The sequence below is a fragment of the Nomia melanderi genome, chromosome 2 (assembly GCF_051020985.1).
Source record: "Nomia melanderi isolate GNS246 chromosome 2, iyNomMela1, whole genome shotgun sequence".
In the NCBI taxonomy this organism is placed as follows: domain Eukaryota; kingdom Metazoa; phylum Arthropoda; class Insecta; order Hymenoptera; family Halictidae; genus Nomia; species Nomia melanderi.
In genome coordinates, this window is record NC_135000.1 from 16,934,600 (window position 1) to 16,989,021 (window position 54,422).

The 54,422-nt window shown below is 33.6% G+C and overlaps 3 protein-coding genes across 7 annotated transcripts; 1 reads left to right on the top strand and 2 right to left on the bottom strand.

Annotated features, from left to right (window-relative positions):
• Positions 1-8,083: 8,083 nt before the first annotated feature.
• On the bottom strand, positions 8,084-33,352 carry Lgr3 (Leucine-rich repeat-containing G protein-coupled receptor 3). 4 transcript variants are annotated; one of them, XR_013001397.1, is made up of 24 exons: positions 33,097-33,350; positions 32,082-32,404; positions 30,555-30,668; positions 30,142-30,219; positions 29,928-30,030; positions 29,447-29,518; positions 29,291-29,362; positions 29,090-29,233; positions 28,606-28,674; positions 28,462-28,533; positions 28,310-28,381; positions 28,117-28,188; positions 27,386-27,457; positions 26,908-26,979; positions 26,681-26,751; positions 26,190-26,351; positions 25,296-25,441; positions 24,596-24,746; positions 23,939-24,068; positions 23,670-23,860; positions 23,293-23,451; positions 22,912-22,968; positions 22,670-22,811; positions 8,084-9,095 (listed from the first exon to the last, which is right to left on the bottom strand). XR_013001397.1 is itself a non-coding variant. In XM_076374210.1 (24 exons), exons 3-24 carry the CDS (start codon positions 32,167-32,169, stop codon positions 22,771-22,773), a joined length of 2,208 nt encoding a protein of 735 aa, XP_076230325.1. In that variant the 5' UTR covers positions 32,170-32,404; positions 33,097-33,184; positions 33,283-33,347; the 3' UTR covers positions 21,831-22,770. The 4 variants fall into 4 exon arrangements, 3 of the variants coding, with proteins under 3 accessions (XP_076230326.1, XP_076230325.1, XP_076230324.1); XM_076374210.1 differs by lacking the exon at positions 8,084-9,095 and having other exon boundaries at positions 21,831-22,811; positions 33,097-33,184; positions 33,283-33,347; XM_076374211.1 differs by lacking the exon at positions 8,084-9,095 and having other exon boundaries at positions 21,826-22,811; positions 30,555-30,610; positions 33,097-33,352.
• Positions 27,988-38,038, top strand: LOC116431111 (odorant receptor 82a). Its single transcript, XM_031986096.2, has 7 exons — positions 27,988-28,035; positions 33,797-34,349; positions 36,603-36,888; positions 36,967-37,066; positions 37,366-37,476; positions 37,655-37,810; positions 37,898-38,038. Exons 2-7 carry the CDS (start codon positions 33,860-33,862, stop codon positions 37,946-37,948), a joined length of 1,194 nt encoding a protein of 397 aa, XP_031841956.2. The 5' UTR covers positions 27,988-28,035; positions 33,797-33,859; the 3' UTR covers positions 37,949-38,038.
• A 575-nt stretch (positions 38,039-38,613) lies between these two features.
• hrg (poly(A) polymerase hiiragi) lies at positions 38,614-48,201 on the bottom strand. 2 transcript variants are annotated; one of them, XM_031986097.2, is made up of 12 exons: positions 47,705-48,201; positions 46,801-47,034; positions 46,474-46,717; positions 46,132-46,236; positions 45,895-46,045; positions 45,606-45,817; positions 45,220-45,517; positions 44,476-44,652; positions 44,260-44,381; positions 43,974-44,144; positions 43,783-43,881; positions 38,614-43,527 (listed from the first exon to the last, which is right to left on the bottom strand). In XM_031986097.2, the coding sequence occupies exons 2-12, from the start codon at positions 47,016-47,018 to the stop codon at positions 43,474-43,476; spliced, it is 1,851 nt and encodes a 616-aa protein (XP_031841957.1). In that variant the 5' UTR covers positions 47,019-47,034; positions 47,705-48,201; the 3' UTR covers positions 38,614-43,473. The 2 variants fall into 2 exon arrangements, with proteins under 2 accessions (XP_031841957.1, XP_031841958.1); XM_031986098.2 differs by having other exon boundaries at positions 43,733-43,881.
• Between the last annotated feature and the right edge of the window lie 6,221 nt (positions 48,202-54,422).

Consider the following 54,422-nt stretch of genomic DNA (forward strand, 5'->3'; position numbering starts at 1 on the left):
AGACTTAACCCCTTGCTTTATGATTTATTTCTTAACTATAATCGATACATCTACTTTATCGTTAATAATCGATTAGGAAAAGGAAAAAGTGGTATGCTTATTTTATGTCTACGTTTACTCTGAAGGTTAATGGTTGATAATAGAAAAGTAATATTTCATTTATATTTTAAAAAAATAAATAATTTATTATTCAATTTAAAATTTTTGTCACGAGTCTCACATGATATTGTAGGTCAATGCGTTAAGGGAATTGAATGAATTGAATCTTGTAATGAAATGAAATCTGTGCGATTGCAGTTTATTTTTCAATATGTTTGTTCTTCGAAGACTCTAATTGAATTTGTTATATTTTATATTTTATTGTAAACATTCATGTGTAGTTCTTGAGTGAAAGGCATATAATCTACATAAAGGTAACATAGCATTCATCAAGTAGACATTTGAAGACTTCATAACATTTTCTTTCATGGTACTAACAAAATAAAAGAGTATTATGAAAATTTGAAGTGTTCCTTAATTATTAACAATTTTTATCAATGATTTATTATAATGTTTGCTTATCAAGATCAAATTTTCTGGTTTCAGTAAACCATTCCTGTTTCATAATTAAAAAGAAAAACACTTTCCGGCCAGAATTACGTAGCATACCACCATCCAATCTCCTTTGCTTTTCGCATGTTTCAAATTAATTGCGCTTGTACTTTTAATCACGGTATCAATTTCTTGCAGCGTACGTCGTGACGCAAAACTGCTCCTTCATCAGTGACGAACAAATTATGGTCTCTATAATTACGCTGTCATTAATAAATTACGAAGATATACAACGCAAGAAGTACTCGAGTTGAAATCGTTCGATTCTACTAACGAGTATTTGTACTACGTCCGCTTATAATTGAAATGATCGGAAAATCATTGATATTATACAATGTCCGTTCCGCAACTAAATCGAATCAGAATTAATGTTATAGAAGAAAAACAAATGTTAAGCAACTAGTAAGTAATAATTCAATCCCGGATCAGGTCTTATGCAAAAATATTTTAAAAACAAGTGATTTCACACTGAGAAATATTTTGTTTGCATTTCTGAAAATTACAGCTGCACAAAATCAGTTCAGACAGTTTAAATATTTAAAAACAACATTAGGTACAGTATAATGTATAAAAATTAAGTTTCATGAGTGATAAAAATGAAAATTTTTTTAATAAAGTATTTTGTTTGAAGAATCAATAAGAATAATATATTTCATTGAACACTAAATATATAGTAAAACAATTTAATATTAAAGTTATTTACTATATCCTACGCATCTCAGAGCCATATGTTGCTATCTAATTTTACGTTATTTGCAACTTTTCTCATCTCAGTTATAACTGTTTACTAAACCCGGTATACAGAGGAAATATTCAAGGAAATATGTTGCAATACTGTGTACCGGAAACGGTCCCAAATTACACCGAAAGAGAAACGAAGTCGTTCGATGAACAGTGTTGATACACCTATTTACATATTCCACGCAGTCTGCAATAATTAGAGAATTACGTGGTACTGGGCCGCATTATAGAACAAGGAAGAAGTTCATTGTGCCTCATTTGTTTCGACATGTTTATTAGTGGAAGAGGAACAAATTATCATTTAGGAATATGAAGGAGAAAGTGAAGGAAGTACTTGAGATACTATACATTCGTTTTATGAAACCATCAATGAAACTTATGGACATCAGACGTAGGATAAATAGAAAACATGGAATATTATTTCACACAGAGTAATCGACTTTTTCATAACAATATATTTTTCTTGTTCCCAAGCGACTGTATACGCTTTATATAATAAAGCATTGGTCTTTCGTAATGCACGTAACCTATTAGGCTAATAAGAACAGAATTTAAGTATCTAATTATTGGCGTATAAATTGTTTAAATGAGCAATATAAAATATTTTTTATGTATTTTATTTTACTGAAGAAAAACTGGTCTATGATACTATGAATAGGTGTGAAAATTAATAATTTTTTTTTACTATTACCAATCAATATTCTTAAAAAGGTGTGGTACGTAACTGTTATTATAAAATAAATGAAAAGCAATGATGAATTAACTGCTCACAGTCAAAGCGAGTACAATAGCGTGTATATTTAAATTCAATTTTCGCGAAGACAAAGTCTTGCACAAAGAATTTCATTTTTGGTATCCTTCTGCTCAAAAAATGTTACGTGCCTCAACTATATTAATTAACGTAGTACTTATAATTTCCCTACAATTACAAATTTTTTACTATATTCTACATTGTATTTCTATATCCCAGTGTATTTTCAAAATTGAACTAAATATAACAATTGACTTGCATTTCTTTATGAAATCGATGTCACCAAAAAATATTCACTGCAATTTCACATAACAATATAATAAAGCTTTATTATTAAATGTATTAAATTATTAATATTAAAAATTGACATAATAAAATTTTATATGACAATATAACATGAATCTTTTACACGATGTTTCAGTCTTATTTTTAGATGCCTAACACAACGGCCAGATTCGCACGAAAACCTACATAGGACACCCTGTGTAGGAAGAGGCCGAATTTCTCTACGCCCCGATCGTGTTATTCTTCTCATGCCTGAAAAATTCGACGAAATTAGTATAGGTGGAAGTCAGCTGTGTCGGAACGGGGGGTCAACGTTCGATCGAATGTTTGGTGCGCGTCGTTGACCCCGATTTCTGACTCATCCTGCGATTTCAGCGAGACCAGATCGAAGCGGTCGGTTCCGACTTGTCTACCCAACCACGCCTTGTATTGTCTCACTTTTAGGACCGCTAATGTGTGCCGTGTGTCCCAGCCGGGCGTGCGCTCGCGCGAGTATGTTACCGGCCGATCAAAGTCGAGCGAGATCTTCCAACATCCGCGGAGCATTATGATTTACCACCGATGCAGGATCGCCGCGTATGGGCGGCATATTCAGCAATGGCTAGGAACTAGCATATATTTAACCTCTTCAAGGATACGAGCATATATGAGTGGTTTAGAATAATAATGGTCCAACTCCTGTTTCTGGATTTTAGAGAAGAAGAAGCTATTGTGAAATGTTCTTGGATTAATTGGATAATATTGTAATATTATTAATAACATATGTTACAAATACAATTACAATGTTATTAATAATATTCATTATTATTAATTATTAAATTCGGAAATAGGAGTTAAACTATTATTATTCATAATGAGCTAACTAGTCATACGTATAAAGATCTTGATTTGACATTAAAGTTCAACGATAAACATTTCTTTCTTATGTTTTCCATAATTATTTTCGTAATTCTTTATCAACAGAAAATTTGTCGCCAAAGATTTTAACCGTTTAGGTGTTGAAAAGCACAATGGTATATACCTATTCCTCCTGCGCTGTGTTAGAACAATGGAGTACACAATAGCACATTTATTATTAGCATATTTTTTGTAAACAGCATTTACATTGAGGAATAAAAAATATCTACATTTGTAACTATTACTTTTCATTCAAGATATGCTCTGCACTTTTGTCATACTTCAAAGAAAACAGCAGCATTGAAACGGTTAAGGCAAGATTCCTTAGAGAAAGAACAAAGGAGAAAGATAACCACGAAGCATACATAAAAATGGCATACGAATGAAACATGGGAATGGAAAACTGGACATTGTGTTGCAAGACTAGAAAGTCATATACATAGTGGCATTTCGAAGTGTTTACGTAATTTTACGCATTGAAAAGAATGAAAGTTATGGCTTCGAGTGCATTCAAATGCATACTGTTACGATTATTCGAACTTTGTGATCCAGCATTAAGATCGATGCTGCTGATTTTCGTTATGGTTGTTAGGTGTATTAGTGATTTGTGACATGTTTGCTTACCGTGCTGTAATTTCGTTGAACACAGTTGTTCATGTAGGTTATAAATACTATTATTGTAGGTTGTAAATACTTTCTGACACTTTAACTGATGCATTAAAAGCTTCTTAAAGTGTATTATGCCTAAACGACAGAAAATTATAATAAATAACATTCAACGAAGAGGATGGTAGAGATTGTTTTTCATGCGAAGACATCCCTAACTTTATAACTGGTATACAATCGTAAAGAAGGAAAATTATATCTAGACAGTATTTAGAATTGGCTTTAGATATCTAACAGTAGTAATTTGAACATTAAGAAAATGTATATTGCACTTCTTGTCCGTGTTTGGCCTACTTGTAATGCACTAAATTAAATGAATTAATTATCTAAAAACGTTACAATAATATCAAGGTCTATAATAATAGCAAATCTCAATATATTATTTGATATTCTAATATTAATTATTATTCTTTAAGTATTTCATTCTTATTTTATATAATAATGTTGCAAATTATCATTTATACAGTAATGAATAACTGTTTAAACAAATATATACGTATCTACCTATTAAAAAATTCCTCTTTATAATACAATTTTAAAAACAACAATAAACAATATATTATTCATTAGTTTATTTAAAATTTTCAATCTAGTTAAGGCTGTTTCTTTAATAAAAGACGTTCCAATACTTCCCTCGATGTTCGATTGCCTTTATGAAAATGCTAATTTCGATATGACAGCAAGCAAATCGGCTCGCGTCATTGTTCCTTCGAACGGTTTGTGACAATGGCCATTTTTTAATCCTAATATACAGTATGCCATTGAACTTCGTACATTCACATTCTCGTTCGTGCACACTCGTAAATACTTTCGATAATCTTACTTCCTTCATCTCGGCAATAATACCGTTCATCGAATTAATTAGCAATAACTTACACGGTTTAATTCCAGTTAATTAGTACATACAGTAAAGTATAGTCACAAAACGAATAAAAAAAATGTTATTGACCACAAACTGATAAGGAATCTAATGAATATATCGATGTAATCTTGCATCCAAATAGTGAAATAAAATTTTAAAGCTTCCATAAAACGAAATCACCTGTCAATTATGTATTTCACTTACATCTTTTCCAAATGGAACTATAATTACGTCACTGATTTTATTACATTAAATGAAACCCCCGAATTTCTTCTTACGCGAACAAATCTTTTCAAAATTTCATTATTTAACCCTTTGAGTGCTGTGAGCGCATATATGCGTTTTTCGATCTTTTTAGTCTCACGCTTACCGTGCTAACAATTATAAGTGTATGTGATTAATATATATTAACACGCCTTTCTTTGGCATCATTCAATTTAGTGAAATTGAAGAATTACAATTTCAATTTGATCGCAACTTAATTAATTGTATAAATTAACATAATTCATCGATCATCAAATGAGCAACAAAATATTCCGTCCACACGGAACGTTTTGGCTAGAAGTATTCAGCACTTAAAGGGTTAAGTATATAATTAACTTTACATTTCAACAAAACCCTTTACACCCCTTAACGGTAATAAATAGCAATAATAAACCAATAATACCATAACTTTCCATCTCACCAGCAGATATATTCTACATTAAAATTCCATTCGTATTCCTCGTTTCCTTTATTAAAAGTAATATTTCCCCCTCGACTAATCCAGAAACTAGTTTCGCGAGCCATGTTTCCATCTTTCCGGATCCATGGCACACCCCAACCACCACCCCTAAAGGTAAAGAAAAATCGAAGAATACCGAAAACGGAAAATCACTGACACGCAGCACGTGAGCCCCCGTTAATTGCTATGTTAATCGTTCACGGTGCAATTAGCAGTTAGCCGAACACTTACGTCAATATACAGAGGAGAGAGATAATTATTGCGTACGCAGGATGCCGGTGATCCTCTTATTACCTATTTCCTGCCGATCTCTCCGACCTTATTCCGCTCGCTTTACCTGCCAGCGTAATGAAACGTAATGGAACGTAATAGAACGTAATGAGTGGACATACACCTGTTCTATAACTCTTGCGAGTCCGATGCTGCCGGGCCACGTCGTCGTGGCGAGCACGGAATATTTCCAGCCGGTCGAGAAAGGCGACGATCGCCGTTCGAGGATCTCGTTTTATTACTTTTATTCGGCTTCCTTTTTTCCCGTCTACTCTTATCGAACTCTCGCTGCTCGTGTACACCGATGAAACGTTGCCGCGACGTATCTCAGCGAACAACGACACGGAAGAACGGTTAAACGACTATTAATTAATCGGAAAATGGGGAAAAGGGATGGTTCTAGTTTCCGGGATAAAATTAATCGATGCAACGGCACGAGCACGCGGTGTGCCATTTTTTACCATTGGAAAAATCTCTTGTTTATCTGGTTGAATTTCTACCCTGGCCGGGGTACGATGGTATAAAGTAATTGAATACCCCCACGCCCCCCGCGACCCACGATAGTTATCACTTATCGGTCATTGATTCCTGTTATTAGGGAGGCCGGAGTCGTGGCTCAAGAGATCAAAGAGTGTGTCGGTCGGTTCGCAATTCAGAATGGCCCAGGAAGCTATAATTAATTTATCTATTACTCGGTCGGCGAAACCGGTGATCTATAATCCCGATCTACTCCCCTTGGTGGCGGACCGTTATTATGGGCGCGGGCGAGTTCGCGGAGAATAGCCTCGCTCTGGCCGGAAATCGTTCTAATAAATTGCGATCGCGATGCATCATTTTTGACGAATCTCTCGTATCAGGGATATCCGAGTAAATTACGATACCGTACAGTGTTTGCAGAAGGGGGCCCGGCCCGACGGTTTGCAAACGTTCGGTGATCCCCTCGGGGTGCCGGATGGACGTTGTCGATAAGAATGCGATCACGGCGATACCGGGGAGTCGATAAAATATAGAATTTTAATACGTATTATGGAAAGGAACGTTCAGATACGGTTGCACTGTGAGGATTATATGAATCACGCTGGCGATTAATAGTATGTGAGCGCGTGTTATAAATTGTTGAAAGATGATCTTCGATTAAATGTTGCTACAAGGTATCGCTTGTCTACTTCGTTCCTTCGAGAACTTCCTTTGAAGCTTGCTCTGTGTTGTCTTATTGAATTGTCTGTCGCTTCTTCGATATGTGTAATTATTGTTTTTGGAACATGTCTCTGGATTTTTGCTGAATAAACTTGTAACTGTAATCTTGTAATCTGTAGAACTTGTGCTACTTGTTGCAATGTTGTACGTCAAGTATTAATGTTATCTCCACCGTACGTCCTATTTTGGGAGTAAATTATCACATTATGGAGATGTAACTGTAGTGTAATTCCTTGTAATCCTCAATTGAGAGCAATTAATTAAATTAAATTAAATTAAAAACCTCAATTTTTTAAAAATCAATGTTTATATATATTTTTGTTTCAACTAAATAAATAAGTTGTTTTTATTTTTAAAAGGCTTTGTAAAAGAATTTGGTTCTGAATGGATCAAATAATCTAATTATATATAGTAATCATTCTTAAACGAATTAGATTGTATGCACGTCTACCTAATACTAATTACTGTCAGTGAATGCGGTACAATGACGAGAAAAGTAAAAATTATTTCGACTAGGATCTGCACCTTCTCATGATACGCGAGAAATGGTTGATTAAATGTCTCCGGAATGACACACTTCCAGGAAATGGTGCAATTACAGTAGCATTCACCCAAAAACCTTGTGATCATGTCCTGTGTGCTATTAGACACCCGGACACAGCAAATGCGAAACTATAATAATTTCCCGCGTGTTGTCCGAACGATCTAATGTCGGTCTAACGGTGATTTGGATGTCCGTACCTAATTCCGGACGTTTCAAGCATTATGTCGATATGTTTTTCTCATTTCATAACATTTCTAAAGAGGCAACGTTCCTGCTGAATTCATTCACAATAATTTAAAAACGTGTACACCGTTTAAGCCTTTACACTCGAAAGTTTATCGCTAGAAATATTCCACCTTCTTCGATGTCGACATTCTTTAAAACTAACGAGAAACTAATGAGAAAACATGTATAAATTACGAGACAAAGCTATTTTATTTCAATAGTTCACATATCAATACATTATACAAAATTTAATATTAGATATTATACTTTATAATTATGCTATACCAAATTAAGCAATAACCGAGAGTCACCTCTCGAGTGCAAAGGGTTAAGTAACATTAAAACAGATGTATCGAACTATGCAAGCGAATAGGTACTAAATTGCAAAGACCTCGGTTATACTGATGAAGATTGATGTGAATTCATTTAATAGAGTTTTCTTCTGGAAGCCATTAGTAATTCGATTGCAAAAGATCGAGTTAGGCATGCAAAGGTATAGCTCGAGGTGCTAGATATATCGCAGTTAGGAATGCAAAGGTTAGGTGGCTAAGGTTGCGGCTCCAGGAATTGGGTGATTGGCGTCTGGTTCGAAGGATTAGTTCGCTATACTTTGTATTCAGCTTAAGGCACCAAACATTAGGACGTCCAATTTTGGATTGAAACTAGGTTCTATCTGAAATTTTCGTTTCTAAGTTAAGTAAAATTTTAAATCTTTTTCTATGAAATTCAAAACACAACGGTATCGAGGAGTTAGTGATGTTTATCGTACGTCATTAACATCTTATCGTACCTTCACTAAGAAAACATGAAAAGAAATATATCTGTATATTTTATAATATTGTTTTTCTTAATGTTGGTATATGTATTTGTATAATGAGTAGGTTACAATGCAACTTGTGTAATAAATATAAATAGACTTATTATTTTTTTCCAATACAATAACAATCGTCCGAGAGCATTCAGATATTCAGTACCTGTTTAACGTGTTCTTTGAGTTTCTTTGCATACAACGCTGTAATATCTTCATGCAACACGAAATATTGTTTCAACGAGTATGATTCGAACGAAACTTAACCAGGGAATGTTCGAATCGAACGTGAAATGCGGTGTAAACGCGAACGAACAGTTTAATCGCGTATACGTAAATTCTTCTCTCGTGGACCGAATGCGAGCTCGCGTGACTGAAAAGCAAAAGAATTTTTATTCCCCGTAATTGTGGGAAGGAAGATTCGTGGCGCCTCTTTCGCGTCGATTTCGCGCCAGACGTCTGATCCCAGTTTGTAATTCGTTGTCGGTCCTTCCGTCAGACATGCGAATGCTCCTCCTTCGATCAGCTCTTTTTCTGAAAGAATTCATCGAAGGTATTTTGCTGATTGAATTTTTAACACAGTACTGTACGAAACATCAATTATTTAGTAACACCCATTATGGTACTTTTTTTTTACTACACCCCTACTGGTGAATCCTAATGTTCTATCCTATTATAAAATATTATTTCTTAACGCTCGTTTGACGGACAGTTACAGTACAGTTTGTTCTATCGTTCTCGGAAAAACCGACAATCGTTCATTTAGATTTTAGAAATCAGAGATTTAAAGGTAGACAATTAGGAAACATATCCGCTCAACCGCATCAATCAAAATCAATCCAAACATTTACCGAATAATGTTTATAAAATTCCATGCGATTCAAATTGACTCCCGTAAATGTAGTGTTAAAACATACCTTACGTAAGTCCTAACGTTCATGAATGGAGCGGAGAAAATAATAAAATACCGACTACACGAGCGGATTCGACGACGATGGGGATTCCGCCGTTTGAATTCCATTAACAGTGTCCGGTCAGCGAGTGCTCGCGTTTCTTAAACTTTCTCTTAAATTACAAACGCGGAACCGGGGCGCGCGCAATCGACTTATGCATAATTAAAGTCAGTAAGTCATTACCGTGCAATCTAATCGAGATAAACTGCTCGCCCATAGGAAAAAGAAACGCCGTTCCCGATTCAAGATTTACAGACTTGCTTGCTATCCTCCTTTATACGCTATTATTCGCGGCCAGTCTGTCTCCCTCTCTTTCTCTCTCTCTGTCTCACTCGCTCGATCGAACGCGTCCATTTTCCAAATATACGCGTTCCGTTTGAAGCCAATCTTTCCGTTGAATAATTGCGCCCGTGTAAATCAGGACTGGCCGATAGCCCGTTTTGAATTTTTCCCGTTCGCCGGCGCGACTGAATTTATCGCGGCGACGCGCGCGCGGGGGGATGCAAATTAAACAATACGTTCCGCGCGGCTGGTATGCTAAATACAGTTATCATAACTCGCGACGCCGGGTAACTAGAAAATTGATCGGCTCCGTTTGAAGCACTGGACACGATGCAAGATTAACTTCACGCGAGGATTTGATTTGTATCTTACAGATTGCTAGATAGCCATGATTTACATCTTTCCTGCGACGATCGGCCGGCGAAAATGGCAAACATTCGATACGCAGCGGCGGATGCAGTCGCTGGGCTTTTCTCGAATGAGGCGCGAACTAATCGAGTTCCTGTTAAATATTAGAAAGCGAATTGTGTTTGCGAGAGTAGTGTTGGGAGTAGAATATTTTATAGAACTGATTCTTGAAGGTCGAATTTACTTCGTCGATTGAAGGATTCTTTGAAATTAGATCACTATAAATTGTGTGTGCTTATACAAATTTTTGTAAATTATAAATATCGAATACTTTCATAGTTTATATTAGAATTGGATTCTTCAATGACTTTGTCTACAAACCTAATTTTATCATATTACGAATTAATAAAAGCTACTATATTATCGTCTTACCCTACAATGTCTTTAATACTTTCGAGAAAGCGAATAACATTTACCCAATTAAAGCAACATAGAATGTTATTAAAAGAAGGAACAGGTTTAGAGGAGATTAGGACAAAGGGAGAGAACGTTTCGTCCGGGATCTACCAGTCCACTCATTAGTAAGGGTTTCTGGTAGACCCGTGCCTTAAACGCGGGGACGAGTGTAGGATATTTGCGGACCGTATATATACAAATAGGTGCCGCAATAAGCAGGAGCAAGAAAGGCATTTAGGTGTCGATAGACTTCTATCGGTGGGTTAGAAAAGCCGTCGCCACACAATTTTCACGTTTATTCGATTTTTGTCAAATTAAACTAGAAGTCTTTGCCACAAATCTCACTCGTTATTATAAAGCGAAGAGTCAAAACTCATTCGAGATTTCACTATGTCATACACTACACGCTGTCGAACACGATGTATACATAAAACCCGCGAAGTCCACCAGCGATAAATTTAAAAAGGAAAAACAACTTGTACGAAAGTCAAATCCGTATTCGATGGTTGGCACCATACCACCACCTACGCGTTGCAAACGTTGTAATGTTGTTCGAACGAAGAAATATGTAGTAAAACGGTCGCATTCTATAGTTCGCAAAGCCGTCGAGTACCGAGTGACGGAAAATTATCATTGCGAGCGGTAAACGAGGAATTTGTCTTGCTTTCGGCTATCGGAAAACTTGGCAGCGGTTTACTGTTAGCCGACGCGGAACGGTATTCGAATGCATTTGGATAATTTAGCCGCGACTGGTGTGGTGGGGGTGGTGGGGCTTCGTAACAATAGGTTTTCAGGTTCGCTTATCGCGTTAAATCGGACAAGCCTCGGCACGCGGCACGGCTCGGGCTTATAAGACCTTACTAAACACGCTGGCCGGAGAAAGTCGCCGATTATATCGGTACGAATCAACTATGACCTCAAACGGCAGCCCCCTGTACACCGGAACGAAAATCATTCCTCCGAACGTGCACGATTTTATCTGACAATTCGGGCTCCACGCGCGGAAACTTGGCTTCACGGAAATACACTGGAATGTTCGGAGAGAATAAATCGATCAGGATTGAGGCACATTGCTGTTTATAAGACAGTCGTTGTAAGACACTGGAAAATAGGAATCGGTCGTTCATTAACCCCTTGTCCTGTTATTTCTTTCGGTACTCTGTTTGATAAAATGAAAAATAAGAATATAGTGAGAAAAGAAAAGAATTTGATGCTTATTTTGGGTCTACGTTTACTTTAGACGTTCAGGATAGACAATAGACAAGTAATATTTTAATTATATGAAAAATGAGTAAAGAACGTTTTAATTTGTTGAATACAGTTGAACATTTTTATTACGATTCTGACTCGACATTATAGGAGAAGAGGTTAATCCTTGTCTTAGTAATCACAATGTTTGCTCGAATATTAGTATTACAGTATTTTATTGCACACTTTTTCTATTTTTTAAGCGTACATTAATGTGAACATACAAGAAAATGGAGATTTTAAACGATACATTTTCTGGGGAAATGGAAATCATTTAAAATTGATATCCGGATAATGGGTTATTAATATAAGGGTTGAAGAATGAATATTAAAGTGAAATAAAGTAGAAATTTGTTAAACTATGACTTTGGTACAATAATAAATCTGAAAATGATTATATATTTTGAATTGATGATACTATTATTATATTACAATCTATGTAACAAAATAAGTATAAACATTGAGGATAAAAGGATAAATATTACGATTTAAAAGATTTGACAAAAAACAGTGTAGAGGCTGAAGCCAGGGATTGAGTAAGATAGAAAACAAATGAATAATCTGAAATAAGCGACGTGCTAGGAAGCCAAAAGCGCGTATATCTACGAGAAAATCACTGGTGACTGGACTGAGACAATGGACAGGCTACATAAATTACTGCGAGCCACGATAGTATGTATGACAAAGAGCTCCCGGTTTGGTACCGGACACAAAGCCTCAAAACTACTGGTTCTGCCGCCACAGCAGTCTTTCGCGCCAGCTTACACTTACTTACGATTGCTGTGATTGTGTATGATCATCGTTCTCCAAATAATTCCTTAAATGATTAATTGAAAAAGACATCGTTATCTTTATTTTGATCTAAAAAGTATTATCTGAGAACAAGAGACAGCAATTTACCATCAATTTTATTTGGAATAGAATGTGTCATATGTATTGGATATTGAATAACAAAAGGAAAATGAAACATAAAAGGGACTATAAAATGTAAAATAATTAGATACAGTAGTCTTTCAACATCATTAATCTTCTATTTTGATTACTGCTTATTACTGAGTACCTAGATATCACGGACTAGAGTCTAGACTAACCCTGCATTATCAATCTTATTATTTGATAAACTTATATTTCGATGATATCTCCACTTAGAGACTCATTGATGCTAATCTGAGTCTTCGAGATCGTTCTGATACTTCAAGCTAAACAATTCCAATTTTTCTTTCTCTCACACTTGCATAGCATAGCGTATGCCTATTCTGGATCATAAATGGTCATTTTTCTTTGATTGTTTAATTAGCAGTTTTGAGGATAAGGGTTTGACTTTAACATTTGCATCAATGCTAGGCTGTTTAGTTACTTATCCTTAACATTTTTTAATCTACATGATATCTCGTTTACTGGATATTTCTAAACCTTCAATATTTCTCCCTTATCAATGTTCAATGTTCACTAGCTATAACTGATATAATTTAGTAGCTAGAGTTATTGCAGATTTAGCCTCTACGACGATTTATAATTTACGATCATTTCGATTGATCACCGTGGGAGATACAAGTTGATGATCATAATAATCGACTTTGGAACAGAAATCACGTTTTCATGAGTATTTGTCCTAGAAAATTTCTGCAATAAAATCACAGGCGATTCAATTCTCGCAATTCATAAAATCACCAACGTAAACAAGCTATTACCTGGAGCATCGATCTTTAATATCGTTAAACTAAGTTTAAAATAACGGAAGATTACAAAACTTTGCACAGTACAGTAATGGATTAACGATTTCTTTCACGCGTTTCACTTCGTATTAGTCACGGTTTGGACCGGAATTTTTAGCGTGTTAAATCGTCTTAATTGGGTGATATAAATTCGTTTTTCTCGAAACTATTAAAGGTACAGAAGCATTTAGGATAATCATGTTCGGTTGTTTTTAGCCTTGCAATAAAAGAAGGTAGTTTAAAAATCCGCTTGAGAAAAACTTTTTCTATTGTGAACTGTTTTATAGAACTCCGAGATTGCTGTTTGGATATTTAGACTACTAGGGATAATTATGATTTTATACCTTCAACAAAGTAGATTTCTTAGAAGAAGATTCCGAAGAGGTACATTAGATTCGTCAATGAATAACCCGTCCCAAAATTGTCATCTTCTTTCTATGTTTTATTTAAATTTCATATTTACCTTTTATTGTGTAACATCTTTCTATAATTCTTAAAAAGGAAAACTGTATGAAACCTATTAAATAGAAATTTCAATAACAGTTTATTGAAACAAGTAATAGCTTGTAATATTGTCAGATACACCTAATATTTCTTGTACAATAACTTTAATAAATATAATAAATAATACCGCTGTCAATATTTTCTATATGTACAAATAATTAGTAACAGATACACAACATCTTTCGAAAGTATCCGTATCCAACAAAATTTCTAGAACCAATAATTTCGTAAACAAAGTTCCTATTTTTAACATATAAATATTTACACATAGAATCTATGTACATGGTTCTATGTATAGAAGACGATTCTATCTATAAATGTTTGTATGTCAAAAACAAAAAGGTTCGGTTATGAAACTGTTGGTTTTGGAAATTTTGTTGGTTACACATATTTTCGAAAGATCTACTGTCCGATTATACGAATTGTTTACCCAACCTACCACGTATCCTCCGTTTCATCGCCGTCCAAGGGTCCTCGCATCGCTAGAGCAGCGCAGATCGAGTTTATCTTGCGACTATCGCAGCGACTCAGCGATGTTCGCGCGCGTACACGGCGCAGCAAATCAGTGCAAAACGCTTAATTAACGCTGCATTGATTTTTTCCGTTCCCGTAAGTAACCGGCGATTTTTCTTTACGCTCGCGCTCAGGGAAAGGTGCGGCGATTTTATCTTTGCGCTAGGTCTACGATATCCAGTGCCGCTCGAGATCGATTTGCATAAGCTTCCACGGTGAACTAGGAAAGGCGCGTACTTAATTAACGTGTCCCACTCGTACAGCAGCAGATTTATACGAGATCGTAACCGTTCGATTCAAGGAGTCATCATCTCGTTAAGAAACTTTAAGGATTCCCAGCGTCTCGAAAAGCCGCCGGTAATGCGGAAGTCGTGGAACTCGCGGACTCTGGCAACGGTCCTCGCGAATGAACCGCTAAATATCTATAAAAATCCTGCGTTTACTTTGTGTACGTTCTTGACCGCGTTCATTAATTAGATGTCTATTCGTCAATGATTTCTGTTCCTTTTTCTTTGGGTATTGTGTTACACAAATTTCGATATTTAAAATGTTAAATGAATATACTTGTAATTATTCGTTCAATTTTTTTTAACTGGAGTTTAATGAATGCGAAGGTAGAATTCTTCTTTCTGTTATTTTTTTTTTAAGACTTCGTGATCAAATCCGTAAGTTATGGAGTTGTTACTTATTCGAAGTTTTATTCCTAGCACATTCCGATGTAACTAACGACTGGACTTTTTTCCTTGATAATTACTGCGAAGACGAAGAGAGTGTCGAAATAATGTTGCTACACCTTTTCAGTAACAGATGTAGGTTTGAGCTTAAGAAATGTGCATGAAACGAAATTATGTTACACTACGTACCATTAAAAACGGATCTCGCGAGCATTAACATTTGCGAAAGGTACTGTAACGGGTTGTGATTGGAAGAAATTACTGCAACCTCTTCTTTACGATTACAGTTAATTGTGGCTGCCTAAAGCTCATATATTACTCACGTGTTATTTTTAACGAGGAAAACCAGTTTATGATGTTCATTCTAAGATTAATTAGAAAATTGATGTACCTTCCGTATTTGCTAAACTTCACCTTTTATGATTTATTACTGTTTCTGACATTTAGTGTTGCGTTTATTTATTTTCACACGCTGCTTGTATCTAACACTGAATTTTATGCATTTGTAACAAACCTAAGTGTATGAAAGATAAAACAGTACAAATTTCTGTGAAATTTAAGAATTTTCTTATTGAATTGTCATGTAAATAATATTTCTAACAGAGTCCCGCATAAGGAAAGATCATTTACTAGAGATACCTGTATAATTTCGAATAGATTTCCAACGCTCCACGCTCGCCGACAAAAAAGTCACATTATTCATCTACAAGACTGAAAGAAAGTAAAAAATTGAGAATTTTTTAAATCGTCAAATTAAGAAAGTACCTCGGATTGTCACTTTTCATATGTTAATGTCAACTCGAACGTTTCTATTCATTTCGATAAGGTTACTATTCATCTCTTCGACCACAGTACAAATTTCGCCTCGAACATTCGAATTCCCATATTTATTTTGCACGAGGTAAAACACTTATCATAACTCGTGGGGCCGTGTTCGCTGTAAACCTGCGTCTCAATTTTGCCACTTTCGCATTCGCTTGTAGCACGCGGTGAAAAATCGCGGCTGTATGCAGATTCCGCCGTGTACTCTCGCGCTCCGCGGCCGAAAAATTCCGCAGGAGGGCTTCTTACAATTACCATCCTCGTGCTCGCGCGAGGCAAAGGTAAACGCATTTTTCCATGCGCGTTAGAAAGGAATTCATTTGCAAGATAATGAGCGTGCCGATGTAGCTAGCACGCGTTCCGTGTACGGCCGAGGGTGCATTATCGATTCGAAAAGCGAACAACACGCACGAAATACGCGTTCCTATGAATCATCTCATCCGTATTCAGCAACGCGTCTTCGTGATTCGACCCTGAAGAAGCCACCTACGACCGTGTACGAATCTCCTGGACGAAACCCGCGGGATTAGCCGCGATCCCTTGAAACCGTGTTCGTTTTTCGACACGATGTTCCGCCGTGTACGCAACGACGGGACAAGTGGCACTATTTTACCCCTTCGCTTATAGTATTAAATTGAGGAAATCATTTCTAAAATGCTTAATTTTTTTATAATATTATATTTTTTGTTTTATTATTATATTTTATAACATTTTAAATGATTATATTTTATAATATTATATTTTTTGTTTTATTATTATATTTTATAACATTTTAAATGATTATATTTTATAATATTATAATACGAACTAGTAACCACATGTAAATAAAAGCATCGAAAACATATTTTGTACTTTCAAACTTACGTGTAAATCATTGCGTTGGTTATTCTTGTTATTTATTGCGTTAACGATAAAGGCTTGTAATTCGAAACATTTATTTGCATGCTTGATCTGTGCGTCGAGGTGAAGGGGTTAATTACTTCGTATCAGTGTTTTCTTATTGAACTTATCCGTCGCTCTTTAGACGTTATTTTGAGTAACATTTGCTTAACGCTACTTTGTGTATCTTCAAAATGCATTTCGATGGTTGGAGTCACTTTATAACGGTGATTTGAATGTCTTACATTGCGGTATTTTATCGTGATTGAGATAAAGTAGAATTGATAAACTAAGATCTTTGAAATTGAGTGTACGATTTCTTTGAAAATTGTTTAAGGAGATTTTATCAGGAATAAAAATTAAATTATATTAATTGCTATTTTGTTTCTACTTTTTCATTTTCTGTTGATGATTTAGATGATTGATTATGGAATGAAATGTTGACTTATCATTTGACAGAACCACTAATAATTTGTTGAGTGTTTGAACGGTAGACTTTGGCTCCATCACATTTCAATTTATTTTATACTTGAGAATAACAGGTATGATTGAACTTTGACATTACTGTATTCATCTGCCTTTCATATATTGTTAATGTCTGTTTTAAGGTTACTTTATGTTCTAGCTTCATTTTATTTTTAATTTCCACTTATACTTTACTTTTCTTATTTTTGTTTTCTATTTAAACTGTATGCTAATTTATTTTTATTTCTATTGTTGTTGCAAACGATAATATTTAAGACGAACTCGAGGTTCGCCGGACGAGGGTTAATGTACTCTTACAGGATTCTAATCTAAATTTTCAAGAAACTGAAAGTGTGGCCGACTATAAAACAGCGTTTTATAGCAACTTTTATAGGCTGTTAACGGAATGTCAATATAAAGTGTAGTATAAAGCATGAAGATGCCTTTACAATGTCCCCGCATTTTATATTTACTACCCAGTGATAATTACAGCACAAAATATGTGGCTAATTATAAAAGTGTCCTGATCCATTTTTGCAATTGTAAAAATACATTTAGCTAGATCTCAATAATGATAATTCCAGAAAGTTATATCAATTCAATATAGAATTAAAAATAAATCTTTCTTAAATTTTAATTACATTTTTATACACACTTATACACACTTATTTACCGAAAAATACCAGAAAATTAAATAAAAAATTTTCTTCAAGAAAACTCACCGTTAAAAACAATTAATTTTAAGATAATGCCATTAACTGTTATATTATGTTATTTAATGGAGGAGCACATGTTTAATCTCTGTAGTAATGCTCTCGTTATGGTAGAGACAAATTGCGTCAAGCGAAAGTGTCGAGGCTGCCGGCCAATCAATAAAAGTTCGTTACAGTGACGCGCGAAATCTTCGTCGGGATTTTAAAATTGCGTATAAGCGTGCAGGTGAACGTGCAATGCGCCGTCCTTGATCCACAGTAGGTGGGTATGTCGGTGCATGTACCTGGGAAAATAAAGGATGCATGTGCAACCATCACGTTGAGAAATAGCCACCGAGCGTACAGTATATCCAAGTCCGTGGGATGATTCAATGATTCCACTCGAACAACGAGAGAAATCGTTTTCGCGGATGGAGAAGTAAGTTACGCGACCAGGCCACCGTGTTTTTCACGCTTCCCGTTTTATTCATCTGCGACGTCCAAGGAGAAATGGAGTGAGTACAAAACAGTTCGCATAAAACATCCGCAGGAAGTATTCAGATTGTCTGGTGTTGGAATAAAAAGGGCGTAGCGAGATACAGCTGAACTGTATAAGCATAAGTGTAAACTGAATTAATCTGTATAGGCTGTAACGTCTACAAACTGAATAATTTATTTTCTATTTTCAATCTGTATTCGTTTGGAAAATAGTTTTTCAATTAATTTGAATGGTATATTCTTATTTTGTAACAATTTTTGTGATAATTTTTTCAAATATTTTTATTGCTTGCGGAAGTATTACTTAGCAGTTTTTGAATAACATTAGTTGGAATGATTTGTTATAGTGCAGATTTTTATTTGGTATTTTAAATAAAGTGAAGTAACAAAGAAGTTTGTGTAGGTGTTATATTAGAATTTCCATTAAGATTTAAAGCAAAATAAAAAGTTTACTAAAATTTACTAAAATAATGAATTAAGTATATTGAATTTCAGAAAATCGTATGTCTTGCAAAGACTTAATAATGTCCAATAATCAGAGCTATAAATGAAATGAAATGTGTTATGGAATTCTTAGCCGCTAAAATATTTTTAGGATTTGCTTAAATATTTTTTCGTAGCGTATAGTAGAAACATTATTTATTTTACATTAGGAAAATATTTTATACTTACTTATTTTAAAATTTAGTATAATGATCGAATAATTTGAACACTTTTAAATCAACAAAATTCCAACATAAGTCTGTACAAACAAATAGAATGCCTTATTACTATGTAGTAATAAGTCGATCAAATTTAAGTCGAAAAGGGAACGCTGTGGACAGAAAAAAGGAGAAAAATCAATCCAAAAAGGCGAACTGTGTTGAAGGAAGTATCGAGGCCCCTTAACGGGACCCTCCCATTGGCCATCTACCATAAATTATACATTATATCGCATAAGAGTCGGCCCACGTGGCGGCGAATCGTAGATTGCAGTGATGCATTTTTTTCGCCAGTATAATAATTTATAATCCGCTGTGACGCAGTCGAATATCGATTCCTGGCTATGCAAATGTTTAATTGTATTTCCAAATTATTGTTTTAATTCGTGTTACGACAATTCAACCGTTAAGAAATATATTAGAAATTCTTTAACAGTCGCTGTTGTATAAACCATTGTGTCGACAATTTCAAACAATTAAATTGTTTTAAAGAACTGACACAAAACTCAATTTATTTAAAAATTTGAAACATTTTTAGAATCTCTATACAGAAACAGTGTAAAACGAATACGCTAGTATATTACTTTTTATGATAAAAAATACGTTAAAATTATTTTTAGGATATAATATTATGATTATCAAGTTAAATTCGTAAGTCCGTAATGATTCATCTTCAAATTCGCTCAAAATTACCAATGACAATATTACTAGAAAACTACTAATTATTATTTTTGTTTATTTTATTAGAACCTATTAAAAATGAAAAAGTCACAGGTATATTAATGAAGAAAGAAATATATAATCGAAGGCGTTGGTAGTTAATTATGAAACCGATAACACGATCATGAAATTAACTTCTTCTTACTTTGAAAAACCAGATATTAACATTTACGACGCTAATTGCGGCGATAAACTGAAGTACTCTATTGAAGACTTCATTGAGCTACGATCTCAATTTGAGCAAGTTATGTACTTCGTCCTTCGTTAGGAAGACATAAATATCTTCGTTATAGATTATTACGCGGCGTGGCACTGAAGTGAACTTATCTCCGCCCATAACATCTGGTGCAACAATCAACTTTGTTGTTCAGCCAGTTATTATAGCTCGTCAGTGATAAAGAGATAGAAGTGATCATATTTCCGTCCATCATCCATTATGTCTAACCTTGTTAACGCTTATATTTGTTTCGCTGTAAAGCTAATTTATCGACAAATTCTTACGATACCTAGATCTATTTTATAGTACGCTATGGCGTAACACTAAGACAGAATATAGTGCTTAATAAAAGTAGAGAATATTTGTTAACAGGTTTCTAACAAATTCTTTGCTCTCTAGCGAAATATCCTTTCGTATAATAATAGATTTATGGTAATGAACACACTTAGAATCATCATAAAGAGGTACCTACCATCGCTGGGAATTATAAAAATATCTTATTAAATAAAAGAATAACATGTTATAATTATTCAAATTTGAACCATTTCTTGAAAAATTCATTTTTCTACCTAATAAACCTGCGAAGATCTTTATGATATACTCTATCACAAAATGCTGGATAATATTGAAAAATTGATAAACAAATGTGAAATATAAAATATGAAATGTAATGATAATCAAAAATCGAATGTATACAGAAAATTATAATCTGGAAGTTATATGTCACAGTACAGCATAATAAGTATTATCGCGACAATCCTATTGTCGATAATTCTAAAGACTTGAACTCACTAGGATACTACCAGAATAATAATGAAAACTGTTGCAGTGAGGTGAGCGAGCGAAAATCGAGTCGGTTATATTGTTAGTTACGCGATTATAATAAGAAAATCGTACCGGTCCGAAGAGACCTGAAGGGTTCCCCGATAACGGTGTAGCATCGTGGTACACGATTTACCGATAGATCAGAATGGTTGCAATAAATTTTTCGAATGCGTCCGTAGTCTTCGTTAGGAGTAATTTATGTACCGTTTAGAGAACGACTTCCACGTAGGAGTATATAACCAGCACGTCCTCGGAACACTATGCGCGAAACTTTTGCATTGGGAATGCAGCTCGTAAAACCGTTGCTGAATTCTGCAAGAACGATTCTGTAAAATTGCGTGCATCAAGCCGGCACTATTTGTCAGACCCATTACATCGTAAACTCTATTATCACGAAGTTGCTACCACGATTATACTGTGATCAGATACAAGAACTTTCGGTTAGGCAAACGGGGCGTGTTTCGAGTTTTTTTTATAATTTATAATCTTAGATTCCTTGAGATAATTGTGATGATGCTTCTATTGAAAAGGTAATTCGAAATTAGGCGTTGAGCCTTGAAAATAAATATGGAGGATTAAACAATTTATAAGAATTTGTATATTTCGGAGAATTTTTTTTAATAATGTCTTTGTTAAAGTCGAAGTGATTTCTCAGTACCAATTAAAAGATATAAAAGAAAGTAAAAATTCTAAAGGAAACAAATAATGTACTTTTATTGTTCTGTAATCAGTGAGATTAAGAAGCATCCCCTATTCATACTGATAATATATAAGGATAAGAGTGTAGCATTATCGTAAGGAAACCAACATTGACAGGCGAGAAATACTGTGCTACAAAAATGTTAAAAAACAATTCTTTAAACTTATAATAACAATTAATACATCAAATCTTTAAATTTTATAAAAATGTGTTTGCCTGAAGACATTCTTCCAAAACATTGAGCATGTATTCCAATTATAAATTTTTATTGAAATGTGTTACATGTTGTTTACCTCTTGCATGATTTAGTTAAAAATTTTCAATAATTAATTTAAGAAGCAAAAATTATTGCCAACATTACGCGGTATTCCTAGGTGGTCATCTAAACCAAGTACTAACCGCGCCCATTGTCGTTTAACTTCGGTGATCGAATTAGAACCGGTACATTCGGACGAAGTATGAACGGTGACAAGAATTTGCGAGCAACAAATGAAATGACATGTTCTCAAAGTTTATATAAATTAAAATCTGTTATATTGCCTAGAAAAATATAATACTAATTCTGTATATATAACATAATTGGATCACTATCATGGACTTAATTTGTTTCCATTTTTCCAAAGAAAACAATAATGGATTCGTAATATATGAATCAATAAAATTAAATTATAGTACAAGAAATAATGAATCAATTATCATTACCTTGTATAATATTATTAACGTGTGGTATTGAAACGTTTCTGATAGTTGTGATGGAAAATGAAGCAATATTTCTTTCAGCTTTTAGAATAGAACTGTCTTATTGGTAACAAATCTTTATCGTCAATTGTGTATAATACAGTTTAACACAATACAATATTTATTGGAATGTAAGTATCGGGTTGTATGACGGTTACCTGTAATTCATTTGCTGATTTACTGCAGCAGTATCATTCATTACACTCTCTCTTAGTTATGAGGTGAACAAGAACATTCGATTTAGCTGAATATATCTCTGTCATATCAAATTCTCCGAGTTTCTCAACAACACGTGATTAACTAGATAAATAATTTACATTTATAAAATACTATCATGTTTCCGACACATTTCTCTTGTTATGTGGAAACGTGGGAGGAATTTCTTAGTCGTCATGCGTACCACTCGAGAAAGATATTATCATATTCTTCTTGTTCATTGTTGCACACATTTGAGAATCTGTAACATATTGTAACAGTAAGTAAAACCAGGTTTAAAAATAAATATTGATATCTTCGTATTATTTAAAAAAATTTAGATTTCAAATTATCCTTCATATGATGTTAAATATGCCAAACAGTAATTATTTATTTTTTAAATAAGATAACAGCATAATTAAGATTCAGTATCACTGAGAATTTTTTTAGCGTAACAAAAGTGATTTGGATATTATAAAACAATGCTGAAAGTTAACAAAATATTACTATATATTTTTTCAAAAATGTAATTTAGAAACAATAAATATTAAAATATAGTAAATTAGTTAAGATTATAAATTTATACCTTCTGCAGAACATTTCCGCGAGACATAATTTCGTACTTTTCCAAACCATCCGTTATTTAATCTTTCTCGAAATTTTGGAGTAGTAAATGTATATAGCAAAGGGTTAATAGCACTATTAACTGGAAGAATGAAAACCACTACCCAAGCATGAAGATCCGCTAAACATAAACAATTTTTATTATCAAAACATGTTGAGTGTTTGTTTACAGATTGCTGCTAAATCATTGTAGTAATGATTGCAATAAATTACTATTAAGAGTAATTTTAACATGCTTTTTCCAGAAATACATGTATTTTTTTTCTAAAAATGGCATGTTTTCTAAAATTGAAGTATTGAAAAACTGAATTAATTGAACATTTAATCCTGATTACATACCTGGAACAGGATACCTCATCATAGCTCTAATTTTGAGAATGATAATCGGCGCCCAGCAAGCGGCGTCTGTTAAAACAATCAGGAAGAACCTTAAAGCAAATTCAGAATCTCCGACAGACAATGAACACGCGTGTCTCGTTTTCCAAATACTTATAAACATTCCTGCATACACATAACCGATCGTGATCAATCTGTAAAATATAGTAAAGAAAACACTACAAATTTACCGATCATTCAAAATGAAATGGAAAAAGTCAATTCTTTTTTACCCAGTAAAATTCAATCCTAAGAAAATGAAAGCTGAGTATTCCCATCCAATTGCGTAAGGGTCGTCGATGTGCAAGGGGAAACACATTCCATTGACTCCATAAAACTTTGTGCTGCTTCGCCAATGAATCACTTCAAAACAAAATATACATTATGCTAATAAAAAATAAAAGATAAAAAAACTTAGAAATTTCGAAATGTATAGCTATGTGCCTATATATTTCTTTATTTTTAATACAAATTACATATTCAAGAAGCCGATATAATGCCGATGTAGAAAATTGAACAACAATTAATTTAATTAATATACCTATCCAATTAATTATCGTCTACTTCTACATCCTTCAAAATCTATAAACAGAAACATTCACAGATTCCGTTTCATAAAATAAACCACTCAAAACTTAAGACTTCCAAACATGTTATATTCAAGGCTAACACTTTTGAATCATTGTAATCGAGCTTCGAGCAATAAAACGCGAGGCGTCATGTTTAATTGATTCGGAAAAAGGCAGAAATAAGATAATGATGTCAAGCGCGTATTATGTTATCATAACCGGCGGGTTAACAAGCAGCCGGACATCTTGACAGGTTATTACATATTATCAGGGATCACGCAGCAGTGCTTCGCGAACGAATAAGAAGTATTAATGACGAACCTGGTACGAGAGCCAGAGTAACTCCGATGATCCATGTGACGATCATCGTTGCGGATGCTGCTTGCGGTGTCATGGTACGGTGACCTTTCAGTGGTGCCACGATTAGCATATATCGCTCCAGCGACATGAATGACAGGATCAATACTGAAACCTTGATAGATCGTTTCTACTTCAATACATTAATGAGGTAACAGATCTCCTGAGTAAGTCGATCCTTCGGTTCACAGGAATCGTTTAAAGCTAGTCAGTGCATCAAATCATTTTCGCAATTTTAAAAATCCAGAAACTAATCCATAATACCTTAACAACCGTAGCTTGAATAGTAAAATTTATCGGTGTCCAGGTACTGTTGCTTTCTCAACTTTTATTTGCTATTAGTATAGATACTTAGATACTAATAAAACTACCACTATTAAAATTACAAAAGATTATTCATTTGATTTCATTAATATTCTTTGACAAACATAACTATTTTAATTTAGACTATATATTTTTCGTCATGAATAATAATAATGTAATATTTGTTATTTATAGCACTTTTGAAACGTTACGCTGGAAATCATTTTGAAACTAACGAAATGATTTATCATTAATCTCTTCGATTTTTTAAGATTTTTTTGGGTCTTTTCCAGAGTTCTTTAGATTTACAGATTATGAACTTATTAAGGCGTTAAAAATGGAATAATATGTCGAAACATACCTCCAAAGATGTCATTGCCAGAATTCCCAGACAAGTGCAGAACCAGGATGACATCCAGGAACTGGCCACCCGATTATAATTGTCGCGAAATATCACATCTGCCACAGCAATTATGAACAGATAGATTCCCATCAGCGTGTCGGAGACTGTAAAAGGATTATGTGACTTCCATACCACGCCCATACCACTCAGTGATTTATGATCGACGATATTAGAGCCGAATATGGCCGATCAATCGTATTTACAACGTGGAACGTTTACAACGCGCGATTTTTTATGATAATACCCCTGGTCCATTTTGCATCTACTTATGCATCACACTCTACAAGCAGAAGAATGTATTGAGCATTTGCGAAAGATCTTGACACCATCTTTGTTAAAGATCAATCACGTAATTTCGATCATTATTCACGATTCTCTCTTAAGCCCTCGTGGTATTTACGTGTGAAACTTGTTAATCCTTGAGGAACTATTGAATCTATTATTATAAAACCAATAGAAAAGCACATATTACACGATTTTACAATATATTATAAATATAATGATAAAACCATATACGGAGGACATAGAAGTTGCTTCCAAAATTTCAAATTCAATTTGTTTGCATTAATTAATTACAATTTTTTATTTAATTAGTAGTTGAATTTTACCCATATATTTATTTGAAATAATATGTCCTATTACATTTATGTTTTGAATAACTGAATTATTCTACTGGTACTTGTGCTGTTAAAAACGAACCATAATTAGTTACTTTTCATTTAAAATAAATACAGATATTATTTTTTAAATTCACTCATTACGAATTATTCTTTCTAATTAATAAGTTACCGATACTGAGTACAAAGAAAATAAATAAATTTCAAGATATATTATGACTTATTTATGACTAACCAGCTAGATTTCTGATGATGATAGTCAGTACTTGATTCTCGTCCTTGGCAGTGAATCTTCCCCAAAGAACGAGCACATTCCCCATACAAGTTACACACGATATCACCCACACTGCTGCTCGCAGTAAAGTTTTATCGAGCAAATGAGACAGCGATGAGACGCCTGAATAAAGAATATGTCATCCTTCAGTTAAAACTTTAATATATGCGTATCGGTCACGTTAAGTTCCATTACTTAACAAGAAGCAGTATTTCTTAAAAATGTTTAAAATATCAAATGAATAAACAAAGCTGAAAATTGGGAAGTATTTATTTTAAGTAAGTCATAATTATTTGATGATACGCAAACTGCAATAAGAAAATGCTAAGTTTCGTATCAAAATAGAAGACCTCAAAAAAATTTAACAGGAATGCGAGTAAAACATGCAATGAAATATTTAATTACGTAAAATTTCAAATGAAAATTTTCTTTAAATTCAATAATTCTTTTACCGTCGCTAGAAGGTCGACATCTTTGTGCCTTCGGTGCATAAGTCGCACAATAGTGAAATTTCTTGAAATATCTAATAACATAGTAATTGAAAATTATATAATCACAAAGAAAATAAATTTTTTTCATTCATACGAATGTGAGAAAATTACATTTCGTAGATACAATCTAAGTAATTTCTTTCAAATGTAAGGGATAGGTCTGGTAAAGAACGTCTGGATCTACTTACACATCACCCAGCTGCTGAAACACATCGAACGCGTTTTTCTCCAACGAATCCAAATTTATACCCTCTAAGTCGCTGAAATATACAACAATTAAAACTGTTACGATCCGTTTAAATAATGTTATACTATTGGAAATTATATTCATACGTTTGAATTTCCAATAAACATGAATTATTGAAATTAGTAATGATATAAATTCTTTCATTATTGAGATTTTGTAATTTCAATAAAAGCGTGATAAATAATAGAACATATTTAACAATATTTTATGACGAAAAATATTTCGTAATTAATTGTTTCTACAAAAAATAAATCCATAAATTGTTATCGGTCGTCAAAACTTCCAGCGTTCCATAAATTGCATAAACATTCATGAATAATTTGTAGTTTAAAAACATTACGTATTTAAAGCCTCTGACGGAAACAAAACAACAGCTCATACGTATGTAAAGAGGTACAAACAATATGCATACAACTCACAGAGAACGTAGTTTCGTTAACGGTCTTAACACTGCCATCTGCAAATTGTGGAGATGGTTGTAACCCAACTCTCTGTAATAAAATTATTGTATATGCATATTAAACTATCTGAAATACACAAATGTAACAATGTATAGAAATATGGCCACGTTTCTGCTATTAATATAAAATAATGTACGTTCAAACTTTAGATCAGTGTAATTTATTCTATTATTTCAAAGTTAGTAGAAGAATAATAATTTTTCTTCTGTAAATGTAATTAAAAACATTGTATACTTACATTTCTTAATCATAACACTGCTGTTATTAACAATCATCATTATCATTATTATTGATATTATTACTAATCTCTCTAGATTAAAGCAATTTTAATCATTTTTACACTTAGAATAGATGGTTTATTCCATAAAAATGAAATAATTTGTTATCCCGCGCGTAAAAATGTAAATATAGAGGATTATACTCGTTTATAGCGTTGGAATACCAAATAATCCTAGAAATTGCTTTATATAACTCTAATAGTACGCGGACAGTCGCAGAGCTGCTTATTCTTGTACGTGACGCACGAATATATAAAAGTTTTAACGTCGGCCATACGTGACATTCCTCTGGTTTGGACTTCTAACGGCGTGTTCGACGATAAATGTCGGGTAAATACATTGCAAGCACGCGCAGGTTAAGACGTGTTTCGTTACAATTTATGCGGATGTCCTGGTGGCACGTGTACTTACAGCCTCGTTAAATTTTTCAACGGCCGGAACACATTCGTCGGGACGCTCGTGATTTCATTAAACGCCAAATTGCTGCAAGAAACATTTGCTCCTGTGATCTCGTGACACGCGGTTAATTTAATTTCGTAAAGATGGCACGCGAACTAATGTGTTAAAGTAATACAAAGCACGCATAGGAATTATAGTAGCTCACAGTTCTTCCAGTTGCTCCAAATTTCGGAACGTGTCTTCCTTGATCGTCTTTATGACACTTTTTTGCATGCTTCTGCGAATGGTAATTTCATTCAGTTTTTGCTGGCTGCCGACCTTCCGTTTTCGACTTCCAACGTTTACTTACGTACGTACAATAATGTTAATGCTGGACATCCGTCGAAAAGCGAGCTCGGTATTGTTTCGAATTTATTCTCGTCTAGCAATCTAAAAATGTTATTATTGGAAGCGAGATAAACGTTATTTGTTATTTATGAGAAATGTGGAATAATAACTTACATCTCGGATAGCGCTGGTAAGTACGGTAGCTTCAGAGTGTCAGACGTTAATTGGTTTTCGCTTAAATTTCTACAATTCGAAACTGTTTAACATCGACGGACATAATTGGAATTCTATATTTTAATTCATTTATACTATGTAAATTGTATTAGTAATTATTGGAAACATCGTTTTTCAAGATACAAAAGAATTATGATTCTTATTTGGAAAAATATTCTTTTTGATTTGTACACTTTCGAGTTCGAAACGAAGTACGAAGAGTTCAAATAGAATTTAACGAACATAAATATTATTCAATTTGTTTCAATGCAAATTACACTGTGTTCCTGTGTTGTCAATGACTATACCTTAAAGCACACGTTGATATAGGATTAAACTAGAATTTTCTCTTAGTTTTAATAAGTTATTAATAACAAAGTAGTTAGATTGTTCGCGGTTTAGAAAGAAAGCGTAGGTCAACAGATCAATCTTACATGGAACTTACATGAAACTTAAAGTGCTGCTTCCGTTGAAGTCTGTCAAGTCTGCTACGGTGATTCTATTTTTATTTGCCTTCAAAGACTCCAAATTAATTAAATCGGTAAAGTGACCTGGCAGCAGAGCGCTGATCTTGTTCGTATCTATAATTCTAAATGCACACATTAATGCCAATGTAATAAACGATTTTTCTCGTATATATACTTACAGCCAAACTAGTTGCGTTAGATTTGCGAAAGCTCCAATTTCTATTTCATGAATGTTAATGCCATCGAGGTACCTAGAAAACAAAACTTTCTGCTATCTGCAACTTTACTTAAATAATTTTCGGTGTTTGCACGTTAGGATTGTCTTGGAAACTTACAGTATGCGCAATTCCCGATATTGTTCAAAAACATTCGTTGGTATACGTTCAATGGAACTGTTGTATATATGTCTAAAAATGTACATTTTACTTAAACTAATAGAAAAGCATCGTAAACATAGGTGATTCATGTAAAATTACTTTTTTAAACAAAGTAATGGCTGTTACATTAGGAATCATTTCTTAACTAAGGTAACACACCTTTCTTCTCTTTGGTACTGTTCTTCGTAAAAAAAGAACAAACGCAAAATAAATGTACATCTATTGTTGTAACAAAAAGATATTCAAAACAGCTATTACATTTAATATTTCTCTAGTGAGATGGCGAAACGTAACATATGCGGTCTTTTTATTTTTATTGTGTAACAAATTTAAAATTATTTTAATGAGAACTTTCTACTTTTAATCATAATTTCGACCAAAATTGAATTTTTCTGCGTTTTGCCATCTGTTACATACATTTCATACTGAGAGTTCGTACATTACAGTGGTTTTAGACGACAAGTTCGACGGTATTTCAGAATATCCATGACAACTAGCACGGCACTGCACATACTCGCATCTGAGAGGAATATCAGTAACCTCTGTGAAAAATGCATAAAGTTCAATATTTCATTTTTCATTGTACCCTGATCTCTTAGTTACATTCGTTACTCAGTATTTTATCCCTGAGTATAGTAAAGTATACAGTTTACCGCAAACGTATTCCCTTACAGGCTCCATTACGATTTCTCTGTTAAGGCCGAAAAACTCCAAACCTCCATTGGCATCGACTGTTCATAATTTAACAAATAAAGTGAGAAATTATTTCGTTAAGTAAAGTAGAAATATTTAACCAGTTAACTGCGCTCGACAAATATACACGTCAACTTAAAACACAAAATGGTACTAATTTTTTCAATGATAAACTATTCAGTTTTTCGGATAAATGTGTAATTCTTCTTCGTTTCGCTGTAGTATTTCGTTAGAATATATTACAGAAATATTTGCTCTACGTTTGACAAATATACACTTTATTATTTGATTTTATTGCGCGCACAATGAGAGATTTTTCATACTAAATTCCTCAGTTAACTGGTTAAATATGTATTATGACACAGGGACCTACAGCAATTTTTTTCATCGTCGCCATAAGGACAGTCCATTACTAGGTTGCACCAATTCCTTTGGGGTAAGCATAAAGTGCTGTTATGACAAAGGGAACTTCCCAAAGGACATGTGTCTGTAATTAGGAACACACAATCTATAAAGAAGTGCTTTTATTATTTCAAGGCAGCAACATTGAATTCAATAAACTGTTGCCAAAGTTCCACGTAACTGGTTAGAAGAATGAACGTTTGTTAAGAGCAATATTATATTGTCAGAGATGAAATCGTATTAACCAGAATTGGATAGAATTGACGGAATTGTTTAAAGATAATTTGAATTAGATTATATTTTCCAAACAAGAAAGTGTGCTTTATTACAGCCGAGTAATTGATTAATCATTCAATTTCCTCGTTTTCTCCGTTGTAACGTGACTCCCTCGTTCTAATTGATCAATTGCTTTCTCCTCTTTCTTTTATTATTCGAAAGGTCTGTACTATGAACGTACTTATGTGTATATGAATTTCAATCGCAAGTTACATGCTCTGAATAGTTTGCGATGAATATTTTAAGCATAATGAAGGATATTAAGAGCACTCTGAAATCAACGTGAATTTCAAAAATGGAATGAATATTGTTTATAAATCATTTATGTACTTTATACCATAATTTTACTATATTGTTGGGGCATTTTAATGAAATCAGTGAAAAACTCATTTAGCAATTAATTAATACTAATAGTGGTTAAAAGTAAGTAATTATAACTAATAAAGTTTAAGTGATCATCGAAACTTAAAGAAATGAAGTTCACACTGCATTAAAGAATCTTTCGATATACAATAAATTATTATAAATAAACAACGATATCAATAATAAGCTGTTTTCTTGTTACAGTGACAGTCATCAACTTAACGTCACTGAATTGGTGCCATTAAATATGTAAAGTATTAATTTCAATTTATATCAAATAGTGTGTGTATTCATATGTAAATATTTCCCAATGTTTATTTACAAGAGAACAAAAAACTGATGTGTTACTGTTTACAAACATTCTTCACCATTCTTATCAAGAATGGCACAAACCGTTGAATTCAACCGATATTACAGTCTCACTCACAACTACTGAACTACTCCACTAGTAAACTTAAAAAGCCAAATCCTTATAACAAGCTCAATACACCTACTGAAAAAAGTAACAATTCTGTTTCACCAAATTACATATTCCTACATGTATATTAACACTATTTCTACCGAAAGTATCTAAAAACAACTTTTGAAATTTTAACTTAAATTTATTTTCTCAATTTAATCATTTTTCCTCGATTGAATTTTGTAGATTTCCTATAGTTAAGTTTATAACCGTTATTGGAAGAGTCGAAAAGTCAGCTAATACACGACTAAGCTTGGAAAACAACTTTAAGTTAAACTTTTAAAATGTGTCTTTTGACACCTTCGGTAAAAACAGTGTAATTCATTTCTTTGTAATTCATCGAATATATCGCATAAAAAATAGCGGAGTAATTCTGACTACCTCGAGCAAATCACGTACCTTGATTAAAATAATACATGAGCCCCGAAAGCAAGCATACGGAGGTGATCAAAGATGCCCCGATCACGCCGATGCACTTATATCTCATGTTGAATCGGAAATATTTGTTCCCTTGGCAAAATCTTCAGAGCGATCTTGGAACGGCACCGATCCGACCGGCTTTCGTGCTTTCTTCAAATGAACAATGTTCCCCACGTGTACTCGGTGCAACGACTGCTTGACACTGATTACGTTCGCCGGCACGTTGCAAGCTCCGCCGCCACGCACACGCGCTCTCCATCGTCCTCGAACGAGGATTCCTTGTCCGTTTGTTGGTTGGAATTCTATTCGGAATTTACATCGATCAATTATTCTTATCTTGACGATCTCATTAATACAGATAGACGTCTCTGATTGGAGCGGATATCTCGCGGCGAGACAGCAAAGACGATAGATCTGACACGGATGAAGAAAATGAATATTCCCCGTGAAAATTTTCAATTTTATTTTACCAGAGCCTCGTCTGGAATTCAGTTTGTAGTCCGTCGTGCGATTTACATGTAAATGCTTAACATTTATAATATTGGGCTGATCAAAGAACGATTTTTGTTTCTACGGTGCCATTAATAATAATTCTTTAAACACCGCCATGTTGTATCTGTATGGCTGAAGGTCGTTACTGTATACAAGTACGTTTATTATTAAACTTAACCTTTTATTGAAAAAAGAATGAAGGGAATAGAATTTGTTCTGTCACATGTTTTCGAGATAAAATTATATTTTATGTGGAAAGTGTTTTTAACATACAATAATACGTTTAATATATAATAATAACTCCTGTACGGAGTTTAAATGAAGACATACACGATTTATAAATTAATAAGCGGATAACAAGTCTTCGAACTCGTTATCGACGTCACTTTTAAGCAATCTTTTATAATAGTATATTTAGCAAAAAGTTCTGTTCCTGATAACCACTTACAGTTGATGTAACATTGATGGATATCAAAGGAACGAATTAAATAATTTAACTTACATTTTATAATATTCCCCGAGTACGGATAAATGTAATTTCCCTTGCAACGTTCGCAGAAATTCAAGCACAACGTAGCTCGCGTGTCGGTCTTGAAAAGAGAACTACAGTCAGGCCGCCAAAATATAATCTAGACTTCGCCTGCAAGCCCGTAAAATTAAAGTTCCGAATTCTCAATCACGAAGTTACCAATAATTGCTTCCAAAAGTTTTTTATTCCCCGAGTTTGTAGACAGCGGTTCCGCAGCAAACTGTATGCGTGCAGTCTCTGTGAGATTCCCATAACATTCCAAAGAATTCGCACCGATGGCGTGACTATCTCGACGCTTCACTAAAGCTTGCAACAGACTGTAAGATTACGCATTAATACGGAACTAGTATCGATTGTGCGCTGGCGAAAATTTCGTCGAACTTTCTTTTGGGGTTTCAGTCGAAGAAAATCTGTCGGTAGGGAAACTTTGGCAAGTAGAATATCGATAACCACAATATACATATACTGAATTCATCTGTATAAATAAAAAAGTAACTTACAATGTACTCCATTTGGAGAATGTAAATAATTCTTGATTACACAATTATTATGAAAATCGTGTTAGAACCATATTACAGAAACCTCAATATGTAACTGTCAACTCGACATTTTGTCAAATAGAAACAGAAATTTGAACGGATAGAAAAAGAAAATGTAACGTTTTTCGGTCTAGAATAAATATGTAAACGGTGCGACGAATACTGAAGGAAAAAGACTACCTTTCGTGGCGGCAGCCATGTCTTTGACAATTCCCTGGCTGAAGAAACTGGTATCGCTAAGTGTAGAGTTATTCTACGACAAGAGCGTGCTGTCATGGAGTAAACGTCTTCTAAGCTTATCCGGTCTCTGGCCAAATAATCGGAACGACGTTCGGTTCTTCTTCTACATTACGTACGTCATGATATTCACTTGGCTGGAGATCGTGACGCTATTGCAGAACATACACGACCTTGAGAAGACGTTGAAAAATATAACGCTATCGTTCCCGACCATCTTGATAGTACTGAAGGCCACGATGTTTCGGTTGAACATGCATCTCGTGTTACCTTTGCTGGCAGTCGTGAAGAGGGATGTAGAGCAGGGCTTGTATCAGTCGCCGGAAGAACGGCGAACGGTGGTATGGTACAATGTAGCCGCCACGTTGTTCTCCACCTCGTCCGCTTTGTCTTTGTTCTTCGTGCCCACGTTGTTCTACGCGAAGCCGATCGTCAGCTGTCTTTTATCGAGTAAGTTGGACTGATGCCTATCTGCCGACTAGATACACCGACCACTGTCTCGAATGAATTATAGAAAATAATCCTTTCACTGATAGAGAGAAATTTCGTAATAATAACGTTATATACGTATGTTAAAATATTTGTGATGAAATGTTTGGCATCACAGATGTTAAAACGCAAAACAGTACTAACTTTTTCAGCGATAAATTACTTATTTTTCAGATAAACGTGTAATTCTTCTTTGTTTCATTATAGTTTTTCATTAGAATATATTACAGATTTATTTATCCTGGAGTTGACAGGAATACACCTTATTATTTGATTTTATTGCGCGTACAATGAGAGATTTTTCAAATGAAATTCCACAGTTAATTGGTTATGTTAATTTTCGTGTCTTATTAATTCTTTTTTAATTCAGCTTGTCATTCGAAAGTAATGGAAAACCATCAAGCCTCGATATCATATGTTGAAAGATTTACTAAAATTCTGGATAAAACAAAAGTTTTATTAATATTTATGGAAGTATTTAAAGTTTGTACTTGTATTCTTGTTGAAAATGGCTAAAATCTGTATTGTGAACGTTTGAATATTTAGACATATAAATTATTCATTATTCTAAACTACATTCAATGACAGTATCTCTTTTGATATAAAATTACCCAAATTATATTGCAATAATAAAGCCGAGAGGCAAAATAAAAATGACCAAGCCGGAGCATGGTATTCCCATAAAACGTCCTCACTGCAAGAAGCTGCAACTTTGAGAACTTAATTTTCAGCCTCGTGTTTCCACCGTGGTGTTTCATGAAACCGCGAAATGACGACGCGTCACGTGACTTGTACTTGCTTACCAAACAAAGTAGTAAAAGTCCCGGTTTTATTGAGCTCGTCGCTGTTATCAGACCGTTAGCGGTGCGCAAGCGGGATAAATCAAGATCTTAATGCGAATTTTTATCAGTTGAATCCTGTAAAAAAAATATTCCATGCTCATATGATCGCGCATACAGTTACCTTCTGCACGCAGTTTTATGGTATTCCAAGGTGACAGTTACTTCCTTCACGATACACAAACGGTTACGTTTTATAAGGCTGTCACAGTTCGGCGAAGATTTTGAACGACCACCGACGGTGTGACTTTTCTCGCGGCCGATCTTCTCAACGTGTCTTTCTGTGCTGTTATTTATTTACTAGACATGACACCACATTGTTGCCACTTCCTTTTCAAACAATCGTACAAAAAATCACTCTGGCATTAATAGACTACAGATACTTATATAAATATGTATTTTTACAAAATTATTTTAGAAAATTTGGTATAAAACAAATATTTATTTTCCTATTCAAAGAGTTTAACAAATTATGAACTAAAATTTTTATCTACTTTTATTAAACTTTTATTGTACCTAAACGTGCATACTATTAATAAATAAAATTAATAATTTAAGTCTTCTATTCATTCTTTGCTACGAATAATTTATTGGATTGTAATTTATGATACGGTAATGCTCGCATAGATTCCACAATTTCGGCAGTGAAATATAACCGAGCAGATCAAACAGGGAGAAGCTATTTGCTTCCAGGAATTAACTCGAGCACAGCCTGACGAAGACAAAGAATCGATATAATGAGCGGAAACGAGGTAGACACAGTCCGTTAAGCATCGGAGGTCGAGGCACGGGACTTCAAAACGGTGCCGCACGCGTCAAATATAAACATGCAATGAAGCAAATTTCAATTGCAATAATTTTAATCTTACCTTCCCAAATGTAGTATAAAACTAGACCGATTTACGTCGTGTTTGGGCTCATTTTAATCAGAAGAATCTCAACATACCATCGGTACTACGATTGAGAAGGTAAAGTTAAAATGATTGCAATTGAAATATACTTAATTGCATGTTTATACATCTCTTTGACCTGTGTCTATCTCTCTTCCCCTCATTATATTCATTTTCTGTCTCTGTCTACTGGGATCATGTTACACCGAGTTCAAGACAGTGAGTAGTGGGGGAAGGGTAGAGATGGTGCCGCGAAATTAAGCCGAGCAGATTTCTGTAGAATTTATGCGAGCATCACTGTATTGTTATTCTTATATTTCTCTTACATTTGTACAGTATTTTATAGAAGTATTTTACAAAAGTATTTTAAATCGTTTAATTTTATTTTAAAAGTTAAATTTGATACAAATATAAGATAAGCACATAATAAAGTATAAAACAATGTACTAACCAGTACTAACCAGTCAAATTTCGATCATAAATAGGTTTCAACAATTGTACTCTTCCTTACGAATTGCCTATGAGGGTGAATGGAATTTATGAGGTAACAGAAATGCACACGTATGTGTTGTTCTGCATTTATTTAGTACCTGCGAGTACGTTACTGACTATCGGTGCAACTGGCGCGGATAGTCTTCTGGTAACGCTGACATTTCACCTGTGTAGTCAACTCTCAATTCTGTCGCAACGTATAAGAAACATTGATATCGAACCGCAAAAGCATTTATTAAAAATGCGGGCACTCGTTGACCGACACACTGAACTTTTGCGGTGAGCTGTTTAAACTTATGTTATTTAAAGTACAATGGAATACCATTCAATACATTTATTTCTTTCTCGTAATTATAGGTTGGCAGCCATCTTGGCAAAAACGTTCAGTACGCTCATGTTTGTACAGACATTAGGTTTGATATTTTCCTTGTGCATTGTGATCTACCAATTGCTAATGGTAATGTTACAATTCTTCCAAATGTTAAAATGCAACATTTATGACGATATAATGCATTTAATTAATTTATTTCTGTAAAGATTTAACTTTATTATTATGATTAATCGTATTGGTTTTTTAGAATATTTATGGAACATTATATCATCATTATCAAACTAACAGACAACAAGAAAAAAAACAGAAATTTTTCTTCTATTTTACATTTTTTTATTTATTTAAAATTATTGGAAACATAATTAATGGTATTCTATACAAATGGTTGATGGTTTAGGCAATTTAATTGTATCGATGTTTTATAGACAAGTGAGTCCGGCGAAGACGTGAACACGATACATTTTATTATTTATTCCTGTGCAGTCATATTATTAGCATTTTGCTACTGCTTTCTAGGAGAATGTCTAATTATGGAGGTAATTAAATTTAGAATGGTACTACCATATACATTAAAACTGAATTATTATTTTATTTCATTTCTTTCATGTAACAATCTTTAAATAATAGATATAATTAGTAATTTGAAAATGTTGTTAAATGAAGTAGCGATTAATTTTAAAAAATGTTCATTATAAAAAGCATTACTGTTTTCAGAGCAGTGAAATACAATTATCCTGTTACTTTACGAACTGGTACGATTTACCAGAAGAATATGCGCGTTCTTTAATGTTTTGCATCGCTAGGTCCCAGAAGCCATTGTATTTAACCGCTGGAAAGTTCTACGTATTTTCGTTAGAAACGTTCGGCACTGTGAGTTTTCGTAGCATTAATTAACAAAACTTATCGTAAGCTTTTCAAGCAGTAATAATGCAAATATATATGCATATTTTATTCTAGATAATGAAAGCATCGATGGCATATCTTTCTGTCATGAAAAATATTATTTAAATTCTTGATAAACGTATCCATTAAATACATACAATATTATTATAATTCTAATTATTATATTTATTTTTACATTTTCTTTCCGCTTATTACACGTTTCGTAAAAATATGATATACCAGTGACAAAAAACTGGATAGGGAGAAAGAAATAAAGCCAACAACTGCAAAGCAGTATGACGCATTGTTGAGATACTGTAAGTACTACTACACTTAACTTTTACCATACCCATTCCATTTAATTAGAAATTGTTGAACCAATGAATATAAATCCCGCTGTATTAAAAAAAATCTACGCAACTCTTTGCACTCCAGAAGTGCTGATCAGTCGTCAATTAATTTGACACAGTAAAATTGTAAAGTTTGACATATAATATTAAACTTCGTCTAATGCATCAATATTTGAAATATTGAAATAAAATAGTTTCGTTCCTCAATTTATGTGTGATTTCTCGTCAAGTTAGTTTCTGAAAATGTCGTTTTTATCTCATTAGAAAGTGTTGAATATTTCCAGTGAAATACTTCTGGAATACAAAGGGTTAACACTAAATTAATCCAAGTTTATTCAATACTTCAAAATATTCTTCCTTCACTGTTCCACTAATCATCAAACATACATCATCGACAACACGTCATCCTGCCGATACGTCGCTGGTCGTCCTGTATTTGGCTGAAGGAATTAAAAGAATTTATTTCGGTTTATTCAAGAAAGATACAGAGTGTACAGCTGCCGGGCATACAAATTATGCATAAATTTCGTGACTCCCAGTAAATAATCACCCCTATTGCAACATCGTAGCACGCTGGACACTGTCATCATTATCACTTTACAACGACCGTGATCCCACGAATGGAGTTGACAGTTAACGCGCGTACGGCCCTCGCGATACACCTTCGCGTCGCGCTCCTGCGCCCTACATCGATATACTTCCGGTAGCAGGAACTTAAATAAAAGGACTGCAAGACTTTCCCGTGTCTTGCCGACGCCACTGAGACACGTCCGTCGTTCAACACGCGTTTCGTATCGTACAAGACTATACGACAATGAGCATACAATCGCGGGATATTGAATATAAGTGCCAGGTGGTACGGAATGAGTTTTCAGAAGTGGTTCTTGAACATTTATATTAGCAACGTAAGTACTGTTTTTTTTCAGATATTTAAATCAGACTTGAAAATCCGCAGTGTCACTTTTGCTGCTTGCACCGCATGCTTAACTGTCAACGGTACGAGTCCCTAGAACACTGCATCAAAAATCAATAATTATTTTTAATTCGATGGAAGCATTTGAAATTACTATGGTCTCCATTTCAGCAATAGTTATAGGAACAGATTTATCCATTAATGGTGTCTCGTTGTCCTTTGAATTTGCATATCACAGAGATGTTTCTACAAAACTGAGTTGGCGTAAAAGTTTTCGACGATAAGGTGTTCGTATTATGATATTCAAAGAAACACTGTAAACAATATGTTTAAAAAGCTTTTCAGCCAATCCAATATTTAGAAAAATCTTTCCGCGTATCAAGTTATTCGTTACACGATGAACAAAGTGTTTCAAACTACATCTAAAAATTCAATCCGTGCCACCGGTATTTGCACCCAGAAAACCGTTCGGTGTATCGCGACACTTGACGCTGTACAAGCATATAAACACATGGTAATGTATTCGATGCCTTTTTATTATCATCCGGACAAATGACTCACGTTCACATGTTAACACGCAGCCACGGATTCATTCGCGGTTACTTCCACATGTTCCAATATAAAATCGTGCGTCGCAACGTGTACCCGGTCTCTCGTACATGAATATTCGGTGTGGGTGTGCGAGTGTAACGTGATTGCGGTTTCGTCTGTGTCTCTGTGTGTATGTGTATATTTGTATCTTTCTCCGTGTAACTGACCGATAAATATGGAAGAGTATTCCGGTTCACCGACGTCGTTTCCTATCAGAAATCATTGTAACAAGGTGTAATACAGAGCAATGTCCGGCACCGACCGGCAACCGATCGATTGCGAAATTTCGGAACTGTATACTCTCTCAATGAAAACACTTGCTGTCTCCCGAAATGTTCAGCCTTGCTTTCAGCACCTTATTTTTACGAGTTTTTCGATTTTTTTTTGTTCATTCGCTTGCTTGTTGTTAACTATTCCTCTTTTTCGTTTCTTTTCTCTGGTTTCGTCTTTTTTTCTTTGTTTTATTGTACAAGAGGGTATGCCATGGGCGATATTCACCGTTTCGTTAATCATTATCGTTTACTGTAGCGGCTCGGGAACGCCGCACCGACGACAAGAACGGTGCGACGTTCTCGAGGATAGGTCAAGGAAACAAAACTGTGCTATAGACATGTCTTCCGGATATTACGTGAACAACGTGTAATAAAAAGTTTGAGTGCACAAATCTCGTTTCTTACTGTTTTTCACCTCGTTAACATTTGCATTGAATTCAGGAAAGAACGTGGTATCTTATACATGAGGTTGATCTTGATGTTCACTGTTTATTGTATTTTTATGGTTATGTGTGTTTGTATGTGTGTATGCGCGTGAGCATGAATCGTCACAAGTCTTTGATTGTATCCTTCTTTAACAATCGGTTTATATATATAACTTGGTTTTGTTTTATAGATAATTTTAGTAATAGAAAATTAAATAATAGCGATAGCGAGTGAATTATCAACGATATAATAGGTATTATTATATTATAATTATAGTAATAAGTAAATCATAGGGGAATAAAATATCGAGACTTATGATATGAATAATAACATGAAAATACTGTGTACATATACTTTATAGAACCCCCGATAAATATCGTAAACTAAAAAATAATAAGTATGTTCAAGTTGATTTGGAATTTATAATTATTCTCCGTGAAAGTAACATATTGTTTACTGCATGAACCGAGCAAAACGTTTTACCTGACTTTTCATACCATGTCTACATCTCGACTCACTTCAAACGAAAGTGTTTCGATCTGAAAAATTATTGGACTAGAAAAAGTACAAAATCAACTTAAGTTTTGCTGAATCTAAAATACAGGTGTTATGCACTGTTTGGGCCCGTGAAAGTGTATCTTTTATCAAAACTTTGCACTGAAATCTATAAAATGGTGTATTGCACGAAATAAACACAATTTAAATGCTGAATAAAATTTTCCCGTAGAAACAAAACTAATGATTATAGTTGGAACCTAAAAAGAAAATTCTGATTTATGAATTGTATTGCGATTACAACTGAACGAACGATTTATCTGGAACACGGAATAAATAATATTCGCAAGATATATTCAATCACGGGTGTCCATTGCAAAAGAAATACGTTTATTAAGACCACGAAAAGATCGTTGTTTACACGATAGAAGTTGGATCGGTGGTACGTAACTTAAATTTGTAAAAAGTATTCACGGTTGCGAGGTCGAGATTCAACGTTACGCTGATACTCTTAACAAAATAACAACACACGAATAAGACAGTAAATTATAACGCAAAGAAGTAATTTACTGACGGACCTTAGTTTCTCGATTGATACAGTGCATTCTACAATACTGTAAACATCAAGAGAAAATTAATACACCAGCGCTAGTAATAAATCGAGTTCTGAAACGAAAGAAGCTATTATCCCGGAAAGTGACAAATATGTACAACGAAATGGTCCCTAACCATTGAAAAGTATTAACTACAGTATTCGCAGAGTATTGTGACGAGCCTTAACTTCTCTGATACAAAGATTCAACACAACAAGTGAACGCTGATAAGCGTCTAACACAAACCGTGGAATACAATGAGTCAAAGTATAATGATAATTATTTCATCGTATGAGGTGAACAAAACAAAAAAAAAGAACTATACAATTTATGGTGTATATGATTTTCGCGTGTATATCGATTTCAATGCTTTGTACATGTACAAAAAAAACGTGTTCGTATATAGAATTTGATTTCACGACACCTTACCCTGCAAATACTTAGTTTCACGTTATGATGCACAATGTATGATGACTTTGCCATTCAAATCATTATGAAGAGTTAAAGTCATTGGTACATTGTGTATTATTTGCTTTGATATCTGTGTTAAAAAGTGAACATCAAATACCTCGAGATATTCGATGGATCGACATGCCTTTAACACAAAGATAATTAACAGGAAGGAAAAACAGAGAGTCAGGAATATAAGGAGGAGTACTGTATAACTGAAGGGGACTGAAGGCAGTCGAACACCTGAAATCACTCACCAACAGGTGATACAGATGGTTTGAATAATCCAGATGCCAGTCCCTTGTTGCATCGTTAAAGCTATAACGTTCGTTTCTGTGGATAAAAACTAAAAAGCGACTACAATACGATAACTCATTTTACGTAATATGATCGTCAACATATAGTCAATGGCTTCATTAGGAAGTGTTTCATTTACAAAATGGAGGGTACTTTGCTAGAAGTGATCACCGAATGAGCGCACATTATTCAACGTCACTTGTTTCCCCTTTATTTGCAAATGAAACATTATATCTCTTATGCCAGTGCCGGTGATTTTCATTGATTACCCGATTGGTTACGGATGCGATACAAAACTAAAAGAAAAAGAAAGAATCTTAAGTATAACAATATCATATGCATCTTGAATTGAGCTCCATTTAGTAAATGTTATTCTAATAATTCGTTTAGCGGAGACATTATAAATAATATTAAGTAATGTTATAAATATGTACTAAATAATTGAAGCAAGTAAAATATACTACCATGTTATGATTACACAGTTACTTAAACAACTCAAAGGCAAACCGTTTTCATATAATTTACACCGACACGTGAATAACGTTTCGCACGAATTATTTACAACTTAGTATACTTATTTCTTTTTTTTTTATACTTTATCTACTTATGCATTAAAGAAATGCGTTTTTTTATACAAGAATACGTTCCACCTTCGTATCATTTTCATTTTTCTTTCTTTTTTTTGTGTTTCTTTTAGTTGAAAATCCTAATGCAAGATTCTAATGGAAATATTGTTGTTCTTATTCTCATATAACAATACGACGGCATTATTTATCAGGCCCGTTTCCGCGCCTTTCTTCTTCTTTTCTTTTCTTTTTTCATAATTTCACGAGTAAAACTTATCATATAAGCGATATGTACAAAATGAAATATAAAACTAAAATTATTAATCTTATAGATAATGATGGATTTCTTAAGTTTTGTATTACTTGTAATCATCTCGTTAAGAATACCCAAATTTCGGCTGCGTGGCTCATAATAAAAAATAACATCACAGACACTGGCACAATCGTAAACTCGTGGCGTAATTGTTCCCATTGACTGTTGATGTTGTTTAGTAATAGTAAAATCAGAGCGTCTGTCACACAGCCGTGCACCGATTGATTCCAACGAGTAGCTCTCTCCAACGCATCACGTTGCTTTTTTTTTGTTACGAAACGGGGGACTTACAGTGGGCAGTGGATGGTTGCGTAAGATGTGATTACAGTCTAGATGGCCCAGTGGAGCATCTGTCGATCGACTTGAGGTAGTAATCCCGCAGTGGTCAAGTGCAAACATATCCCTCCTGCGCTACTGTAGATGCACCAGTAGGCCCATCCTGGAACATTTCAAAAGATATTCAAGGTTAAGATCACTCCACAAAAAAAGAAAAGAAAAATTTCAAGAAAAAGAAGCGGACCGTTACAAAACTATAAGTCTTTCCGCTCTTTACCTCCTCGTGATTCCAATTTATGTTAAAAAATAATTTCCTCTTCGATAAACCCTAAATTCACTTACTACGCTCTATTGTTATATGTAGTTACCTAATTCTTTTCTACGCTGATTATTGTTCATTATATGTACAATGTCTTACATCCTTAACAGTTGTCAACGTTTGTTTATATTCATCCAAGCTAAATCCGGAATTGCTATCTTCTCCGCAAGACTGAACCACTAACGATCCATCTTCTCCCTGAACAAACATCGATGTTTGATGATTACATTTTACAAAATATTTAATACTCAGCCGCCACCTGATATTATATTTCTATTACATGTACATACCTGTGTAACTGGTTGTTCGCCATCATTAACCTTCCGCTTTTTCGAGCACGTATCCGGGTTCGAATCCGATTGTCTCTTCTTATTCGCTGCATCTCCTGGGTTTCGCGGCGAGATACTGCCAGTGTTTCCATTACCAGCAATGTTTCCATTTTTATGTACACTGCTAGAAACCTATTCAACAGAATAAATAATAAATAATGGTCATGATGAAATTATATAGATAAAATCCATACATAGTATAGTAAAAAAAATATTTTCATCGTCAAAAATTTAGTTGTCTTTATACCTTTCTCTCTCGTTTGATCAAACTGGGAGCAACATAATTGTGTAGATCCTTCTTCTTTACATGCTTCGCTTCTATCCACATGCCTTCCTTCAACATGTTCAACTGTTCTGCTTGTCTCTGAACTACAATTGTTAGATAGAAATATTTACTAAAACCATTCAGGAACTATATAACGCTGATTTTTTTTAGAAAAAACACATATTAAAATGTTCTTACTTGAATCGACAAATGATTTTATATCATACGTCAGATCAATATTTAAGTTTTCGCTTTTAGCAAAGAGTAAGCCAATAAACCACATGGAGCAGTGCCCCTCCGGTTCTGGTTCTAACGGTGGAAATGCCTCTGGGTTTACATGTGCCAATGTAATGTGTAGATTCCTTTCCAGTGTACCTGTTTTTAAGAGTTAGGATTTTGCCATTTTGGCATCCGCGAATTATTAGCATTGCAAATATGAAAAGTAATAATATCAAATTCAAATTTGACGCTTCTAAAAGACACAGATTAAGACAGAAATTCGTACAATTCACTGATTTACAACTGCCGCTTACTCCTGCGAAAGATGCGATGTATTTATCAGAAGACCTGAGAATAATTTTCTTTTTAAATTGATATTTCAATTAAAAAAATAACCTGTTTTAATCTACGTCATTTAACTGGAATATATGATACATAATATGATAAGCTAATACCAAGGCCTGGTGATGCTTCATTAGTGACAGTTTCTAAAATTTTAATACGATACATTTTTTTTAAATATTATGTAATTTAAAACCAATGATAAATGTCCTATTACAGTACTATAATGATGCTTGGTACCATGGTATATCTTGATTCACGTTTCTAACTAAAATTTCGCATGCAACATACGACAATGTTCCTTGTTACTCGTAAATAAATGTATACACAGTGAATACGTCCAATAGAATAATACGCATTGTTGTATTTGTTGTGTTTTACCTATCAAATGTCGTAGTTTTGACTTGACAAGGCCGCACCATTCAAGTTGATCCTCTGCTGTTAAACTTCTAGCCAATAATACAATGTAATGTTTATATTTCCCAAAAAAATTTGGAGGTTCAAATAACTTGTCCCACGTTGCTTTTCCCATGATAATCTCTTCTGTTATTGAGAGTCCTGTTTCAAAAGCTTCTTGCATAATAGTTCTTGTTGAAACTGATACATTAAACGTTGAATTTTGTTGAGGATATGCAGGAGTAATAATTGGCATCAAGTGATATCTATCCGATATATTTACCTTTGGAAAGAAAAACATTTGAATATAAAGGATTTCTATTCCTATGAAACACGATTAAAAGTTTTTGTATATAATAAAAAATTCTTACTCTTGGATCCCAAACTGGAAAACCCAAATTAACATTGTCTGGTGGTTTTAAAAGAACTGGCTGTGGCCATTTCCACTGGGAAAATACAAGGAAAAATTTTTCTATTAATGTTGCAGCAACAGCATTTGGATAGAGTTGACATGTTCTTGCGACCAACATTGCCCAAGATACCCCTCCTAGATATCCTAACACATTGCTATATATGCCATGTCCTAAGAACACAAAAAATATGGTTATATTTGAGTAAATCGTAATTAACTATATAAGAAATATGAAAAATAGTCTTTACGTTTTGCCCACAATTTAATAGCCCTAAGTGCCAACCTAAAATTTTCTATATTAGGTACTAAACGCAATATCTCATCTGTCACTCTGCAACCATTGAGACTTCTGACACACTTCTGATCGAGGTTTTTCAAAAGCATATCATCCTTAAGGTCCTGTATATGAAAGTGAATTTTGTTAGATGCACATATTACACAGAAATTATAATTTAATACAATTAATCTCTAACTATATTACCAACCATTGAATCAGGAATTTCTTTAAGTGCTAACTTTGCAAATAACATATCAATTTCTATACCATCAAAGTTCATTTTGATGACTGGTACAAATGCCTCTTCCACTGCCTAAAATAATTAAATAATATAAGACAATAACTATAAAAGTACTTATTCTAATTAATAAATATTTTATATTAGACTCAAGAATTATATACTCATATAGAACCTTATGCATACTGTCAATTAATAATTATGCTAAATATAAGTAGCTACACTTACCACTTAAATGCTAATTGGAAAAAAACTTTATATTAAATGGACAATTAATTATTACTACTGTACAAGATTCATTAAAATACACACCCTTAAATCGGTAACTTCTTCTTGCATTTTCAGTAATTCAAAGAAGGATGTAAAATAGTCCGACCTATAGATGTGACGTGGTACAACACATAGTGCATCTATATCAGCACCTTTGTGATGTACCCCTAACCTATATGAACCAAAAGTATATATTTTACCACCAACTTTTTCAGCAACATTGGATGGCATGTTTCTGGCAATACTTGTGTCCCTTATCCATTGCTTCACCAGTGCATTTAATTTGCTGAATATAAAGTAATAAATTTCATATCTTGATGAATATTGGTCATGTATAAAAGGTAATAAAAAAATATATGAATAAAATACCTTAGAATTTCCATTCTGTGATTTAACTCTTCTTCTGATTCAAACACATTATAAGGTTTTAATGCTTCTTTCAATTCATTTGTCCTATTAAGATCACTGGGCTTTGGTTCCGCTATACTGATAGCAGATGTCATGCCCAATGTGCGTAGATTACCTTCATTTGAAGAAGACTTTGAATTTGAATTAGTACCTTGTGATGACCACATTTTGTAACTCATTAAATTTACTTCAAATCTGCAATATAAAATCCTACTGTATCTAAGAATGAACATTTTAAATTTAATAGTATGTAAGACACATAAACTGTTGCCATTTGATTATGCAAACATTGAACTATATCGTACAATGTATTGGTTATACAAATAACCAAGTAACAAAATTAGTTTTGAATAATTATGTATTTAATAACATATTTAGTTAAAATGTATAATACATTTACATGAAATAAAAAAATATTTAATCTTTAAAACATTTTACTATTATTTTTAACATTTCAAACTTTTCTAAAGTGATATCAATATAAATAAAATTGTTAAAAATAAATAAATATAACGATAAGACTGAAATGTATCTACAAGATTTAAGAAAAAATAAAATTTAATCTTTATTCTATAGAAGTACTGCATATAAAACTTCGATTACACACGCGCTATATAACAAACTACAATAAAAAGGTTCAAATGCACATAAGACTTGCTATAATATGTTGTGAAAACAAGTAGAGCACAAACAAGAAACATAAAAAAATAAAACTTACACATTTATTTCACAAAAATATCTGATATTTTACAAAATATGCGGCGTTCGTAAGAATTATTTAATCGCGCAATTTTCTACGTATAATATGCGTAAGAGATAAAAAACATTTAAAATCGTAGCATTCGCGGTATTATAGATTTCTTACCTCTTTGAATACTTTGTCAAAGGTACAATGACATGATAAAGAAAGGAACTTCAACGTGTTGTCAGGTTATAAAAGACACAAATTTTTGTAACAAAGATGCATTACGTCCATCCAAAGGTCGCGGAAGATTCCTGAAAAGGAAATTGTATCCCTAACGCAAATAGCACGTTCTGAAAGCCCTGCTTAGTCGTAAAGCAGCTTGAACAACTTGTAAACAATTTACGAGGTAGCAAAAGAACTTCGAAGAACGAAGGTTCGTAAGTTATAGACTGTTCGCGTCTATACGATTTTTTGGTACACCATCAATGCGCACGAATTTTACATACTATTAATCGGAATACACTTCACGCACAGGACACATTGTATCGCGCTGTACTATGTAAATAAATAATTAAACGTTATTACTTGAAAATAATGGACACACATATACCCGCACCACACCACCGACAGTATAAACATGGCGTCCCCTGACGGCTCAGTGTATCCATAAAGAATCAAGTGTATAGGATTGCGTTTGCATGCAGAGAGTAATTCTCGGTGCGACAGCTTTGCCATCTTGTGGAGAGATTGAAAGTGACAAAGTTCATCTTGGTGCTTTGCAAATTTTTAAATAAAAATGTAACAATATTTAAACTTTATAATTACAGATTGCGATTTATATTGTATAATTTTATATTTATCATTTCTTTACTTCGAATTGTGTATATGATAAACATTAGGCATGTCGTAAAATATTATAATAGAAGTATTATTTGGAGTTCTAAGCACAGAAATCGCACTGTAGAGGGCAAGCAAACAAATGTCGATTTTCTTAAAAGTGTATAGTTCATGATTTCTATCTGTGTGTACTTTCATCATTCTAGTCGCCGTTGCTTGTACAGAATGATGATATTATACATTTTTATTCCACATAATTTTCCAAGATATCATTTTTTGTTCGTTTAAAGTGGTATTTAAAATAATTCATTTAAATCATTTGATTAAAGTAAGGAATACGTGTATTTATTTCTCTCTTTGCAATTGACAAACATTGTGCAATGTGTTCGCTGTGAACACAAAGAGAGCTTCGATTTGCGAAGTTACTGCACGCGTGCAGTCAAGTCTGGAACTCTTTTATGATAACATGCGATAATTTTTATCGTTATATTTTAAGCATGAAGCCTACTACATTACTACTTCCGAATTTTGTACATTAATAACTTTACTTCCAAAAATTCGTACAAGATACTATACATAATTAATAATCGTGATTTTGTAATTGGTAGTACGTTTGATAAAATAAGAAAATTTTATCTGATGTAAGATTAATATCTTCTATCTTATAATAATTACTATTATACTTAAATAATGGTACTGTTTGCTTAATTTACATTGGTTCCATAAAAGATGTGCGAAATTTAAATATTATATATTTATGCATAAAGAATAAAAACAATAATAGCTTAATTTATGTAATTCTTCTACGACGTCATTGTGGAATCCTCCAGAATCAATATTATGCGTTAACAAGTTTAGACGTGGAATTTTTCGTATTGCTCTTTTGTTTTATAAGCAATGTTACTCAGAATATACGAGATACAAAAGGAAAAAATCTGGCTTATTTATAATTTTTAAATGCAACGAATAGATTACTAAATAATCTTTGAATCAGTATAGATCATACAATGTAATTTTCGGTCTACGACTCTGAAATACTGACTTGATTATAAAACAGTCTGAAATACCGATTGTGTGGAAAAAGTAGATGTCTTGTCGCTATAAGAAACAGGATAGACTGGACGTCTTATGAGACTTCGTGTTCACTGGTCTGAAAAATTTAATATTGCGACAAGAAAATAAAAAAGGACACATTTTTCATTTATTTATTTGTATTTATTTATACTTTATAGATAAAGTTGAAAGAGACGCAGGATTGGTAAGATGATCACGTTACCCTCCGACGGTCGTGTGGTAAAATGTCCAGTCTATCCTGTCTCTCGTTGATGGCTATTTGTTCTCTGTTGATAATGTTGTAAATAATGAGGGAATGGTAAAGGGGTTACGTATCCTCCTAATTTCACGCAAAACTTAAGATAAGCATGTGATATAATTTTTCAATATATCATTTCAAATTGTAGAAGGTACAGTAAAACGTGCGCTTGTTAACTCGATCGGTATTTTATACCGACGGACACAAAATCCTGTAAGATATCAAGTTTATCCTGTTCCTCGTTGGTGGTAACATTCAATATCAAATTATTGATTGTTACAAAAACCAACATATTTTGTAAATTGTTCTCATAATATATATTTTTTGAGGCACAACTTATAACAATATTGTCAAATTTATTATTTGTTAATATCATCACTGGATAAAAAAATTAATCGCATAATTTAAGATAAGAACAATGAAAATTATGAAAACGAACAGGAATTGTATTTTTTGTATTGAAGATTCCAAATGACTGGAAATAGATAGCAGAAAGTAATTTATTATTCTTTGTTAAGTTTTTATCAATTTTTATAGAAATCAATATCTGAAAATTCTGTGTTATTGTTGCATCTTTAAATGTACCTGTCAATTAATTATCATTTTAACTAAACAGGATTTTGGAAAGTGTTTTAAATTTAAATTAAACTGCCAAACGAAATTCCTTTACAGTCAGAAATCCAGAAAAATTCAATAGTAAAAAAAAATACTCAATATCCACAATTTCGTAGCCGCAAAATCGTCTCAGCAGTGCACACAAGTGTAAAAAACTGACGTCGTATAACCCCGTTTCATTATTTCAGCATTAATTATACATGTACTCCATCTTAAACATGAGATGCTAAGCTTACATTAAATCCTCTGAGAAACTTGGAACATTTCACTTTAATTTCTACGTTTTTGAACCAAAGAGCCGACGATATTCGTTTCCTCTCACCGTATTCATTTTGTGATCAAATGTGTTAAGTGCAACGCTACCGGCTTGGGTTGTTGCAATTAGTCACAAGAGAAGATCGATGGGTTTCACAAACTTCTTCTTTTTCACGGCTGTGTTCGATGTCGTGGAGCGATTCATCTCTTTCATTGAGGAACGCAGAAAAATAGCTGTCGGTTGTGTCGATAGAAGATCGCCAAAGATCCAAAACTGAAATTGGAAACCATTGGTTCGCAATTAAACCTGTCAGGAACCAATCTAATCAGCCTTCTCGAAGCAAAAATTATAATTTTATTATAAATATTATTAGTTTCAGAAATTAATCCCATGCTTTCCATTTAATCGTTTTTTTCATTTTGCTTTAGAGGTGAAACTAGGCCATTTTATTTAGTGGACGTTAAATTTGTTTTAAAAAGGCTCCGAATTAATTTGTGTATCTTATACTTTTTTATGTTTAACCAGAATTGTGTTAATAAATATAAATTATTTGGAGAATATAAAAAATTAATATCGGGCATGTTAACAACGAAATATGTAGTATCCGATTTTACATTTTAATACATTTTCATTTTATAAATATTTACGAATTTTTAAAATGCTAGTATCACGGAATTAAGAAGTTCAAATTGAGAAACATTTAATGAAGTCGATTTGGTTAAATTAGATTTTGAAAATTTTGGTCTATAGCTGTCGCAAATACTGTTTATCAACGAATTATCTAGCAATTCATTGTGTTACATATATTCAAACATTATTCATAGTATTTAATAATAGGTAATGAAATATTGGACGCGTTCCAATCGGAAATAGGAATTTAGCTTTTCCGTTGGTAGTTGAATTTTCGGTTGAGGTGATTTCGACGTATTGTTACTGTCAATACAATGCATTCATATTTATACACTAATACTATTTAGAAATACTGTATTCATATGTAAATCATTCTTCATTCTAAAATCATGTTCTAATTCTAAGGCGAATAATAATTAATTTAATGCACAATAGGCAATTACAATGACTGCTCAATAAAAAAATCTGTTTTTTCGCTTTTCAAACTATTTTATTTAAAGATCGCATAACTTCAGATGGTTAACAGTAAAAATGTTACATTTGATTATTAATTACGATTATAAGAGCGTTCGTTAATACGATAAAACATCATTAATCATAAGTCATTTATATATATATATATACTTTTTAAATTTTGAAAAAGTGGAAAGTATCTGACAATTAATTAATTATACCCTATACTATATACCAAAATCGATTTCAAACTAACATTTCAATAAATTTCACGAATCATCGAAATTCGATGAAACTTTCAAGAATAAAATATAGTTAAAATATTTCAAAATGAAACAAAATCGACATGATGTTGTTTGAACTGTTTCACATATTCTTATATCATTTTTCTTCGTCTCTGGTTTGAAAACAAAAGGAGTACAACCGTAACGATAAGAAGGTAATAATGATCGGCGACGGCCTCGTCAACGAAAACTTTCGCCCCCCTTAAAACAAAGCGGCGGGTGTGGACACAATACAGGTTCGATTGTAATCTCGAAGGAAGGCACGGGGGCGCGTTAATATACTCTCAGGTGGCCGTCTTCTTATCGTGCGTTCACATCGCGGCTTAAGTGGCGAATTAAGGTCGTGACCGGTGATCTAGGACGATCGCCATTGCCGCAGTTGATTTTCTGGTAGATGCGCTCGTTAAGTTGGATAAAATCTCGGGGGAGTTATGCGAGTTCGCCGTGGCACACGTGCCACCTGGAACAGTTTTCTGAACCGCTGTATTTCCGATTGGCGTGGAAAGGACAGTGCCATTTGTAGACGCAACGGGGTCAGTAGAGATAATCGACAAAATAGTAGTGTTTCACGACGCGACTTTCAAAAAACATCTCAACGAATTGCAAGCATCTTAATATTCTTAACACCGCGATTGACCAGATGACCGGTTTCAAAATTTGATTTAAAATTCTACGTTTTTCTTCATTCATTTAACTTTATATCAATTTCTATATTATCCAGTTAATCAGTTTTTCAATGTTTGTTTTTCCTTCTGTTTCCATTAAAATAATTTATTATCTAATTGCTTTACCTTTATTTTATAACCTTAAATTTGAATGATTACGATAGAAATAAATATAGATATAATATATACAAAGTGTCGGTACGTTCAGTGTTAATGTTTCGCAACTCATTAAGTCTAGTAGAACATTAACATCCCTATTCTTCCAATGCGATAAGAATCATATATTTCGTACAGATAATTAATATGAAACCGTAATTATGGTACAAAGTTAATTTTAATACGCTTAAAGCTTGATAACTATATACACTTATTATATTATATAATTTATTTGCGTAGTTATTATACACATAAATTAATACAATTTACATAGGTTATATCAAAATTACTTGAAATACATAATGACTTTTAAGTTAATTACAGAATATTTGACATTGCTTTTACATTTAACGACTCCCTCATAAGAGTATATAATGCTATCTATTATTTCCATAAGTAATGGGATAAATGGTATCAGTGAAATAGTAGTGGTTCATAGAGTAAATTAAAAATTAAAAGGCATCATTCCACGTTCCAACGAAATTAATTTTATTGTCCCGATTCTAGAAACAATTTTTAATTTCCTTCTAATCATTACATCGACGCTTGAGTTAACTATAAGTTGACCGTAAATTGCCGTCATATTTCGTAGGCAAATTACACACGGTTGCATTCTGCATCACTCTAAAGCTTGATAAAGCTTTTCAGAGCCAATGGAACGTTCTAGACAAAGAAACTCAGCGTATTGGTTAAATGATACTTTAAGAGGATGGAGCACTTGAATCTTGACAAAGTGCTACATTGTCCTGTCGTCTCTTCGAGCCCGGCCAGGTTTCAAGCTCAGTAGCTGCATTTATGCGCAGGATGTAAAGCAAGCTTTCAAAGAGTTTTCAGATTAATATTTTTGAAATGCTACGTTTTTTTTGTGTGGGCATGAAAGAGCCTTTGTATAGCTTTCCACGGCAGTTTGTTGAAACTCAATTGAATGCTAAAGGATTGAAGGCGGACTCAAATGTGTGGAGAGAAAAGAATGCACCGAATATTGCAGACCGCAAACATTTTGATACAGAAAAGATTGTTGTTAGGGTCACATTCATCAGCTTCCAGGTTTCGGCTTTTATAATAGCCACGCGAGATTGGCCTCAGCTTACACAAAGCCGTTATATTAATAAGATGCAAGTTTTAAGAGTTTCGAAGATTATTATCGATTATTCAGTCTTCTGAAAGCTTAAAGTTTTAGGACAGATTAATAGATCTCGTATAATCCGCGACCTATTATTAGGCTGAGTTTGAAATAACTTTCATTCCTGTTAGAGAGAAAGTAGTTTCATGGAGGAGGTTTTATGACCTGCCGCAAATCGATTAAAAAGTAGAATATGTCATTAATGATATAATAGAGTATATAATGTTAATTATTAATGGTATAATAAATTGACCATACGTGGTGTTTGTACCTATATAGTTTTAAAATATCACATTAATAAATACTGTTAAAATACAGTTAATTCGATACTGGTCGAAACAACTTGCCTATTATAAAATTTCGAAGTATAATCCTCGCGTTCGAAACGGGTCACTTTATTAATATCCTGTTATGGCACGACGAAACGTGAAATTCTGCGATTCAACGTTCGCCCGCGAAATTTTCATCAAAATTAATCACCGCATGGGTATCGTCGACGGTAGAAAGCCGCGACTCGCCCCCAACAGTTCGGGTAAACATAATTCGTCTGGTTGAAAGCTTCACGTC

Excerpts from the sequence above, each read along its gene's own strand:
- Lgr3 (XM_076374209.1), bottom strand. The coding sequence starts at position 32,169 with ATGAGATATAAGTGCATCGGCGTGATCGGGGCATCTTTGATCACCTCC. Across the intron at positions 28,382-28,461 it reads TGTCCAGCATTAACATTATT|AAGCATGCAAAAAAGTGTCA; the intron begins GTACGTACGTAA and ends TACCATTCGCAG. Across the intron at positions 27,458-28,116 it reads TTGAAAAATTTAACGAGGCT|AGAGTTGGGTTACAACCATC; the intron begins GTAAGTACACGT and ends ATTTTATTACAG.
- LOC116431111 (XM_031986096.2), top strand. The coding sequence starts at position 33,860 with ATGTCTTTGACAATTCCCTGGCTGAAGAAACTGGTATCGCTAAGTGTA. Across the intron at positions 37,477-37,654 it reads GAGAATGTCTAATTATGGAG|AGCAGTGAAATACAATTATC; the intron begins GTAATTAAATTT and ends TACTGTTTTCAG. Across the intron at positions 37,811-37,897 it reads CGTTAGAAACGTTCGGCACT|ATAATGAAAGCATCGATGGC; the intron begins GTGAGTTTTCGT and ends ATTTTATTCTAG.
- hrg (XM_031986097.2), bottom strand. The coding sequence starts at position 47,018 with ATGAGTTACAAAATGTGGTCATCACAAGGTACTAATTCAAATTCAAAG. Across the intron at positions 46,237-46,473 it reads AAGAAGTTACCGATTTAAGG|GCAGTGGAAGAGGCATTTGT; the intron begins GTGTGTATTTTA and ends TAATTATTTTAG. Across the intron at positions 45,518-45,605 it reads TTCCAGTTTGGGATCCAAGA|GTAAATATATCGGATAGATA; the intron begins GTAAGAATTTTT and ends TTCTTTCCAAAG.